This window comes from Oncorhynchus keta, chromosome 1, assembly GCF_023373465.1.
Source record: "Oncorhynchus keta strain PuntledgeMale-10-30-2019 chromosome 1, Oket_V2, whole genome shotgun sequence".
In the NCBI taxonomy this organism is placed as follows: domain Eukaryota; kingdom Metazoa; phylum Chordata; class Actinopteri; order Salmoniformes; family Salmonidae; genus Oncorhynchus; species Oncorhynchus keta.
Window position 1 is genome coordinate 50,828,920 of NC_068421.1, and position 52,451 is coordinate 50,881,370.

A 52,451-nucleotide genomic window follows, 5' to 3' on the forward strand; every position below is an offset into this window, starting at 1 on the left:
AATCAGCAGGAGAGGATTGCTTAATGACTTCTGGGCCTGGAGACAATGACAAGTCCTGGAGTCTGGGCTGCTTTGATGACTGGTACATTTCCTGGCACAATCATGAGGAAACTTCTGTATGTGTAAACGCCTCACGCTCCGACAGAGTAGGAGTGTACCTGGACTGGCCGACCGGTACTCTGTCAATCTACACCATCTCCGCTGATGACAAACTTACAAAACCGCACAATTCCCTCTGTCCCGGATGTAGAATTAGGCGGTGTGACTGCTCAGTTTCCCTGTGTCAGATGGACCCTGTGTCAAAAGCAACATGATGTTTCACTCACAGACTCATGTTCAGTACGGCACACCGTGGCAAAAAGGTACGTTAAAGTTACGTTAAATAACTTTGTAGTCATGAGTAAACACATTGGGCCTATTGCAACCAGCGTTGGCCAGTGTACTAACAAATCTCTCGTTAAACCATCAATATATGCTAAATATCACCTGAACACCTGATCTCAATTTCAACTGTCATTGGCCGCCAAACTACTGCTCCCTAAAGCTGATGTCAGTGTTCATTTTTTTTGTTCTGCTTGCTGTCAACATCTTTGAAGATATTTTCGCCCCTCCGATGGGTATTATCATCTGTATAAATTAAAACAGATTTTTTTTACAGACCATGGATAGATTTAACTATTGGAAAATGATTCTTTACAATTTAAATAAAATATTTCCTTGTTTACCAAAGGAAATGTACTGTGGCAATTGACCCTACACATTTTATGAATGGTGTTGGTTTAGCCTACTCAACTAAAAATGTTGTTTCTAAATTATGTAATCCATTAATTACAATTTGTCCGAAAAAGTATGGTCATTTCTTATCATTATCGGGAAAGATATCCCTGCACTGTCAATATTTGAAATATGTAACTAAATTAAGCCAATCGTGAATTAGTTATAGAATATAACTATTTATATATTTTTTAAATCAAATATAGTCCAACAAAGTTATTGCAAATGGCACATATTACTTTGCCATTTAAGATGTAACATTATGAAGGAAATATAGGCCTGCTACTCCTATCACCTTGTAATTAACCCAGTTCCTGATCAAACGTGATTCCTTCCTCCTTCCGGCCCATTCACAAAACTTAGTTAAATATAAACTATATTTGTCAAAACTATTAAATGAGGTGGACATAATTTGAAAGCTATGTAATCTAGGTTGAGGAAAATTCTTGAAAACAAAATGTAAACATTTGTTTACACATAGTGTAAGCACTCGGAAGCCGACATAGTTAGCATTCTCGTAGACTTTGAATGGCGGGTTAGGTAGTTAGCATATTAGACTGTATCTAATGGTTGTTATCCATACAGTGCTTGAACTGGCAATGTTGTTAGACACGGCCCTTCAATTTCAAAAGAGAGAAACGGGGCCTACAGTTGAAGTCGGAAGTTTACTGATAGGTGAGGATTGTCTGTTAATTGAATGATTAGAATATTCCGCCCTGAAACATATACTTGTATGGAATTGATTAGAATGTATAAAATCATAATCAATAAATGTGTAGTCCGAGTCAGAATTAGGGTAAAACAATGTGCCTTTATGGTATTTCAAACTCAGACTGCCTGAGCTTGGTCCCGACCTGACTAGAGATTTGGGAGAGAACGGGGAGTCCATCTCAAGGACAAGGTCACCATCTCTGTTGGCTGGGAAGTGAGACAGACAGTGTGTGCGTAGCAGGACATGTGTGTGCGTATGTTTGTGTGTATGTGTGTGTGTATGTGTGGGCGTGAGAAGTCAGTATAAAAGGAATTGATTTGTATTCTTGACTTCAGAACGTTCCGTGAATAAACCTTTGACTATTTAGCTGGGCCTCCGTCTGTTTCATTCGACCAGGATTTTACAAATTCTGGTTTGCAGACTGAGAGTAATATAATTAAATTTGGTGATGTACCTGGAGAACACAATTCTCTTATCATTTACATACACTTAGGTTGGAGTCATTAAAACTCCTTTTTCAACCACGCCACAAATGTCTTGTTAACAAACTATAGTTTTGGTAAGTCAGTTAGGACATCTACTTTGTGCATGACACAAGTAATTTTTCCAACAATTGTTTAGATTATTTCACTTATAATTCACTGTATCACAATTCCAGTGGCTCAGAAGTTTACATACGCTAAGTTGACTGTGCCTTCAAACAGCTTGGAAAATTTCAGAAAATGATGTCATGGCTTTAGAAGCTTCTGATAGGCTAATTGACATAATTTGAGTCAATTGGAGGTATACCTGTGGATGTATTTCAAGAACCACCTACAAACTCAGTGCCTCTTGCTTGATATCATGGGAAAATCAAAAGAATCAGCCAAGACCTCGGAAATAAAATTGTAGACCTCCACAAGTCTGGTTCATTCTTGGGAGCAATTTCCAAATGCCTGAAAGTACCACGTTCACCTGTACAAACAGTAATACGCAAGTATGAACACCATGGGACCATGCAGCCGTCATACCGCTCAGGAAGGAGACGCCTTCTGTCTCCTAGAGATGAACGTACTTTGGTGCGAAAAGTGAAAATCAATCCCAGAACAACAGCAAAGGACCTTGTGAAGATGCTGGAGGAAACAGGTACAAAAGTATCTATATCCACAGTAAAACGAGTCCTATATCGACATAACCAGAATGGCCGCTCAGCAAGGAAGAAGCCACTGCTCCAAAATCGCCATAAAAAAGACATACTCTGGTTTTCAACTGCACATGGGGACAAAGATGGTACATTTTGGAGAAATGTCCTCTGGTCTGACGAAACAAAAATAGAACTGTTTGGCCATGATGACCATCGTTACGTTTGGATGAAAAGGGGAGGCTTGCTAGCCGAAGAACACCATCCCAACCGTGAAGCCATCCCCCTTCTGATGACCAGGTGGCGAATCGCATCTCTGCATGTCTGGCAGACATATCAGTGTGGATGACTGATCACCACCTCAAGCTGAACCTCAGCAAGACGGAGCTCCTCTTCCTCCCGGGGAAGGACTGCCCGTTCCATGATCTCGCCATCACGGTTGACAACTCCATTGTGTCCTCCTCCCAGAGCGCTAAGAACCTTGGCGTGATCCTGGACAACACCCTGACGTTCTCAACTAACATCAAGGCGGTGTCCCGTTCCTGTAGGTTCATGCTCTACAACATCCGCAGAGTACGACCCTGCCTCACACAGGAAGCGGCGCAGGTCCTAATCCAGGCACTTGTCATCTCCCGTCTTGATTACTGCAACTCGCTGTTGGCTGGGCTCCCTGCCTGTGCCATTAAACCCCTACAACTCATCCAGAACGCCGCAGCCCGTCTGGTGTTCAACCTTCCCAAGTTCTCTCACGTCACCCCGCTCCTCCGCTCTCTCCACTGGCTTCCAGTTGAAGCTCGCATCCGCTACAAGACCATGGTGCTTGCCTACGGAGCTGTGAGGGGAACGGCACCTCAGTACCTCCAGGCTCTGATCAGGCCCTACACCCAAACAAGGGCACTGCGTTCATCCACCTCTGGCCTGCTCGCCTCCCTACCACTGAGGAAGTACAGTTCCCGCTCAGCCCAGTCAAAACTGTTCGCTGCTCTGGCCCCCCAATGGTGGAACAAACTCCCACACCACTTCCGGAGACACCTGAAACCCCACCTCTTCAAGGAATACAGCAAAAAAAAAAAAAGATTTAGGCAAGTGGCTGTTCCAATCATAAGGTGTACCACCTGGATAAGAGCGTCTGCTAAATGACATGTAATGTAAAAACCGGGGTGGCAGCATCTCTTTTCAGGTGGGATGGTACACTTCACAAAATAGATGGCATCATGAGTTAGGAAATATGTGGGAAGTCAAGACATCAGTCAGAAGTTAAAAGTAATCCAAATGGACAATGACCCCAAGCATAATTCCAAAGTTGTGGCAAAAGGGCTTAAGGACAACAAAGTCAAGGTATTAGAGTGGCCATCACAAAGCCATGACCTCAATCCTCTAGAAGATGTGTGGGCAGAACTATAAAAGTGTGTGCGAGCAAGGAGGCCTACAAACCTGACTCAGTTACACCAACTCTGTCAGGGGGAATGGGCCAAAATTCACCTAACTTATTGTGGGAAGCTTGTGGAAGGCTACCCGAAATGTTTGACCCAAGTTAAACAAATTAAAGGCAAAATACTAATTGTGTGTATGTACTTCTGACCCACTGGGAGTGTGATGAAAGAAATAAAAGCTGAAATAAATCATTCTCTCTATTATTATTCTGACATTTCACATTCTTAAAATAAAGTGGTGATCCTAACTGACCTAATTGTGAAAAACTGAGTTTAAATGTATTTGGCTAAGGTGCATGTAAACTTCCGACTTCAACTGTAAATGTTTTATGTTGATAACATTAGGATATCTGCAATCTGTTGTGGCGCAAAGCTAACTAGCTAACCCACCATTCAAAGTCTATGAGAATGCTAATGCCAACAATGTCGGCGTCTGATTGCTAATTTTTTTAAGAACAAATTCTTATTTACAACGATGGCCTACCCCAGCCAAACCGGGGTATGCCTGTTTTTTAGTGGCAGGGACTGAGAGACTAGTCAGGATCGAGGGAAAGTTGAACAGAGTAAATTACAGAGAGATTCTTGATGAAAACCTGCTCCGGAGCACTCAGGATCTCAGACTGGGGCGAAGGTCCTAAGCGAACGAAGACAACGCAGGAGCCAAAGCCCGGACTTGAACCCAATCTAACATCTCTGGAGAGACCTGAAAATAGCTGTGCAGTGACTCTCCCCATCCAACCTCACAGAACTTGAGAGGATCTGCAAAGAAGAATGGGAGAATTTGCAACAAAAGAAACGGTTTAATCAATTTTAGAATAAGGCTGTAATTAACATAATATGGAAAAAGTCAAGGGGTCTGAATACTTTGCCGAAATCAGGAGAGTGTGAAGATGAGGAGGACCAGATGTCAACTTTGATACCTACTACTATAATTGATTTTAATAAACAACATGTTTTTGCCCATGATGTATTTATCAGTCAGAGACGTTACATTAAGCCAGATTCAAGTAACTTACATTGTGGTTCTGAAACTTAAAGCAGCAGTCGATTTGAGCTTCTACTTTTAAAAATCCACCTTTCCAGAAACAAGTCTCTCACCGTTGCCGCTTGTTCAAATCAAATCAAATACAATTTTATTTGTCACATACACATGGTTAGCAGATGTTCATGCGAGTGTAGCGAAATGCTTGTGCTTCTAGTTCCGACAATGCAGTGATAACCAACAAGTAATCTAACTAACAATTCCAAAACTACTGTCTTATACACAGTGTAAGGGGATAAAGAATATGTACATAAGGATATATGAATGAGTGATGGTACAGAGCAGCATACAGTAGATGGTATCGAGTACAGTATATACATATGAGATGAGTATGTAGACAAAGTAAACAAAGTGGCATAGTTAAAGTGGCTAGTGATACATGTATTACATAAGGATGCAGTCGATGATGTAGAGTACAGTATATACGTATGCATATGAGATGAATAATGTAGGGTAAGTAACATTATATAAGGTAGCATTGTTTAAAGTGGCTAGTGATATATTTACATCATTTCCCATCAATTCCCATTATTAAAGTGGCTGGAGTTGGGTCAGTGTCAATGACAGTGTGTTGGCAGCAGCCACTCAATGTTAGTGGTGGCTGTTTAACAGTCTGATGGCCTTGAGATAGAAGCTGTTTTTCAGTCTCTCTGTCCCAGCTTTGATGCACCTGTACTGACCTCGCCTTCTGGATGATAGTGGGGTGAACAGGCAGTGGTTCGGGTGGTTGATGTCCTTGATGATCTTTATGGCCTTCCTGTAACATCGGGTGGTGTAGGTGTCCTGGAGGGCAGGTAGTTTGCCCCGGTGATGCGTTGTGCAGACCTCACTACCCTCTGGAGAGCCTTACGGTTGAGGGCGGAGCAGTTGCCGTACCAGGCGGTGATACAGCCCGCCAGGATGCTCTCGATTGTGTATCTGTAGAAGTTTGAGTGCTTTTGGTGACAAGCCGAATTTCTTCAGCCTCCTGAGGTTGAAGAGGCGCTGCTGCGCCTTCTTCACGACGCTCTCAGTGTGAGTGGACCAATTCAGTTTGTCTGTGATGTGTATGCCGAGGAACTTAAAACTTGCTACCCTCTCCACTACTGTTCCATCGATGTGGATAGGGGGGTGTTCCCTCTGCTGTTTCCTGAAGTCCACAATCATCTCCTTAGTTTTGTTGACGTTGAGTGTGAGGTTATTTTCCTGACACCACACTCCGAGGGCCCTCACCTCCTCCCTGTAGGCCGTCTCGTCGTTGTTGGTAATCAAGCCTACCACTGTTGTGTCGTCTGCAAACTTGATGATTGAGTTGGAGGCGTGCGTGGCCACGCAGTCGTGGGTGAACAGGGAGTACAGGAGAGGGCTCAGAACGCACCCTTGTGGGGCCCCGTGTTGAGGATCAGCGGGGAGGAGATGTTGTTGCCTACCCTCACCACCTGGGGGCGGCCCGTCAGGAAGTCCAGTACCCAGTTGCACAGGGCGGGGTCGAGACCCAGGGTCTCGAGCTTGATGACGAGCTTGGAGGGTACTATGGTGTTGAATGCCGAGCTGTAGTCGATGAACAGCATTCTCACATAGGTATTCCTCTTGTCCAGGTGGGTTAGGGCAGTGTGCAGTGTGGTTGAGATTGCATCGTCTGTGGACCTATTTGGGCGGTAAGCAAATTGGAGTGGGTCTAGGGTGTCAGGTAGGGTGGAGGTGATATGGTCCTTGACTAGTCTCTCAAAGCACTTCATGATGACGGAAGTGAGTGCTACGGGGCGGTAGTCGTTAAGCTCAGTTACCTTAGCTTTCTTGGGAACAGGAACAATGGTCGCCCTCTTGAAGCATGTGGGAACAGCAGACTGGTATAGGGATTGATTGAATATGTCCGTAAACACACCGGCCAGCTGGTCTGCGCATGCTCTGAGGGCGCGGCTGGGGATGCCGTCTGGGCCTGCAGCCTTGCGAGGGTTAACACGTTTAAATGTCTTACTCACCTCGGCTGCAGTGAAGGAGAGACTGCATGTTTTCGTTGCAGGCCGTGTCAGTGGCACTGTATTGTCCTCAAAGCGGGCAAAAAGTTATTTAGTCTGCCTGGGAGCAAGACATCCTGGTCCGTGACTGGGCTGGGTTTCTTCTTGTAGTCCGTGATTGACTGTAGACCCTGCCACATGCCTCTTGTGTCTGAGCCATTGAATTGAGATTCCACTTTGTCTCTGTACTGACGCTTAGCTTGTTTAATAGCCTTGCGGAGGGAATAGCTGGATTGTTTATATTCGGACATGTTACCAGACACCTTGCCCTGATTAAAAGCAGTGGTTCGCGTTTTCAGTTTCACGCGAATGCTGCCATCAATCCACGGTTTCTGGTTAGGGAATGTTTTTATCGTTGCTATGGGAACGACATCTTCGACGCACGTTCTAATGAACTTGCACACCGAATCAGCGTATTCGTCAATATTTTTATCTGACGCAATACGAAACATGTCCCAGTCCACGTGATGGAAGCAGTCTTGGAGTGTGGAGTCAGCTTGGTCTGACCAGCGTTGGACAGACCTCAGCGTGGGAGCCTCTTGTTTTAGTTTCTGTCTGTAGGCAGGGATCAACAAAATGGAGTCGTGGTCAGCTTTTCCGAAAGGGGGGCGGGGCAGGGCCTTATATGCGTCGCGGAAGTTAGAGTAACAATGATCCAAGGTTTTACCACCCCTGGTTGCGCAATCGATATGCTGATAAAATTTAGGGAGTCTTGTTTTCAGATTAGCTTTGTTAAAATCCCCAGCTACAATGAATGCAGCCTCCGGATAAATGGTTTCCAGTTTGCAAAGAGTTAAATAAAGTTTGTTCAGAGCCATCGATGTGTCTGCTTGGGGGGGATATATACGGCTGTGATTATAATCGAAGAGAATTCTCTTGGAAGATAATGCGGTCTACATTTGATTGTGAGGAATTCTAAATCAGGTGAACAGAAGGATTTGAGTTCCTGTATGTTTCCTTCATCACACCATGTCTCGTTAGTCATGAGGCATACGCCCCCGCCACTCTTCTTACCAGAAAGATGTTTGTTTCTGTCGGCGCGATGCTTGGAGAAACCCGTTGGCTGCACCGCATCGGATAGCGTCTCTCCAGTGAGCCATGTTTCCGTGAAGCAGAGAACGTTAGACCACCTTCTGCCCCCAGTTGTGCCCTGGACACCATATGTGAATTGATCGCCCCACATCCATCTTCAGAGTTCGTACTGTTGGGTGACCTAAACTGGGACACGCTTAACACCCCGGCCTTCCTACAATCTACATGAATCTAAATTAGATGCCCCCAATCTCACACACCCTCTTAGATATCATCCTGACCAATTTACCCTCTAAATATACCTCTGCTGTCTTCAACCAGGATCTCAATGATCACTGCCTCATTGCCTGTGTGCGTAATGGGTACGTGGTCAAACGACCACCCCTCATCACTGTCAAACGCTCCCTCAAACACTTCAGTGAGCAGGCCTTTTTCATCGACCTGGCCCGGGTATCCTGGAAGGATATTGACCTCATCCCGTCAGTAGAGGATGCCTTGTTTCTCTTCAAAAGTGATTTCCTCACCATTAAATAAGCATGTGCAATTCAAACATTTTTGAACTAAGTACCCCCATAGAGACTGCCAGAGGTCCGGACAACATGCCCTCCGATTTGACACACTGAACTCTATCTGAGAAGTAGTTGGTGAACCAGGCGAGGCAGTCGTTTGAGAAACCAAGGCTATTGAGTCTGCCTATAGGAATACGGTGATTGACAGAGTCGAAAGCCTTGGCCAGGTCGATGAAGACAGTTGCACAGTACTGTCTTTTATCGATGGCGGTTATGATATCGTTTATTACCTTGAGCGCGGCCGAGGTGCACCCGTGACCAGCTCGAAAAATGGATTGCACAGCAGAGAAGGTACGGTGGGATTCGAAATGGTCAGTGATCTGTTTATTGACTTGGCTTTCGAAGACTTTAGAAAGACAGGCAGGATGGATATACTGTAGGTCTATAACAGTATGGGTCTAGAGTGTCACCCCCTTTGAAGAGGGGGATGATCGCGGCAGCTTTCCAGTCTTTAGGGGTCTCGGACGATACAAAAGAGGGGTTGCAACAACGGCGGAGGATCATTTTTAGAAAGAGAGGGTCCAGATTGTCTAGCCCAGCTGATTTGAATGGGTCCAGGTTTTGCAGCTCTTTCAGAACATTAGCTATCTGGATTTGGATGAAGGAGAAGCTGGGGAGGCTTGGTCAAGTAGCTACGGGGGGTGCGGAGCTGTTGGCCGGGTTTGGGGTAGCCAGGAGGAAAGCATGGCCAGCCGTAGAGAAATGCTTATTATGCTTACTTGCACATCATCATCAGCACAGCTATCAATTATTTCACCTCTATGGCCTATTTATTTATTAGTTTCACTCTTCTACATTTGCACACACTGCACATAGCTTTCAAATGAAACAATGATGTGTAATTGATTGTACGTTTGTTTATGTGTAACTCTGTACTGTTGTTTTTGTCGCACTGCTTTGCTTTATCTTGGCCTGGGCACAGTTGTAAATGAGAACTTGTTCTCAACTGGCCTACCTGGTTAAATAATGGTGACATTCACTCTGAAACGGACAGCTCATGATAATGAAAGTAGGCAAGTTCTGGTAGGCATAATTCATTTCGAACGTCTTCATTTTAATATGACTTTACTAACAACAAGAAAGCTTTGTGTTGGAGCCTATTTCTTCCTTTTTAAGAAATACAAGGTAGGCCTACCTGTTTGACAGACTAAATAAGGCCATAAACTTCTTTATACATAGATGTGTTGGCCAATTCCTCCACCCACCATGCACTCTTTAAATAGCCTACCTCCATGTCAGTGAAGGGCTGTTAAGTTAAAACCAGGACTCGAATTGAAGGGGTATGAGAGGGTATGCCAAAGGCCTACCTTTTATAAAAGTAAATGGCAAAAAGCACAAACCTACCCATTGTTAACTTAAGATTTAAGAAAATAAAACAGATCCAATTATATAAAGTGATACGTATATAATAGTGGTTTGGTCCACAATGCTTCAGAAACATGCTGTAAAATACCAGGGAAAGACATGGGGATATCATTGTTTCATTTCTTTGACATTAAGAGGCTGAGCTACAACCTTCTATAGCCGAGAAGACAAAACATTGACTTTGCTTGGGAAGTAATCTTAGTTCCTTCACTATCAATTGATTAAATGGCTGGGGGGCAGTATTGAGTAGCTTGGATGAATAAGGTGCCCAGATTAAACGGCCTGCTCCTCAGTCTCAGTTGCTAATATATGCATATTATTATTAGTATTGGATAGAAAACACTCTGAAGTTTCTAAAACTGTTTGAATGATGTCTGTGAGTATAACATAACTCATATGGCAGGCCTGAGAAAAACCTGAGAAGAAATCCAAACAGGAAGTGAGAAATCTGAGGTTGGTAGATTTTCAACACAGTTCCAATTGAAATCCCATTGAGATATGAATGATTTTGCACGCCCAATTTCTCAGTTTTTGATTTGTTAAAAAAGTTTGAAATATCCAATAAATGTCGTTCCACTTCATGATTGTGTCCCACTTGTTGTTGATTCTTCACAAAAATATACAGTTTTATATCTTTATGTTTGAAGCCTGAAACGTGGCAAAAGGTCGCAAAGTTCAAGGGGGCCGAATACTTTCGCAAGGCACTGTAAGTGGATGTACGTGGCATTTTGGCAACTTTTGAATAAAACAACTTTATGTCGGCGTTATGCCTGTTGTTCACACACGTATCTGCCCTCTCATTGGCTGGAATGGACTCACCTGATCTCGCCTATCTTTGATTTAACTCCCACAGCAGGCTACCAGTGTGCTAGGTGCCTACCGGAGGCAACATGGGGCGTGGCTAGAGAACCCTCTGCTGTCAGAGATAAGAAGGAACAGAGCTGTGAGCCCATAGATCACATATTGGGGGCTATACTAGAACTCTGAATCTTATGGCAGTGGTGTTATGTATGCTTTAGTACTGTATTCTTTATTCTTATTTTCTAATAATCAATTAGGCTATTACACAGTATGTGTCCATATAAAGTAAGGTTCAATTACAGTAGCTACGGTTTCTGTTTTGTCATGTTAACTTCCAGTTGAAATGTGTATGCGCTCTTTGGTTGGTTATGCCATGATTAGTAGATTCAGTGAGTTCCAGAACGCACTATGAGATACAGAATACAGTAGCGCTGTGTCAAAGGTCACTGGTCTGATCTAAACAATGCACCATTTTGTATGGTATGGCCCCCGCTCCAGAAAGTCACATGCAGCAGGACATTATTCCTCTCTAAGTGTAGCAGATTGGTTCAGAGAACGAATAATGATGAATTGACATATTTTCTTCGTGAACTAGCAGGTTTAGGAAGTAGTAGTAGTTTGTTTAATTTAGTTCCGAAAGTAACCTTTAGGTGGCGATGTCTTTACCTGCAGAAAGTTTACTGAAAGCTTAAACGCTTCATTTGAAAGAAATTAAGCGTGTATGTGTATTTTTCTAGATTTAAAGCCCCTAAACCTCAAACTAAAAAGAGTCCATCCTTTTGCAGTTGTGTATAATTGTGCGTTGGTTTAATTGTTCATGGCCTGTATCCTCCTTTTCCTGTAGTCCACAATCATCTCCATTGTCTTGATCACTTTGAGGGAGAGGTTGTTGTCTTTGCACCACACGGTCAGGTATGACACTACAAGCTTGGAACACCTGTATTTGGGGAGTTTCTCCCATTCTTCTCTGCAGATCCTCTCAAGCTCTGTCAGGTTGAATGGGGAGTGTCTCTGCTCATCTATTTTCAGGTCTCTGATCGGGTTCTGGCTGGGCCACTCAAGAACATTCAGAGACTTGTCCCAAAGCTACTCTTGCAATGTCTTGGCTGTGTGCTTAGGGTCGTTGTGCTGTTGGAAGGTGAACCTTCGCACCCAGTCTGAGGTCCTGGGCGCTCGGGAGCAGGTTTTCATCAAGGATCTCTCTGTACTTTGCACCGTTCATCTTTTCCTCGATCCTGACTAGTCTCCCAGTCCCTGCCGCTGAAAAACATCCCCACAGCATGATGCTGCCACCACCATGCTTCACAGTAGGGATGGTGCCTGGTTTCCTCCAGGTGACGCATGGCATTCAGGCCAAAGAGTTCAATCTTGGTTTCATCAGACAAGAGAATCTTGTTTCTCATGGTCTGAGAGTCCTTTAGGTGCCTTTTGGCAAACTCCAAGCGGGCTGTCATGTTCCTTTTACATCGGAGTGGCTTCTGTCTGGCCACTCTACCATAAAGGTCTGATTGGTGGATTGCTGCAGAGATGGTTGTCCATCTGGAAGGATCTCCCATCTCCCTTAGCTCTTTCAGAGTGACCATCAGGATTCTTGGTCAACTCCCTGACGAAGGTCCTTCACCCTCAATTGCTCAGTTTGGCCGGGCGGCCAGCTCTAGGAAGAGTCTCAGCAACCGTTCCCGAGTACTACAACACTGCACTCATGACTCCTTTCTATGCGCACCAAAATTAGGATCTGTTTCCCCAAATTGCAAATTGCATTGTGAAAGTATTTTATAACTCAGCTAGTTGGCAATAGAACAAGCTTTCAAATGATGCCAACCTGACCCAGATTGCGATTTATAATGGACCATTCTTGGATTGCCTAAACAACAACAGTAATTGTGTGATGGCGGGGATGCAGGGCTGAGTTCCAAACAAAACAGCTACAAGTGTGCTTGCTCTAGTTCTTCAATGCTTTTCATGTTTCTTCTGTAAGAAACGTTTCAATGTATCCCTATCCATTTAGGCCAATTCCTACGAGTGTAAAGGGTTTTAAGAAAGCTTTCCATAAAAACCGCAAGAAAATTTTAGCAACGTTCTAAGAATTTTGTTAAAAACATTCATTCCGTTCCCAGAATGTAAAGGAATTGTTCTACAAAAAAAACACAAGAACACTTTAGTTATGTTCAGAGAATGTTATTTAAAAACATATATTTCAAAACACATTCCATTCTCAGCATCAACAAAACTCTATCTATTCTCTCTCTTGTTAAGTGTGTTCAGTTAGATAGGTGGCTTACATTTCAATGCTAAGTGTAGGCCTATACCATCAATCTGCGTTAAACACATGGAATGTACCAAGGATAAAGTCAGAATCTCCCCCACACACAAACTCTGGGTGCCAAGGTCATGGCAGAGTTTTTCATCTGATACCCTCCCAACCCCATCATAAACCATTGGCATAAACATAATCATCAATCTTTTTTTGTGTAGCCTACTCAGAGTGCATACCAAATATCACTAGTGGGATAACTTCTCATTCAAATAGTCAGGCTTAAAACTTCAATGTTTACCCGAGGAACAAGTGATTTTGGTATACAACTGGACCAAATACAATGGGCTGAAGAAGACGGGAATCCCCCCCCACATCAGTTCAACACGTTGTTGTGGAAAGATAATAGCTCTTTATCACACAGTGCCACACAATGAAGACTTGTCTCTTGAGTATTTCAGAATATCACGACCGTATATTGTGTATTTATTTAATATAACAGTCCGTCATTTGACTTGATTTGTGTGTGGAGCATAATCATTTGCAAGTAGATGAAACCAGCCTTTATCTACTGATTACACTATAGAAAAATGACACAGTAAGTAGCATAATTCCAGTCAGTAAATCATAAAAAAAGAGCTTCTAAAAAAAACAGCAGGTGTGTGATAAGACTATGCTGAATGTTACATTTGTTCAGTATACAGTTGAAGTCGGAAGTTTTACATACACCTCAGCCAAATACATTTAAACTCCTGACATTTTAGGTCAGTTAGGATCACCAGTTTATTCTAAGAATGTGAAATGTCAGAATAATAGTAGAAAGATATACTTCAGCTTTTATTTCTTTCATCACATTCCCAGTGGGTCAGAAGACTACATACACTCAATCAGTATTTGGTAGCATTGCCTTTAAATTGGTTAACTTGGGTCAAATGTTTTGAGTAGCCCTCTACAAGCTTCCCACAATAAATTGGGTGAATTATGGCTCATTCCTCCTGACTGGTGTAACTGAGTCAGGTTTGGAGGAATCCTAGCTCGCACACGCTTTTTCAGTTCTGCCCACAAGTTTTCTATAGGATGATGTCAGGGCTATGTGATGGCCACTCTAATACCTTGACGTTGTTGTCCTTAAGCCATTTTGCCACAACTTTGGAAGTATGCTTGGGGTCATTGTCCATTTGGAAGACCCATTTGCAACCAAGATTTATCCTCCTGACTGATGTCTTGAGATGTTGCTTCAATATATCCACATAATTTTCCTGCCTCATGATGCCATCTGTTTTGTGAAGTGCACCAGTCCCTCCTGCAGCTAAGCACCCCCACAACATGATGCTGCCACCCCCGTGCTTCACGGTTGAGATGGTGTCTTCAGCTTGCAAGCCTCCCCCTTTTTACTCCAAACATAACGATGGTCATTATGGCCAAACAGTATTTTTGTTTCATCAGACCAGAGGACATTTCTCCAAAAAGTACGATCTTTGTCCCCATGTGCAGTTGCAAACCATAATCTGGCTTTTTTATGGCGGTTTTGGAGCAGTGGCTTGTTTCTTGCTGAGCGGCCTTTCAGGTTATGTCGATACAGGATTCGTTTTACTGTGGATATAGATACTTTTGTACCTGTTTCCTCCAGCATCTTCACAAGGTCCTTTGCTGTTGTTCTGCGATTGATTTGCACTTTTCACACCAAAGTACGTTCATCGCTAGGAGACAGAACACGTCTCCTTTCTGAGCAGTATCACGGCTGCGCGGTCCCATGGTGTTTATACTTGCGTACTATTGTTTGTACAGGTGAACGTGATACCTTCAGGCGTTTGGAAATGAACCAGACATGTGGAGGTCTACAATTTGTTTCTGAGGTCTTGGCTGATTTATTTTGATTTCCCCATGATGTCGAGCAAAGAGACACTGAGTTTGAAGGTAGGCCTTAAAATACATCCATCAATTAGCCTATCAGAAGCATCTAAAGCCATGACATGATTTTCAGAAATGTTCCAAGCTGTTTAAAGGCACAGTCAACTTAGTGTATGTAAACTTCTGATCCACTGGAATTGTGATAGATGTCCTAACCGACTTGCCAAAACAATGTGTGGAGTGGTTGAAAAACGAGTTTTAATGACTCCAACCCACATGAATGGTGACTTCCGACTTCAGTTGTAGACGTTCAACTTTTTTATCAGTATCAAAGAAAATATGAATGTCATTTTGTGCATACCATCCATGCAATTTCCAGATGATTATTGTTGGTTTATGAGATGTTCTTTTTGGTTATTTGTGCAAGATATTGTTCAAACCTCAGAAAGCTCGCTGAAGAGGGACTTGCAAAATTGTTTAGTTATAATATTATGGGATCCCAATCAGAATAACTTATTCGATCAAAGTAGAGTTCCCCAAGGATCAGGCCCCAGCTAGTCTGTCCTTGGTCATGAGTTCTTGAAGAGACATGATAGAGACATGATGGGTTCCTGTGCTAAGATGTTTGGGAACAGCTGCATCAGGATGTTTGCTCTGGCAAGCTCAGCATAACTGTACAGTACACCTCCTATGTGGTTCTCAGGCCTCTGAGCCAGTCTAGATGACCGAGTTGTTTTTGTTCCTGCGGCCAAGGTTGCGGCTGCCTCTGTTGTTCCTCCTCCAGCAGACGCAGCAGACAATGAGACTGGTGATGATGGCGGTGCAGACCACCGCGATGATAATGATCTGCGTGTTCCTGGACACACCCTCTCCGTTCCCCTGCCCACTGCTGGTGTCCTCCCCCTGCTCCTGGGTGGGCGTGGCCTCTGCAGCAGGGAAGGGGGTGCTCCACTTGGGAGCGGGGGTGTGGGGGTTCCTCCTCTTCTCTGTCGGGGTGATATCAGGGAGGGCGGTCGGAGTGGACAACATCAACTCCTCGTTAGTCAGTTCGGCTATGCTGTCACCGCTTAAGACAGAGGGCGTGAGGCACACCACAGTACTGAGGTTAGCCTTGGTGGGGTTCCGTGTCAGCCAGTCCCGCAGTGGCACGATGTTCTGGTCACACTTCCAGGGATTTTCAGCGAGCAGCACCTCATTGGCCACCGTGAGGGTGCTGAGGAGCTCTGAGGGCAGGTTGAGGAGGGAGTTGTTGTGGAGGTCCAGCTGGCCAAGGTGGGAGTGGCCCTGGAGAAGCTTGGCAGGAAGGGAGTGGATGTAATTGTGCTCCAGGGAGATGTTTACCAGCTTATGCAGCCCCTGGAAGGTGTTTTCCTGCAGGCTGGTGAGGAGGTTGGTGTGTAGGGACACTTCCCCCAGCTCTGCCAGCCCACTGAAGGCCCCGGGAGACACAGAGCTGATCTGGTTCCGGCTCAGTACCAGCAGACGCAGCTGGGTCAGGTTGCTGAAGGTGTGTTCCTCCAGGTGGGTCAGACGGTTGTCATACAGCCACAGCTCCCTCACGGCCATGGGGCCGAACACTCCTGGGGACAGACTCTGGAGCTCGTTCTCATACAGGGAGATCTGTGCCAGGTTAGGGAGGTTGAGGAGAATCCCCTCTGGGAGGGAAGTTAGCCGGTTGCTGGAGAGATAAAGCTTCTTTAGCCTCTGCAGCTGGGAGAACAGGTTAGCGGGGAGATGAGTGATGGCATTATCCTGCAGAGAGAGCTCCTCCAGGCTTACCAGGTCATCAAACGCTCCAGCAGGGATCGCCCTAAGAGCGTTCCGGTTCAGACGCAGGGATTTGAGCTTGCTCAGGCCCCTGAAGGTGTCCCTGTAGAGTTGGTTGATGCCGTTCCTGGCCAGGGTGAGATGCTCCAGCTGAGTGACAGAGCGAAAGGCCTTCTCTGGTACAGATGTGATGAGGTTCTTGCTGAAGTCCAGGGTCCTCAGAGCAGCGAGGGAGTTGAGCCAGGCGGGGCGAAGCACCAAGAACTTGTTGCCACTCAGAGTCAGAGATTCCAGCTTCACCAGATTTAGAAACAGGGCCTCAGGCAGGTCATTCAGCTCAGTGCCTGTGAATCCCAGGGCACCCAAGTTATGGGTGAGGTCAAAGGTGCCAGGGAATACTTCTCTGATCCCAGTGTCTTTGACCACAAAGATGCCAAGGGCCTCGGCAAAACCAGCCAAGTCATCAGGTTTGAGAGCGGTGATGTTGGTGTTGGAGATGTAGAAGGTGGTAGTGGAACCAGGCACTGAGGAGGGAAACTCTGTGATTGACCTGCCATGGCAAAGGATTTTGTTGTCTTTGCACTGGCATCCATCTGGGCACGCTCCAAGAACTCCACTGATGGCAAGAAGGAGGAGAAAGATGAGGTTGATTGGCAGGTCCATTGATGCTCCTAGAAAAGATCAAAAGAGTAGTTACCCACTGTGCCCAGTGGGGTTGCTTTATTTGATGCTTTAGCACACCCAAACAACATGTCAGGTTTATAAAGCAAAATGTGTGACACTGAATAAAAGAATCCACATTAAAATAAGACCTAATAAATCAAATTCAAGTGAGGTTAAAAATATATTAGACAATTACGGCTGCATCATCGATTCTTTAAATTGTGTCTTGTTAAATTGGGATCACGCGCATGGGAGGGTGTGAGCTAAATAGACCATTAAATGGGCTACATTTAGCATATCCCGTTAAGTACTGGAATCAGTCCATCTGTTGACTTAATACTACTTAATCGTTAAGTTAATGGCTTAATGGGACTGTTAACTTAATAGTAGTAAAAAATTAACAACTTTCTGTTCAAATGAGGGTAAACTCGAAAATACTGCCAGATTGTGATGTTTTTGTTTTCATGTGATTTTTTTCTTTGATTGGATCCACAATGGCTAGGCTATTATTTCTAGGAAATTCCCAGAGTCTAAAGTTAGAAAGGTCCATTTTTCACCCGACATTCTTACCAAATTGTTCCTACACTCAGTACCATCTGAACAGACATACTAGTTCACCAGTCTAACACCAGTTTAAAGGTCTGGCATAGAAGGCTAGGGCCTACATTTTTTACAACTATTTTTTTTGTCAGTTTAGCGAACACTCCTATCCAGAGCTACTCACAGTAAATTCTTCAAGTAAGCTGAAGGAAAGTGAAATAACCAAGTATTGTGAGGAAAAACCTGTGCACTTATGACATGTTACTTACTCTCTTACAAAAAAAGGTGCTATCGAGAACCAAAAAGGGCTTCTTCGGCTGTCTCCATTTTTATTTTAATTTTATTTTATTTGTTATTTACCAGGTAAGTTGACTGAGAACACATTCTCATTTCCAGCAATGACCTGGGGAATAGTTACAGGGGAGAGGAGGGGGGGATGTATGAGCCAATCGTAAACTGGGGATTATTAGGTGACCGTGATGGTTTAAGGGCCAGATTGGGAGATAACCCATTCAAGAAAACCTTTTGGTTCCAGGTAGAAACATTTTGGGTTCCACATAGAAGCCTTTCCACAGAGGGTTCTACATGAAACCTATAATAGTTTTCACTGGAACCAAAAACAGTTATCCTATGGGGACAGCTGCAGAAACCTGTTGGAACCCTTTTTTCTACAGTGCCTTCAGACAGTATTCACACCCGTTGACTTTTTCCACATTTTTTTGTGTCACAGCATGAATTTAAAATGGATTAAGTTGAGATTTTTTGTGTCACTGGCCTATACACAATACCCCATAATGTCAAAGTGGAATTATGGTTTTAGAAATGTTTACAAATTCATTAAGAATAAAAAACTGAAATGTCTTGAGTCAGTAAGTATTCAACTCCTTTGTTATGGCAAGACTAAATAAGTTCACGAGTAAAAATGTGTTTAACAAATCACATAATAAGTTGCATGGACTCACTTTGTGTGCAATATTTTTGAATGACCACATCATCTCTGTAACCTTCATATACAATTACAGTATACAGTGCCTTCAGAAAGTATTCAGACCCTATAACTTTTTTCAAAATTTTGTTACATTTCAGCCTTATTCTAAATGATTATTGTTTTTTTATTCTCAGCGATGACAAAGCGAAAACAGGTTTTTAGAATTTTGGGCAAATTTCTAAAAAATACCAAACAGAAATACCTTATTTACATAAGACCCTTTGCTATGAGACTCCAAAATGGAGCTCAGGTGCATCCTATTTCCATTGATTATCCTTCACATGTTTCTACAACTTGATTGGAGTCCACCTGTGGTAAATTCAATTGATTGGAGAGAACAACTGTGGGACCTGTCTACATAATAATCAACAACCAACTTGACAGAGCTTGAATTGTGTTTGAAGAATAATGTGCAAATATTGTACATTCTAGGTGTGCACAGCTCTTAGAGACTTACCCAAAAGACTGCTGTAATCACTGTGAGTCATATATTGACTCAGTGGCGTGAATATTTATGTAAATTCGATACACTATATATCCAAAGTATGTGGACACCCCTTCAAATTTGTGGATTAGGCTATTTCAGCCACACCCCTTTCTGACAGGTGTATAAAATCAAGCACACAGCCATGCGATCTCCATAGACAAATATTGGGTGTTGAATGGCCTTACTGAAGAGCTCAGTGACTTTCAATGAGGCATCGTCATAGGATGCCAGCTTTGCAACAAGTAAGTTAGTTAAATTTCCGCCCTCCTATAGCTGCTCCGGTCAACGGTAAGTGCTGTTATTGTGAAATGGAAATGTCTAGGAGCAACAACAGCTCAGCCACGAATTTGCTCAAAGAACAGCAACCTCTTGAGTGCTGAAGCGCGTAGCACGTAAAAAGTGTCTGTCCTCAGTTGCGACACTGAAATTCCAAACTGCCTCTGGAAGCAGCGTCAGCACAATAACTGTTCGTTGGGAGCTTCATGAAATAGGTTTCCATGGCCGAACAGCCGCACACAAGCCTAAGATCACCATGCACAAAGCCAAATGTTAGCTGGAGTGGTGTAAAGCTCGCTGCCATTGGACTCTGAAGCAGTGGAAACGTGTTCTCTGGGGTGATGAATTACACTTCACCATCTGGCAGTCCGACGGATGAATCTGGGTTTGGCAGATGCCAGGAGAACGCTACCTGCCCAAATGCATAGTGGCTACTGTGAAGTTTGGTGGATGAGGAATAATGGTCTGTGGCTGTTTTTCATAGTTCGGACTAGGCCACTTAGTTCCAGTGAAGGGAAATCTTAACGCTACAGCATACATTCTAGACGATTCTAATGACATTCTAGACGATTCTGTGCTTCCAACTTTGTGGCAACAGTTATGGGAACAACCTTTCCTGTTTCAGCATGACAATGCCCCTGTGCACAAAGCGAGGTCCATACAGAAATGTTTTGTCGAGATCGATGTGGAAGAACTTGACTGGTCTGCACAGATCCCTGGCCTCAACCCCATCGGACACCTTTGGGATGAATTGTAACGCCGACTGCGAGCCAGACCTAATCGCACAACATCAGTCCGACCTCACTAATGAGGTCGGCTGAATGGAAGCAAGTCCCCGCAGCAATGTTTCAACGTCTAGTGGAAAGCCTTCCCAGAAGAGTGGAGACTGTTATAGCAGCCAAAGGGGGGGACCAACTCCATATTAATGCTCATGATTCTGGAATGAGATGTTCGACGAGCAGCTGTCCACATACTTTTGGTCATGTAGCGTATTTTCCTTTTCAATAAATTAGCTAAAACGTATAAAAACAAAATGTTCACTTTGTCATTATGGGGTATTGTTGTGTAGATGGGTGAGAATCATTTTATTTGAATCCATTTTGATTTAGGACTGTAACAACAAAATGTGGAATAGGTCAAGAGGCGTGAATCCTTTCTGAAGTGTAGTACCAGTACAAGAAGTGCAAAATTCAGCATAAAATACTGTATAATACTTTTAAGTGTGGCTTAATTCACCACCACAAGTGTTCTAGGCAAAGGGTAGCCAGAGCATTCGCATACAGGGTGACTGCAGCATTCTGGGGCTGTGGACTGTTTGGACTGTTTGCAAATGGCAGAGGAAGCAGCATATACAAAGCTCTGCGAATATTATTGTCGGTTTGGTTCTCTCTCCATATAGACCCTGGTCCATTATTAAAGTCGAATGGCAGCGGAATGTTATTTTAAAGTGCAGATGGAGTGTTTGAAAGACCAGCGTGTTTGTCCTTCCATTGAACACAGCCACAGAGGAATTGGGTTTTATTATTACATCAAAGAAGTAGGAACATAAAACCGTTCCTGGAGTTTCCCAGATGTTACCCATTTCAATAGATTTTGTGTTCAGTCAGTATGTAGCCTATTTGCTTTGAGTTTCTCTCTATAAAGTAGAAATAACATAGCCTAGTTCCAGTTTCTTATCAAAATATTGGTACCATACCATTTGGATTAGGTTTGAATAATTGTTGCGTTATGTTGCATGTTGCTCATCATAACCATAGCAACCTGTGGGTGGGTGTGCAACACACTGCTTCCCCTGGTAGTCCAAATAGGTCAGTATTGACTATAGCAGCAGTATATAGTGCTTTTGGAAAGTATTCAGACCCCTTGACTTTTTCCACATTTTGTTATGTTACAGGCTTATTCTAAAATAATCCCCCCCCCCCTCATCAATCTACACACAGTACTCCATAATGACAAAGCAAAAACAGGTTTAGAAATTTCTGCAAATATACAGTACCAGTCAAAAGTTTGGACACCTACTCATTCAAGGGTTTTTTCTTTATTTTTACTATTTTCCATATTGTAGAATAATAGTGAAGACATCAAAACTATGAAATAACATATATGGAATCATGTAGTAACCAAAAAAGGGTGAAACCAATCATAAAATATTTGAGATTCTTCAAAGTAGCCACCCTTTGCCTTGATGACAACTTTGCACACTCTTGGCATTCTCTCAACCAGCTTCACCTGGAATGCTTTTCCAACAGTCTTGCAGGAGTTCCCAAATATGCACTTGTTGGCTGCTTTTCATTCACTCTGCGGTCCAACTCATCCCAAACAATTCCAATTGGGTTGAGGTTGGGTGATTGCGGAGGCCAGGTCATCTGATGCAGCACTCCATCACTCTCCTTCTTGGTCAAATAACCCTTACATAGCCTGGAGGTGTGTTGGGTCATTGTCCTGTTGAAAAACAAATTATAGTTCCACTAAGTTCAAATCAGATGGGATGGCGTATGGCTGCAGAATGCTGTGGTAGCCATGCTGGTTAAGTGTGCCTTGAATTGTAAATGAATCACCGACAGTGTCACCAGCAAAGCACCCCCACACCATAACACCTCCTCCTCCATGCTTCATGGTGGGAACTACACATGCGGAGATCATCCTTTCACCTTCTCTGTCTCTACAAAGATACGGTGGTTGGAACCCTCTAATTTGGACTCATCAGACCAAAAGACAGATTTCCACTGGTCTAATGTCTATTGCTCGTGTTTCTTGGCTCAAGCAAGTCTCTTCTTCTTATTGGTGTCCTTCAGTAGTGGTTTCTTTGCAGCAATTCAACCATGAAGGCCTGATTCATGCAGTCTCCTCTGAACAGTTGATGAACTCTGTGAAGCGTCCCCGCAGGAGGCCTTTTGCCTTTTGGTAGGCCGTCATTGTAAATAAGAATTTGTTCTTAACTAACTTGCCTAGTTAAATAAGGGTTAAATAACACATTTGGGCTGCAATCTGAGGTAAATGTAACTCTACTGAACATATCCCCTGCAGCAGAGGTAACTCTGGGTCTTCCTTTCCTTTTCATCATAGCGCTTGATGCTTTTTTTGACTGCACATGAACAAACTTTCAAAGTTGCAGATTATGGACTGTTGTTTCTCTTTGCTTATTTAAGATGTTCTTGCTATAATATGGAATTGGTATTTTACAAAATAGGGCTATCTTCTGTATACCACCCCAGCCTTGTCACAACACAACTGATTGGCTAAAACGCGTTGAGAAGGAAAGAAATTCCACAAATTACCTTTTAACAAGGCACCCCTTTTTATTGAAATGCATTCCAGTTGACTACCTCATGAAGCTGGTTGAGGGAATGCCAAGAGTGTGCAAAGCTGTCAAGGCAAAGGGTGGCTGCTTTGAAGAATCTCAAAAATAAAATATATTTTGATGTCTTCACTATTAGTCTAAAATGTAGAAAATAGTAAAAGTATAGAAAAACCCTTGAATGAGTAGGTGTGTCCAAACTTTTACCACTCCACAAATTTCTTGTTAAACTTGATTTTGGCAAGTCGGTTAGGACATCTACATTGTGAATGACGCAATACATTTTTTCAACAATTGTTTACAGCCAGATTATTGAACTTATAATTAACTGTATCACAATTTCAGTGGGTCAGAAGTTTACATACACTAAGTTGACTGTGCATTTAAACAGCTTGGAAAATTTTAGAAAATTGTCATGGTTTTAGAAGCTTCTGATAGGCTAATTGACATCATGGAGTCAATTTGAGGTGTACCTGTGGATGTATTTCAAGGCCTACCTTCAAACTCAGTGCCTCTTTGCTTGATATCATGGGGAAATCAAAAAAAATCAGCCAAGACCTCCACAAGTCTGGTTCATACTTGGGAGCAATTTCCAAACGCCTGAAGGTACCAAGTCCATCTGTACAAACAATAGTACGCAAGTATAAACACCATAGGACCACACAGCCGTCATATCGCTAAGGAAGGAGACGTGTTCTGTCTCCGAGCGATGAACGTACTTTGGTGTAAAAAGTGCAAATCAATCCTAGAACAACAGTAAAGGACCTTGTGAAGATGCTGGAGGAAACAGGTACAATTACATCTATATCCACAGTAAAATGAGTCCTATATTGACATAACCTGAAAGGCCGCTCAGCATGGAAGAAGCCACTGCTCCAAAACCACCATTAAAAAAAGCCTGACTACGGTTTGCAACTGCAAACGGGGACCAAGATCGTACTTTTTGGAGAAATGTCCTCTGGTCTGATGAAACAAGAATATAACTGTTTGTCCATGACGACCATTGTTATGTTTGGAGGAAAAAGGGGGAGGCTTGCAAGTCGAAGAACACCATCCCAGCCGTGAAGCACGGGGGTGGCAGCATCATGTTGTAGGTTTTTTTTTTTGCTGCAGGAGGGACTGGTGAACTTCACAAAATAGATGGCATCATGAGGCAGGAAAATTATGTGGATATATTGAAGCAACATCTCAAGACATCAGTTAAAGTTTGGTCGCAAATGGGTCTTCCAAATGGACAATGACCCCAAGCATACTTCCAAAGTTGTGGCAAAATGGCTTAAGTACAACAAAGTCAAGGTATTGGAGTGGCCATCACAAAGCCCTGACCTATAGAAAATGTGTGGACAGAACTGAAAAAGCATGTGCAAGCAAGGAGGCCTACAAATCTGACTCATTTACACCTGCTCTGTCAGGATGAATGGGCCAAAATTCACCCAGCTTGTGGAAGGCTACCCGAAACGTTTGACCCAAGTTAAACAATTTAAAGGTAACGCTACAAATACTAATTGAGTGTATGTAAACGTCTGACCCACTGGGAATTTGATGTAAGAAATAAAAGCTGAAATAAATAATTATCTCTACTATTATTCTGACATTTCACATTCATAAAATAAAGTGGTGATCCTAACTGACCTAAGACAGGGAATTTTAACTCGGATTAAATGTCAGGAATTGTACAAAATGAGTTTAAATGTACTTGGCTCAGGTGTATGTAAATTTCCCGATTTCAACAGTATATATATATATATATTTACACAAGTTTTCAGACCCTTTGCTATGAGATCTGAAATTGAGCTCAAGTGCATCCTGTTTCCATCGATCATCCTGTTTCTACAACTTGATTGGAGTCCACCTGTGGTAAACTAAATTGATTAGACATGAGTTGGAAAGGCACACACCTGTCTATATAAGGTCCCACAGTTGACGGTGCATGTCAGAGCAGAAACCAAGCCATGAGGTCGAAGGAATTGTCTGTAGAGCTCCAAGACAGGATTATGTCGAGGCACAGATCTGGGGAAGGGTACCAAAATGTTTCTGTAGCATTGAAGGTCCCCAAGAACACAGTGGCCTCCTCCATTCTTAACCGGAAGAAGTTTGGAACCACCAAGACTCTTCCTAGAGCTGGCTGCCTGGCCAAACTGAGCAATCGGGTAGAAGAGCCTTGGTCAGGGAGGTGACCAAGAACCCGATGGTCACTCTGAAAGAGCTCCTTAGTTCCTCTATGGAGATGGGATAACCTTCCAGAAGGACAACTATCTCTGCAGCACGCCACCAATTAGGCCTTTATGGTAGATTGGCTAGACAGAAGCAACTCATTAGTAAAAGGCACATTACATCCTGCTTGAAGTTTGCCAAAAGGCACCTAAAGACACTCCGACCATGAGAAACAAGATTCTCTTGTCTGATGAAACCAAGATTGAACTCTTTGGCCTGAATGCCAAGCGTCACACCTGGAGGAAACCTGGCACCATCCTTACGGTGAAGCATGCTGGTGGCAGCATCATGTTGTGGGTATGTTTTTCAGTGGGAGACTAGTCAGGAACTAGGGAAAGATGATCGGAGAAAAGTACGGAGATCCTTGATGAAAAACTGCTCCAGATAGCTCAGGGCCTCAGACTGGGGCGAAGGTTCACCTTCCAACAGGATAACAACCGTAAGCACACAGCCAACACAATGCAGGAGTGGGACAAGTCTCTGAACTTGAACCTGATCGAATATTCTCTGGAGAGACCTGAAAATAGCTGTGCAGTGACGCTCCCCATCCAACCTGACAGAGCTTGAGAGGATCTGCAGAGAAGAATGGGAGAAACTCCCCAAATACAGGTGTGCCGAGCTTGTAGCGTCATACCTAAGACTCGAGGCTGTAATCATTGCCAAAGGTGCTTCAACAATGTACTGAGTAAAGGGTCTCAATTCTTATGAATATGTCATATTTACGTTTTTGTTGTTTTTTGCAAATTTGTAAAAAAGTATTTAAAAAATAAACTTTTTGTCATTATGGGGGATTGTGTATAGATTGATGAGGGGGGAAAACAATTTAATCCATGTTAGGCTAACATAACAACATGTGGAAAAGGTCAAGGGGTCTGAATACTTTCCTAATGCACTGTAATTAAAGAATAGTTACATACTCAGATGTTTCCTCGTAGGAAATTGTAGTTGAATGTTATCCTATCGCTGTTCCCCTCTAAGTGTTGGGAGTGAAGACATAGCCGATTTGACTGAGCAGCACCATTGGCAAACATGCCTCTTCTGACTCCTCAACAAAATACAAATTCATAAGGTCCCTATTTGAATGGCCGCTTACATTTAAACGGTCTCCTCTCTGATATAATCAGTCCCAGTCTCACCAAACCACAGTCTGGACTGGGCTGGAACATTTTACATTGTAAAACATTTCCAGTTCACCATTAATTGCTGTGATTTTTTTTTTCTCTCCCCATTTCCTGGACTTAAGCATCAGCACTTTGCCAGTCACAAAATATATATCCAGCAAATTAGAGGGTGAGTTTATGGGGAGAGTTGCATAGACTAACAATATCACAAAGGTAATATAAAATTACATGAGACTATTTTTTTTGCAACGAATCCTGAAAAACTTGGTTACGGGTTGGAAGAGGAGCGTTTGAGCTCTCTTCAAAGCACATTTCTGTTTGTTCCCCCTGTAATTTGCGCACAGAAAGACTAAATAATATGGTTAAATCATAGTTTCAGAAAACCATGCTCCTACAGTCGTCTACTTTATAATCGTTATAGTTTTTGTCTTGCTTCAACAATTAAAACTTCACAATAAAGTAGACGACCTCACTTAATAATCATTTGTTTTCATAATAATTACGGTTTTGACCACCTCTTTCTCATATGAGCAAAAAAGCAATTTCAACAGAATACATGAGATTAGGAATCTCCAGGTGAACCAGTGCACTGCTAACTATTGTAAAACGAGATGCTGTCGGCTATATGGTAGAGTGGAGCTTACCTTGAACAGCGCTTGGCAGTTGAGTGAAAGGAGAAATGAGTTGGTGGGGAGTGTCTGCGATCTTGTATCCTCTCTTGTCACTTTACTCCCTCTTCAGAAATGTCAGATGTGAATTAATTAGAGATTCCAGTTTCTTCCATAACCACACATCCTCACATTGTTCAGCTCTTTGTCATCACGTTCATCATCCTCAATCAATATTTTCCCCCTTTGCCCTTGAAACTTTCAGGTCATGTACTGAAGCTGGCTTGCACCGCCTGTGCTCTGTCTGTTTCTCTTCCTCACATACACACACATCTTTTTGGGAAGTATGGTGGGGCGTTTGTGTGAGGGGGAAGCCCCACCCTCTCTGTAAAAGGACTGGATTTGTGTGAGGGTGTGCTTGGGAACTACTTGCATGAATGTGCGTGCCTTTGAGCGTGTTTGAATATATATATACTGTAGGTGTGCATGGGACTTTGTGGTTGTGCGTGAGTAAGTTGGCGTGTGTTTTATGCGTTGACATGCTGACAGTGGGCTTTCAGTTGGGGTGGAGGGGCTGCCCAATGCGCTGATGACCAAACGCCTGATCGTGGGGGTGGAAGGGGAGGGGCTGCGGTTCTCATGCATGGCTCAGAGGCATACAGCACTAGGGATCAACCCTTTCAGATAATAACTAACGTATGATGGAGAGCCAGGAGTATTCACTTCTTCTATCCCAAGATTCCAAAGAAACGTCGGTCTTCTGCAGAAAAACAATTTTAGCTCAGTAGAGGTAAAGCGGCAGTCATCTGCTCTCAATTAGACCTAAAGAAAGGTTGTACGTTAACTTACTGTTCTGATTAACATTCCTCTCTGTCGCTGTAAAAGGGAAATCCATCTGTTTTACGACTCCTACGCAGACCAAGGGCACGGATACCCCCACTACACCCTAAACAAGATAGCATGGGTGGAGTTAATGTATATCTCAGCCCAGCAGCAGCGAGAACATGTACTTAATGTGACCAGCGTGGTCAAAATACAGATGTAGCTGATTACCATTAAGGAACATGCAAAATAAAGGGTGGGTCCTTGTCCTTTGTACAGGGTGTTTTTGCAGGGAAGTTGTATTAGTCAAGAAGAGCAATAGGCCAACGTATGTAGGTAATGGGTCGTGCAATGTTTACACAGACAGACGTTTGTGTAGGCCCTGATACAGTATCATTAGTGCTAGCTTAATTTTGGTCTGATTTTTGGCTACTGCTAAAATGCTGTGCACAGACCATTTTGGGGGGGATTCCCTTTTGTGAATTAAAATGTTTGGATTGGCCAGTTTACAATGACTTCCATTCACTGAAGGTATTCTGACGAATCAAACTGGGAACCCTAATCTATGATGGCTGTTTTTAAGGCACAGTTCTCGTGACTTATGACTATGGGTAAAGACCATGGGTAAAAAAAAAAAAAAAACAGTTTTGCTATTTCCTGTCCTGTGTTTGATGTGAACTATTTGAGTGTGTGTCAGTGATGTGAATAGTGTGATCTCTGCCCACTGTTATGCGAGTTCAATGTACTGGAAAGGCTTAATCACCGGTCGCCATGGCGACGAACTTGTCTGCTATTCAGCATTTCATTCTCTTTTGTTCATTGTTTGTTTTATATTCAATCACTCGGAATTTGTCATTCATTTTCCAAAGTATTTTGTGTCTGTACTTTTCCAGGTTTTAATAACCCTTTTAGGGACTTAAATTCTACTTGTACTTACACACTGTTAAAAATTAAGTGTTTTGTAACACTAAAACGAGCGGCAACTAAGCTGCCACCAATGTTAAGGAGACGAAACCTTAACTTTGCTGGAGTTTTGAAACACATGGGTGTAAGGGTCTATGGGACAGATTTAAGGTGTTCTGAAACATGACATGGTGTGTTGTAACATCACTTAATCAAGATTTGTGCTACACATTGCAAGAGACTGGGCGCACTAACCTGGAAAAGGTTGTAAACACTTATGGTGTTTTGAGTCCTGTTTAGTGCAGAATTACATCCCTTCTTCTGTCATTTCCAAATACTGTAAATGGAAATACTTCCTCTTGTTGTACGTCCCCTGCTCTTATATGATGAACTCGTCATTGGACATTTCAAAAAAGGTCAACTGTACGGTATTATGCTCAAAGAAATGATACGAGAGTATCGTTTTGTGATAATACAAATGAATACGTTTGTACAGGGTAATTCACGAGTACAACGTTTACTTTTTCAAGAGATGATTTTGAAGTTTCAAATGCTTTATCTTTTCTTTGCAAATCATCAAATGACAACAAAACATTAACAGGTCTTTTACATTTTTAAAATATTGATTAAGACAGTTCAAAGATCTGTACGGTATTAATCATATTCTTCTAAATCAAGGGAAATATGGCATTATATTTCATATTCATGGACAAAAATACAGGCAAGACTACTAATACAAAACTTCAGCCCAGGGCTCAATGCGATACACCAATCATCCATTATGCTCATGTTTTTGAATTCAGTCTTTAAATTCAGAAGATGGTACATGGAAGGTTGTTCAGATGTATTGAAGTTGAGTTTAACGATATGATTGACAGTTGACAGGTCAGATGGCATTAGTCTGTGATCCTTGTCTTGATTCCTTTGGTTAGGTATGGCCAGCCTGTTGGTAACGTAGTACGTATGTTTCTCTACAGGCAAATAATAATAACAAGCAATAATGATGGTGCACGAATGCATAATGAAGTTATTAACTGCTATAATATTCATGAATTGCTATACGAATATACAAGTATTAAACATTAATAGCAGAATGCAAAATGCATATACATTGATGAAGCTATGTAAATATAGCAACAACAGAACCATATGAATGTCAAAAGTGGGATGCAGTAACATGTGGCGAGGCAGGCCAACGCTAGACGAGGCTAAATTGGCAGTGGCTATTTGGTGTAACATATATAGCATGTGGTGCAGGCTTCAAACAATATATAAAGCTAGTAGGCAAGCCAAACAAAAGAAATACCTGGCAAGCCAAAAAAACAGGCCTTCATTTGCATAAAAACATCTGCACGACGTGGCAGTTAACTACCATGTAGCATTAAGAAAATGAACCGACGAATCAAAACGTCTGTTTGACTTGAACTATAAGCGTACAGCAACCGTTAGCAGCCGAAATGCTACTCAAAACAAACGCTGTTGTTTAGCCAGCAGATCCGACCCGCTTGCTGACAGCTGTATAAGAGTCGGACAGACTTCCTGTGTAGATTAAGACAATGCGGAGCCGGCGTGATATTGCTCGGAAAACGTACCTCAATCCAGGCATGAGAAGTGCCTTGTGCTCCTAATTGTCCCATTATCCCAACTGTTACGCGTAGAAGACTTAACGAATGCTAGTTTTTCCAGAAAACAGTCCTTTTTTTCATCCTAATATTAGGCAGCAGAAGCAACAGTAGCCATTTAGGAATGGCCCTGTCAACAAATCAGGTCCTTTGTTGTTCAATGCGACATGCCATTCTACAATGGCTGCTGTGGCTACTGCTAGCTAGCATGAGGATAAAAACAACCGTTTTCAATCTTTTCGGTGTAACAGTTGGGATGAGAGGACAATTTGGAATACAACACATTTCTCATCCCTGAATTGAGATGCGTTTTCCGAGCCATATCTCGCACTAGCTCCGGGGTTTCTTAATCTACACATGAAGCCTGTCTGACCCTAGTGCAGCTATAAGTAGTGATGGGAAACCGAGGCTTTCTTAAGGCTTCGGCGCTTTCACCAAATTGTGCCGATAAACTGTTAATTACGCAGAGCTTTATTATGTTCCCAATGCACATTAGTGACCCCTGCTGGTCAGCAATAAATAGCAGTGTGTGATTATCAGAGATATTTCCCCCCCCCCCATTGTTTTCATTATAGCATCGTGGCACAGCTGTATGTCATTGGCTTTAGTAGCCTAATCTGTTGGAATACTAGGTTCACATCTTACATCATGCTTAACTATTTTGCAAAAACGGAATCTATGGCATTATTTAGGATGCGTAAGACAGAAGCTTATACTATACTATATAAAACAAATTTGAGCAACAGTGCAGAAAGAATAGTTTTAGGGAGGTGTAGGGAGGTGGGAGGTGCCCGCATGCTTGCCTGTTTTTATACTTGACCATAGAGTTTGCTTAGAGGGCACACCAGATACGAATGCCCTCTCTCCACCTCCATGCCCCAGACTGGTGCAATTCTAAACAGTAAAGAAGCACAATGTCTGAAGTTCAAATTTTGCCTTTAATCTAAACATTCTGATATGGGGGCCCAAGTTCTTCACACGGTACGTGGCTGTGTGGTTGAGTGGGTAAAATTAACTATTTAATCAGTCTCCTGTTACTAATCTTTCTAAACAAAGCACAGAAAAAATAAAGATAAGTTGATTTAACATGGACTTTAACATTTTTTGAGTTAAGTCCATATTTTATTGAGTCCATGTTAAGTCTATCGCAAGTCTGAATAAGGCCCGATGTGCTCAGTACAAGAAGGGTGGTTCAGCACAACAGTTTAGTCCTGAAGACTGACTGAGTGGACTAAGATAATGTTTTGACAACATAAAGAGTTGTCATTTTGATTAGTAGCATCATTCTAATCTCACAATGGGTCTGGAAACAGTAGCCTATAATTAGTGCCCTTGTCTACCCTAGGAAAAGTATTCAATTCCCATAATTATCTTAATTTTTAAAACTCAAATAAAATCATCCCCAATCAATATTTATGCTGTAAATCATTTTCATTTCAAAACCATTTGATTGTATGAGAGACAGTCTGCCAAAACATGCTTTTTGTGCTCAGATGCTGCTTTTTACATGCACTGAAACACCAGAAATGGTTTTCACAAGACTATCTTAACACCAACCTTCAAACTGAAGAACCACTTTCTGAATCTCCATTCTGTTTTCCAAATACATTCAGCGTACTAGAACACTGGCATTGGGTTTACATTCAAACACCCTCCAAACACCAGATCTCAGCTTAGGTGAACTGCTTTTCATGGTTCCACTACACAATGACGATGCTTTGAGTCTTTCTATCTTAACAGCGTAGTTCTCAAATAGCCTACATGAGAATGATCTGCCAACACAAGAGTAATGGGATAAAACAAATGATTTTATAGGCAACTTTGTACATGGTGATAAATGAATACCAATGCATTAAACAGTTTTTCATGTGGATGCTTGTTTTTGTTTTGGAAGGAACATTGCAATGAACATTTCCCAATGAAAAATGTCTTCCTACACTATGATATTGACAAATGGTGTACTTGAGCTTCCCATTTTTTAGGACTGAGATAGGAGCCTCATCGTATCTGTCCGTCGTGTCCCGTGAGTCAAAAGAAAAGCACCACCTACAATACATGAAGCTCATGTCCCCTTGGTCTGCTTTTTTTCAATGTGTTTAATACATTTAAATGACTACAATTGGTCTTGTGATTTGTGGGGGTCATCCAAAAGTCCCCTAATATTCATCATTCACACCTGTCGGCCTACCAAGATGTCTCTGAGCAGTTAAATAGTAAGATATCAGTACCTCACGTGTGTATGTCTGTGTGTGTGTGTGTAAAATATACAGGCATATTAGGATCACTCATAGCTGCTAGTAGGAAAGACAGGAATAAGATAATATGACATCAGGACATTTCTATTCATGCGGTTCGGCTTACTTTCCCCAGCTGCAGCAACAGTATGAGCTCTAACTAATAAGCCATGACAACGTTATTTTCCACTGGTTAGATGTTGCCAATCGTTGTATCGCTGAAAGAATGCGTACTGTCACCATATGGCCATTAATTGACTGGAAAACTCTTAGGAGTAAGACAAGGTTGCTTAGCTTGTACTCCAGAAGTGAATTTTACCCACAGCTTAGTGAACATATGGTTCACCCAATAGAATTGAGAAATTGTTCGCTCGGTCCGCGTAGTCATCAATACCGTCATCCGTTATTTTCACAATAATAATAAAAAAAGAGCTAGCCTAACTCCATAACGGTCTAGCTCTTTGGACCAATGTTGTGAGAGGATCATTCTTTGTTCCTGTTGTTTAAAGCTCCTACCACTGGTAGGAGACGAGATATGCCTAATGAATAAATTGTCAGTTACACTCTTCTAATGCTAACGAACTTCAAATAATGCAGACAGCGTTGGCTTGTGCTTTACATTGACAGGTTTCCCAAGGTCTTGTTCCGCTATTCTTTTAAAAACTGTTTCACCACAATGATACTCTCGACACATACTGTACTGCATCTTCGCATTTGGTGAAGCTACAGTTTATCTTGGTCTTTCTGCTTCCTCTCTGATATGATGGCGTGTTTCCTGTTTGTGAGTATTGCTCCTAGGTCTTCCGTGGCCTGGTGGAGACGGTACATCCCGTACATGGCAGCCAGAATCAGGGCCACGCCTGTGGCCACTAGAAGGATGTGGAGAGCCATGAGGAAACCAACGTAAGCCCCATTGGGTGGCAGCGTCCACAGGTAAACCCAGCCCTTTAGGCGGTTGTTGTGCACAAACTCGAGCCCGTTCTCAAACACCAGCCTGTCGTGGAAGGGCGGGGATAGGACATGGACGGGGAGCGATTCGGTGCCCATAGGCTTGAATATATAGTCATCGTCAAGAATGTCGAGAACGTCGGCGGTCGGTGTGGCAGCTGTTGTGCGCCTAGTCCCAGGTGTGGTGAACCGGACACTCTCAGTAGGATTTTCTGTTTGTTGGGTTGATGGAGCCTCGGGTGCAGTAGTTGTGGCTGTGAAGTCTACCACCTCTTGCTCCTCAAGAGCTGTAGTGGAAACGGCATGGCTGAGTTCAATCGAAGAGCGGGTGGAGCGGCTGCTCGAGGGTGTGGTAACGTCACACTTAAACTCTTCGTCGAGTAGGGAACCAAGTGGGCGGAGAAGTAGAGGGTACGGATTACGACATATCACATCCGCACGATCACTAACCACGCCTTCATTAAGCTTTATCCAACTTGCAATGTCTCTGATGCCACACCTGCAGTCCCATGGGTTGCCACTCAGAGTGACAACCCTTAAACCCCCTGCAGTAGAGAAGACCTCCCCCGGAAGGGTCCGCAGCTGGTTGTTCTTCAGCTCGACGCTGGCCAAACTGGGGTTGCCCTTAAATATGTCCTCAGAAAGGGAGCGAAGCTTGTTATCATTCAGGAGCAGAGTGTTCATATTGGCCAGCTTGGAGAAGATATCTGGATGTAGATCCTGGATGTCATTGGACTTGAGAGAAAGCTTCTGGAGGTTGGGCAGGCAGCAAAAAAGGTCAGGGGGCAGCTCCCTCAGCTTGTTGTTGAGGTGCAGGGAGAGCCTCTCCATCCCGCTCATGTTGGCAAACAGGCTCCAGGGCACGGTGCTAAGGTTGGTGTCATACAGGTAGAATTCCTTCATCCTGGGCATTTGGCCCATCAACTTATCAGGCAGTGACAGCAGAGGGTTTTTGTAGATAGTGAGCTTGGTGAGTTTGGGAAGGTGGTAGAAGCTTTCATTTGGGACACCCTGGAGCAGGTTGGAGGATATGGTGAGTGTCATGAGGTTGCCTAGGGCCCAGAACACCTCGGGGGGGATGTATGCGATCTGGTTGTTGTGCAGTTTGAGCTCCAGGAGGTTGGCCAGCTCGTCGAAGGCACCCACCTCCAGCCGCTCTAGCTTGTTGTTGTAGAGCATGAGGAACTGCAACCGCGTCAATGAGTGGAACAAGGTGGGGGGCAGCTGCTGCAGGGAGTTTCTCCCCAGGTTGAGATAGCGCAGGCTACTCAGTCCGTGGAAAACATTGGGGGCGAGGTGAGCGATGGCGTTGTTACTGACGTCCAGTTCGTTCAGGTTGGCCAGATCCTCGAACAACACGGGAGCGATGGACTCCAGACGATTGTCATCCAGATGCAGCTGCTCCAGGCTGACCAAGGGGCTGAACACCCGGGAAGGGAGGCTGGAGAGGGCGTTGGATGACAGCTTGATGGAGAGGAGCTGCGGGGCCACATGGAAGGCCTCAGGGTGGATGGTGTCCAGGGGGCTGTGGCTGATGCCTAAACGCAGCAAAAGGGGCAACATGGCCAGACTCTGTTCGTTCAGAACCTTCATGTTGGTGCCATTCAGCTGAAGTAGGTACATGTTGGTGGGCATGCCTTTGGGCACGTCCCTGATGTTGCCCACACATTTGACGGCCCCCTCTAGGTTGCACATGCAGCTGCTAGGGCACACCATGCTGTCGGTGTGCAAAGGCTGGACCAGGAGAAAGAGTAATATGCTCCACATGGTGCCTATTGAAGGGAGAAATGTGTTAAGATAAAAAAAATCTGCTGATCATCAATATTAGGCTAGTACTGTATATGACAAGTTGCTAGATTAAAGGTGAAGCTCAGTATTTTCCAACTTCTTGTTAGATGGTTCCTCACCTTGAAAGTAGTCAATGGGGAAGAATAGTCAAGAAAAGTTTTTTTTTGTTTAAAGGCCATATTACCTTTAAGTAACATCAAACCAAATATTGAGCAGTTTGAGTTGATTTAGCCATTTAAAAATAACAAATAAAAAAAACTTTGCTTGGTTGCCCTGTTAGTGGTACGTTGGTCAGCTGTTTAAAAAAAAATACGGGAAATATGTTCTGTGAAAAAAAATCTAAAAATTACTTCAGTTTGACCGGTTGTGAGGAAATAGAAAGCTGTGAAAAACGACCCAACATTTTTCTGATAAGATTTCAGTTTGGCTTCGATGCATATTTTATGTGGTTGAAATACTATCGGTTTTTATGATGCTGATAAAGATACCATCAGTAGAGGTGCTATCTGACTGCGCATTCACATTCTCTCAAGATGCTGAAAGAAAGAAATCGTTTTTTTGTCCACTCCTATTCCCCAGTCAAAATTTAGCCTACATTTGGTGTATAATTTTCCTGCAAGAAGTGCTTCATTCTTCAGGAGTTAACATTATGGCTATGTGAGAGGTGTTGTGGGAAATATTGAGTCAAATATTTGCACAGATACTGGAACCTGTAGATTCAGTTAGACTTTATTACAAAGTAACAGAGCCGAGCAATTCCATGGAACAGCTGAGTTCTCTTATCACAGAGCCCTGCCTTTATAGTATTCCGTCTTTGCATAACGTATAGAATCCCCTCCCTCTATATGAAAATAACTTCCCTTGGCCTTTCTCCACCATGATCTTTTCGTCTCAGTTCTTGCTTGTTAGCGCCCGCATCTCACGCTGTCTAGGTTATAATGGTGGAGGGGCCCTGGTCATATATGGCCCATTCCTTATATAGCCATTCTGTCTCAGCACTTCAAAGTGGACAGTCTAAGATACTGCTAATAATGGAAATGTAATCAGGGTCATGAGTTTTGCTCCCACAGAGGTTATAGATTTCAGTTTCAATTCAACCCGTCTGAACAGTAGGCTACAGTTCCCTTGGCGTGACATCTTGTGACTGTCGAATTCCTATAGCTCCTCACAATCATCCTCTTTAACCATTTCACCAATTCTTTCCCAAACATTACTTGTCAGGCCTTCCCTTCTCTTGATCTTCAACTCTCAATTTCTCAGCTTTTCTCTTATTGAATTAAACTCGACATTGTCCTTTTTTTGTTGCCTGCTCCCAAAAGCATTTGGCGATTGGCGTGTAAGCTACTTGGCGCCTGTCCAGTTAGCCCCTGAAGTTTAGGCTTACGCACTAATGCCAGATAGCCTAAAACAATTCAACAAAGTACTCAATGTAGCCTATAAATATAAACTACACAAGAATGATACGTTTATGGAATTCAGGTATTTAAAAAAAATATAAAAAAAATAACCAAACAAATAATCAATATACAGTACTAGAGTTTCTGTACTTTATAATAAACAGAAAGGGAATGTAGTAGTAGACTGATGCAAGGAATTCTGCCTACCTTTCAAACGAGACGCACCACAGCAGACTTGCTCTTGTTGTGTTGCTCTTGGTCCTTATATGCCTGGTAATTGAGAGACTTGATAGGATGCGTCTCCATTTCCGTATAATTTATCTTAGCAGGATGAGCAGACCATACGCAAGCCCGCGTTCCGGTCAACAGGCCGCTGAACACGGGGAGATAAGACCCACATTACAATATATCCGTTATAGACTGGATGGTTGCCAATGCTGCTGTTCCCCGTAACATTCTTATGTAGTAGGTTTAAAAGGTTTTCTCTGTTCTATTTTGGTGTGCTTGCGTGCATTTGTGTATGGTTGCGAGCTTAGCTGTTTGTCTGCGTTTTTTGTTTTGATTAGGCCACGAGTGAAGAATAATTCACCCTATCCTGTTGTAGTCAGATCTACAATTCTACCGCTTCAGGTAAGTCAGTGGTGCTTCATAGCCACACGTTTCTCTCCAATGTTCCATTGTGGTTTTCTGACAGGGTAGCTGATTGCACAGGCTTACTGGTTTCTCAGACATCCCTCCACTCCCATCTATCTCTCTGTAGGATTCAGAGAGCCCTATCATTGGTGCAACTCCCGATGTTCAGACCGAGCCAATGACTCGGCTCCCAGATGCACCACCACAGTGACAATGAGGGGAAGAGAGGCAGAGACCATGGCAGAAAAACAAAGTCATAGACAGAGCAATAATTCTCAGCCGAGCCAAAATTGTAGAACTGTAAATTGCATAGTTTTACCACGACTAAAATAAAACTGGTAAAATATAATTAAAACAATACTTTTTTTTGGTGCAAGATTGAATAGCCTAAATGCTATGTATTAATTTATATAACAATGTGTAAATAATACTGTATTTAAGGTGGTAATCAGCAGTTGAGACAATAACAAAGTGTCCTCCACGCCCGGGATGGAGTTGGAGCAATGTAACTACTCTCCAATTCATACAGACGTAGGATCTTAATTTGGTCACTCTTTTGCTCATGAGGATTTTTTTCTGCACTGGCTCCAACGGGCTCAAATGAAGATCCTACATCTGTAGACAGAGGTATGGATGCAAGGACTGACCATCCATGATATCAAAATGATAGTTTTAACCATGTTTTGAGGCTATACAGGTACCTCCCCAAAAAAACGTACTTATAAGGCGTGTGCACGTCAATGGACTTTCTCGCTCTCATACTGGACACGATTGTTGCCAGATCTTGTCTTTGCGACTGAGTTGTAAAGGTGTTTCATTCAGGCAAAAGATATAGCCTGAAGATAGCCAAACATTTCCAAAACAGCCCTGGTCCTTACATTTCAAAATGTTGTCATTTAGCAGACGCTCTTATCCAGAGTGACTTACAATTCAGGGGTTGATCTAACCATTTATTTCTCTATTCCTGGAGTGACATAATCACTGGTAGCCGAGACACAAGCTAGCATGATAATATATAGTTTATTAAATGAAGGAAACGGTAACACATTCATCAAAGCAATACTGATATTTCATCAAAGCAATACTGATACTTGACAATGGAAAGTACATGAATTGCGTCACTGCACCCATTTACCACTAGAGGAAGACAAAGTCAACATGTTGAGAAGAGGACAGTAACTCTGGGTGTGGAAACATGGACCAAGTCCTTTGTCAGCATTTACATTTACATTTAAGTCATTTAGCAGACGCTCTTATCCAGAGCGACCAGACGATGTTAGGCTGTGACAACAATACCTTTCACTCTTAGAGAAATGCTGATAACTCCTTGTCATCTCAAAAGTTGGCGTCCTGTAGAGAAGCATCTGAAACGTTACATCCAGTACTGAACTGGCGATCAAGTCATTTTGGACGTTTGAGGTAATTATGCACTACAAGGTAATTAGGCAAAATAACACAAATAAAATGTCACTTATGCCCACCCTGATTTAGACTCAACCGTCATTGAACCTATTATAAACACCTGTAGACGCCCGATATTGCGACATCAGCGCAGAGGTTACAGCACAGTGATGAATGAGTACATTATAGTATTGGCATATTAGTTACGCTACAACATTCAAACACTTGGTAATGGGTGAGTTGTGTTGTTGTCTGTGAGCGTGTTGAGTCTTTGGGGCGTTAGGGCAATGCAGCGGGACTCAGAGGCTCCTCTCTAAGTAGGACAGTACTGCACGTACAGTACTGCACTCCTGGAAGTACTGTCATACACAGTACTTCCAGAAACAGGCTGTGGACACAGAGAAAACACTGTTCAGTCTCTTGCTCGATTTCAAGGAGGAATAATCATTTTGTTTGTAAAATGAAGACCACTGTAGGAAATGAAATGTGTTAGGACTGTGGAAAAATCAGTGCCGTCGCCGACAGTCGGCGATACGGAACGTACGCTCAACCCTTTTCCGCAGTATGGACTTGTCCTCCGCTAGTGTGTTTGAGGAGAGCTCCCTTTCCAGCTCCAAGTCCTCCTTCAAAGCCTCTATCTGTAAAGGTAGAGAACACAGTGGTTACAGACGGCCAAAGGAACCCTGTGTCGCTCTTTATGGGAGGTGCCTGCTCTCAGGTAAGGTCATCACTATCCAAGGCCATGAGAGATTATGCTGCTAGAGCTCTCATTTGAACTCCGTCAGACAATAGGCAGATCTGCTCAATGTAAAGGCTAAATCCCAGGGGGAATTTTCCACAGAATGTACACAGTGTCTCGCTCAAGGAGAACTATGTTTACCCGTTCATCTCATAAACCCTGCTTAAAAGCATTGCCGTCTTCTCAGCTGGATGAAATGTATGACTGCACAGGACGCAGCAAGTGCTTAAACTGTTGCACTCCGTGTGTACAAAACACTTGAATGACCTACCTCCTTCAGCTCCGCTAGCTTGTTGGCAAACTCTAAACCTGCAGAGGAGAAAGAAATGTGTTGGCACAAACGGTAAACCTGAGAAACAGTCCATGTAATATTATATATACACATCCTTGTATTTTTTACATTGACAAACACTATATTAGTGTGTGTGTGTATGTGTGTGTGTGTGATATACTGTAAAAACCTTACCTAAAGAGTCATTTCTTTCAATAGGTTCTAAGCTTCTATGTAGCAACAACGCTAGAATCTTGTTTTGGGCGTCTGTGTCTCCTCTTTGGGTATATACATGGTTTCCTGAATATGTGGGGGGAAAACGGCATCTGATTTACTGAAAACAACTTCAAAAGCACCTAGTGTACATACAAATATAATTACACAATATCCCCTTTAAACTGAGCCACATTCACAGTGCAGTATTATCAGTATTGTTAGACGAACACAATTGAATTGCCAAGCAAACACTAAATGACTTTGCCGTAGAACACCAACAAAATAATTATCCGTATGCTTTTGCATGCTCACATTATAACAACTGACAATGCATGCAAAACAGCTGGGAATTAACCCATTAGTTGCAACCAGTATCCTCAGACCGCCTACATCTTCAGGTCGTCTATGCCTCAAATAGGGCAGCAGCTAGCACACATTCATTCACCAAACCAGCAGACTCACCAGGGTTGAAGATGCTTCTTCCCTCCACACTGACTACCCCTTGTAGAAGCAGAAACGCTAGCAGTCCCAGCCAGTAGTTCACAGAGACAAAACTGTCCATATCAGCGAAGCAGCTGTCCCAAAGAAGTGCTTACCGTAGGTGTCAACTCGTTCTCAACCTGCCCCAGAAAATCCACTGCCTTTGGTCCATCCCAGCTATACTTTTATCCTGTCAGATGTGGGAGGAGGGCCCCCCCCCCAGTGCACTCAATCAATAGGTAGTCACCATGGCTTTCGTCAATGGACCACCGTCCTTTGCAAGAGGGGCCATGTAGTGGCTGACAGAAATATGACGATCTGGATCCGTGGCTAGCGGCCCTTCATCAACACGACAGATACAACGCCAGCAGAGTGAGAAAGTTGTCTATCACCTGTTATTTACGGGATGTTCTTGGCACTTTCAGTCCTTTTCTTTTACATGAATTACTTCCCTAAGAATAATAGAGGGAGAATCTTGGACGGGGAGAAGTGAATTGATTCTGTCCCTATAAAGTGCACCATGCCCAGAGATGAGCTCTTCAATCTTGGCTCCAGGTCTGAGCATCGGCACCAATGTGGGGCTGATTGAACATCCATCACCGAGGTCAAACCACGTGACCCCGGCTGTTGTAGCCAGAAATCACGGCTCACAACTCTGTCAGTATAATGGCTGCTGTGTTTATGTACGGCAGTTTTAGTTAAATGAAGTGCCTGGCACCCATTTTGATTGGCCTGTTTCTGTCATAAAGCTTCTTGAGTGCTGTTTTCATTGACACCTTTTTTCTTCCTCTGAGGAAGTCTAGTTGTGCCTCTCATCCCAAATAAACATCACATATCCTTATAATACGGAGTTCGGGGCTGAAGGATTTAGAGAACCTGGTTGAGTGAGTCACAGTGAATTAACCTTGTAACATCAGGGATATATTGCATCTTGTGAAACAGTCCGGTCCTCTTGTGGAAAATATAGTCAATAACTTGATGGATCTCCAGGCATGACTCACATTGCAGAGCAAAACGTTCCTAGACACTGTCTGTACCTCTGGCTGTATGATGTACTTTTGGAATCATTCAATAAAATGAAGTTCTATAATAGTGTTAACTGTCAAAGCAGATGGTGTTATGTCCTGACAGATTGCTCTGATGAAAGCCATATCTGATATCCTTGAAGTAGAGCATCTGTAGGGAATCATTTGTTTCCTTCTATTGTGATAAGAAGTAATTTGGCAATCCATTTTTTGAACTCAAATACAATTTTATATTGTTTGTCACATGCGCCACATGTGTGAACTTTACCATAGACTTTACCTCCCTTTCCCAAGAATGCAGAGTAAAAAGGAAGAAAAGATTAGCAAAGAAAAAAATGAAATAATTGATTAATAAAATGACAATAACGAGGCTATATACAAGAGTACCGGTACTGAGTCAATTTTTTTCAATTTTTTTTATTTCACCTTTATTTAACCAGTTAGGCTAGTTGAGAACACCTTTATTTAACCAGTTAGGCTAGTTGAGAACACCTTTATTTAACCAGTTAGGCTAGTTGAGAACACCTTTATTTAACCAGTTAGGCTAGTTGAGAACAAGTTCTCATTTACAACTGCGACCTGGCCAAGATAAAGCATAGCAGTGTGAACAGACAGCACAGAGTTACACATGGAGTAAACAATTAACAAGTCAATAACACAGTAGAAAAAAAGGGGGAGTCTATATACAATGTGTGCAAAAGGCATGAGGTAGGCGAATAATTACAATTTTGCAGATTAGCACTGGAGTGATAAATGATCAGATGGTCATGTACAGGTAGAGATATTGGTGTGCAAAAGAGCAGAAAAGTAAATAAATAAAAACAGTATAAAAACAGTATGGGAATGAGGTAGGTGAAAATGGGTGGGCTATTTACCAATAGACTATGTACAGCTGCAGCGATCGGTTAGCTGCTCAGATAGCTGATTTTTGAAGTTGGTGAGGGAGATAAAAGTCTCCAACTTCAGCGATTTTTGCAGTTCGTTCCAGTCACAGGCAGCAGAGTACTGGAACGAAAGGCGGCCAAATGAGGTGTTGGCTTTAGGGATGATCAGTGAGATACACCTGCTGGAGCGCGTGCTACGGATGGGTGTTGCCATCGTGACTGAGATAAGGCGGAGCTTTACCTAGCATGGACTTGTAGATGACCTGGAGCCAGTGGGTCTGGCGACGAATATGTAGCGAGGGCCAGCCGACTAGAGCATACAAGTCGCAGTGGTGGGTGGTATAAGGTGCTTTAGTGACAAAACGGATGGCACTGTGATAGACTGCATCCAGTTTGCTGAGTAGAGTGTTGGAAGCCATTTTGTAGATGACATCGCCGAAGTCGAGGATCGGTAGGATAGTCAGTTTTACTAGGGTAAGTTTGGCGGCGTGAGTGAAGGAGGCTTTGTTGCGGAATAGAAAGCCGACTCTTGATTTGATTTTCGATTGGAGATGTTTGATATGAGTCTGGAAGGAGAGTTTGCAGTCTAGCCAGACACCTAGGTACTTATAGATGTCCACATATTCAAGGTCGGAACCATCCAGGGTGGTGATGCTAGTCGGGCATGCGGGTGCAGGCAGCGATCGGTTAAAAAGCATGCATTTGGTTTTACTAGCGTTTAAGAGCAGTTGGAGGCCACGGAAGGAGTGTTGTATGGCATTGAAGCTCGTTTGGAGGTTAGATAGCACAGTGTCCAATGACGGGCCGAAAGTATATAGAATGGTGTCGTCTGCGTAGAGGTGGATCAGGGAATCGCCCGCAGCAAGAGCAACATCATTGATATATACAGAGAAAAGAGTCGGCCCGAGAATTGAACCCTGTGGCACCCCCATAGAGACTGCCAGAGAACCGGACAGCATGCCCTCCGATTTGACACACTGAACTCTGTCTGCAAAGTAATTGGTGAACCAGGCAAGGCAGTCATCCGAAAAACCGAGGCAACTGAGTCTGCCGATAAGAATCTGGTGATTGACAGAGTCAAAGGCCTTGGCAAGGTCGATGAAGACGGCTGCACAGTACTGTCTTTTATCGATGGCGGTTATGATATCGTTTAGTACCTTGAGTGTGGCTGAGGTGCACCCGTGACCGGCTCGGAAACCAGATTGCACAGCGGAGAAGGTACGGTGGGATTCGAGATGGTCAGTGACCTGTTTGTTGACTTGGCTGTCGAAGACCTTAGATAGGCAGGGCAGGATGGATATAGGTCTGTAACAGTTTGTGTCCAGGGTGTCTCCCCCTTTGAAGAGGGGGATGACTGCGGCAGCTTTCCAATCCTTGGGGATCTCAGACGATATGAAAGAGAGGTTGAACAGGCTGGTAATGGGGGTTGCGACAATGGCGGCGGATAGTTTCAGAAATAGAGGGTCCAGATTGTCAAGCCCAGCTGATTTGTACGGGTCCAGGTTTTGCAGCTCTTTCAGAACATCTGCTATCTGGATTTGGGTAAAGGAGAACCTGGAGAGGCTTGGGCGAGATGCTGGGGGGGCGGAGCTGTTGGCCGAGGTTGGAGTAGCCAGGCGGAAGGCATGGCCAGCCGTTGAGAAATGCTTATTGAAGTTTTCGATAATCATGGATTTATCGGTGGTGACCGTGTTACCTAGCCTCAGTGCAGTGGGCAGCTGGGAGGAGGTGCTCTTGTTCTCCATGGACTTCACAGTGTCCCAGAACCTTTTGGAGTTGGATATACAGGATGCAAACTTCTGCCTGAAGTAGCTGGCCTTAGCTTTCCTGACTGACTGCGTGTATTGGTTCCTGACTTCCCTGAACAGTTGCATATCGCGGGGACTATTCGATGCTATTGCAGTCCGCCACAGGATGTTTTTGTGCTGGTCGAGGGCAGTCAGGTCTGGAGTGAACCACGAACGGAGCATGCTTATTTAAAATGGTGAGGAAGTTACTTTTAAAGAATGACCAAGCATCCTCAACTGACGGGATGAGGTCAATGTCCTTCCAGGATACCCGGGCCAGGTCGATTAGAAAGGCCTGCTCACAGAAGTGTTTTAGGGAGCGTTTGACAGTGATGAGGGGTGGTCGTTTGACTGCGGCTCCGTGGCGGATACAGGCAATGAGGCAGTGATCGCTGAGATCCTGGTTGAAGACAGCAGAGGTGTATTTGGAGGGCCAGTTGGTCAGGATGACGTCTATGAGGGTACCCTTGTTTACGGAGTTAGGGTTGTACCTAGTGGGTTCCTTGATGATTTGTGTGAGATTGAGGGCATCTAGCTTAGATTGTAGGACTGCCGGTGTGTTAAGCATATCCCAGTTTAGGTCACCTAACAGAACAAACTCTGAAGCTAGATGGGGGGCGATCAGTTCACAAATGGTGTCCAGGGCACAGCTGGGAGCTGAGGGGGGTCGGTAGCAGGCGGCAACAGTGAGAGACTTATTTCTGGAGAGAGTAATTTTCAAAATTAGTAGTTCGAACTGTTTGGGTATGGACCTGGAAAGTATAACATTACTTTGCAGGCTATCTCTGCAGTAGACTGCAACTCCTCCCCCTTTGGCAGTTCTATCTTGACGGAAGATGTTATAGTTGGGTATGGAAATCTCCGAATTTTTGGTGGCCTTCCTGAGCCAGGATTCAGACACGGCAAGGACATCGGGGTTAGCAGAGTGTGCTAAAGCAGTGAGTAAAACAAACTTAGGGAGGAGGCTTCTGATGTTGACATGCATGAAACCAAGGCTTTTTCGATCACAGAAGTCAACAAATGAGGGTGCCTGGGGACATGCAGGGCCTGGGTTTACCTCCACATCACCCGCGGAGCAGAGAAGGAGTAGTATGAGGGTGTGGCTGAAGGCTATCAAAACTGGTCGCCTAGAGCGTTGGGGACAGAGAATAAGAGGAGCAGGTTTCTGGGCATGGTAGAATATATTCAGTGCATAATGCGCAGACAGGGGTATGGTGGGGTGCGGGTACAGCGGAGGTAAGCCCAGGCACTGGGTGATGATGAGAGAGGTTGTATCTCTGGACATGCTGGTTGTAATGGGTGAGGTCACCGCATTTGTGGGAGGTGGGACAAAGGAGGTAACAGGGGTATGAAGAGTGGAACTAGGGGCTCCATTGTGAACTAAAACAATGATCACTAACCTGAACAACAGTATACAAGGCATATTGACATTTGAGAGAGACATACAGCGAGGCATACAGTAATCACAGGTGTTGAATTGGGAAAGCTAGCTAAAACAGTAGGTGAGACAGCAACAGCTAGTCAGCTAGCACAACAAACAGCAGGTAAAACGGCGTTGACTAGGCAACGGGGCCGACAGATAAAACAAACAAGCAGAATGGAGTACCGTGATTAATGGACAGTCCAGCGTGCATCAGCTATGTAGCCAAGAGATCAGTGTCCAGGGGGCAGCAGTGGATGGGCAGGGAAGCTGGACTGGCGAGTGTTATCCAGGTTAAAAAAAACTAACAATGACTAAATAGCTTGTAGCTAGTTAGCTTGTTAGCGTCTGGAGGTTCTTGAGTGTGTTCTAAAAAATTAAAAATATGTGCAAGTGTACGAGGTAGTTGAGGTAATATGTACATGTAGGTAGGGGTAAAAGTGACTAGACAATCAGGATACATAACAAACAGAGTAGCAGCAGCGTATGGGTGGCATCAATTAGCTTAAATTCTCAGAGTCAATTATATTTCTGAAAAAAATGTTGCAGGAATTGTCACGCTCTGGTCTAAGTATTTTGTGTTTTTCTTCATGTATTGGTCAGGCCAGGGTGTGGCATGGAATTTTTGTATTGTGGTGTGTTTTGTCTTGGGGTTTTGGTGTGTATGTATTTGGGATTGTAGCTAGTGGGGTTATCTAGCAAAGTCTATGGCTGTCTGGAGTGGTTCTCAATCAGAGGCAGGTGCTTATCGTTGTCTCTGATTGGGAACCATATTTAGGCAGCCATATTCTTTGGTTGTATTGTGGGTGATTGTCCTGAGTGTCTTGATGTCCTTAGTCTGTGTTAGTTCGCACCAGTTAAGGCTGTTTCGGTTTTCACTACGTTTATTGTTTTGTAGAGTTTGTGTTTTGGATTCGTGTTACGTTGTGTAAATAAACATGGATCACAATATACGCGCTGCAGTTTGGTCCGACTCTCCTTCACCACATGAAAACCGTCACAGGAATGCTAATCTTATCTGTTTCTAACAGCAGAAACGATTTCAGAACAATCTGAGATGGTGGGTGTAGAAATCCTTTTTCTTGGGCTTTTTTAGGAGGAACAACCAACATCAATGTGTTAAGACTGTCAAGGCTCAGGGGAAGACCCAGATGCAGACAGTTTCGAAGTAACACAAGTGTATTACTCAAACAGGGGGGCAGGCAAATGACAGGTCAAGGGCAGGCAGAGGTCAGTAGTCCAGAGCAGAGTCCGAAAGCTACAGGACGGCAGGCAGGCTCGAGGTCAGGGCAGGCATAGGTCAGTAATCCAGGGTGTTATGGCAAGGTACAGAACAGTTAGGCTCAGGGTCAGGGCAGGCAGAATGGTTAAAACCGGGAAAGCTAGAAAACAGGAACTAGAGACAGACAGGAGCACGGGAAGAAACACTGGTAGGCTTGATGAAACAAAACTAACTGGCAACAGACAAACAGAGAACACAGGTACAGGTGTATAAGAACACAGGTATAAATCAATACAAAAAAGTGGTCAGATGAAGCAGATGCTAAGCTACTGGACTGTTTTCCTAGCACTGACTGGAATATGTTCCGGGATTCCTCCGATGGTATTGAGCAGTACACCACATCAGTCATTGGCTTCATCAATAAGTGCATCGATGACGTTGTCCCCACAGTGACCGTACGTACATACCCCAACCAGAAGCCATGGATTACAGGCAACATCCACACTGAGCTAAAGGCTAGAGTTGCCGCTTTCAAGGAGCGGGACTCTAACCCGGAAGCTTATAAGAAATCTCTAAATGCCCTCCGAAGAACTATCAAACAGGCAAAGCTTAAATACAGGACTAAGATCGAATCGTACTACACCGGCTCTGACGCTCATCGGATGTGGCAGGGCTTGCAAACCATTACAGACTACAAGGGGAAGCACAGCCGAGAGCTGCCAAGTGACACAAGCCTACCAGACGAGCTAAACTACTTCTATGCTCGCTTCGAGGTAAATTCACAAGGCCACAGGGCCAGACGGATTACCAGGATGTGTACTGCGAGCATGCACTGACCAACTGGCAAATGTCTTCACTGACGCTTTCAACCTCTCCCTGTCCGAGTCTGTAAGCAGACCAACAAGTTTTAAGCAGACCCCATAGTCCCTGTGTCCAAGAACACTAAGGTAACCTGCCTAAATGACTACAGACCCGTAGCACTCACGTCTGTAGCGATGAAGTGCTTTGAAAGGCTGGTCATGGCTCACAACAACACCATTACCCCAGAAACCCTAGACCCACTCCGCCCCAACAGATCCACAGATGATGCAATCTCTATTGCACTCCACACTGCCCTTTCCCACCTGGACAAAAGGAACACCTATGTGAGAATGCTATTCATTGACTACAGCTCAACGTTCAACACCATAGTGCCCTCAAAGCTCATCAATAAGCTAAGGACCCTAGGACTAAACACCTCCCTTTGCAACTGGATCCCGGACTTCCTGATGGGCTGCCCTCAGGTGGTAAGGGTAGGTAACAACACATCTGCCACGCTGATCCTCAACACAGGGCCCCCTCAGGGGTGCATGCTCAGCCCCCTCCTGTACTCCCTGTTCACTCATGACTGCATGGCCAGGCACGACTCCAACACCATCATTAAGTTTGCCGACGACACAACGGTGGTAGACCTGATCACCGACAACGACAAGACAGCCTATAGGGAGGAGGTCAGAGACCTGGCTGTGTGGTGCCAGGACAACAACCTCTCCCTTAACATGATCAAGATAAAGGAGATGATTAGGGACCACAGGAAAAAGAGGATCGAGCACACCCCCATTCTCATCGACGGAGCTGCAGTGGAGCAGGTTGAGAGCTTCAAGTTCCTTGGTGTCCACATCACCAACAAACTAACATGGTCCAAGCACACCAAGACAGTTGTGAAGAGGGCACGACAAAACCTATTCCCCCTCAGGAGACTGAAAATATTTGGCATGGGTTCTCAGATCCTCTAAAGGATCTACAGCTGCACCATTGGTTGCATCACTGCCTGGTATGGCAACTGCTTGGCCTCCGACTGCAAGGCACTACAGAAGGTAGTGCGAACGGCCCAGTACATCACTGGGGCCAAGCTCCCTGCCATCCAGGACCTCTATACCAGGCAGTGTCAGGTGAAAAAGTGTCAAAGACTCCAGCCACCCTAGTCATAGACTGTTCTCTATGCTACCGCATGGCAAGTGGTACCGGAGCACCAGGTCTAGGTCCAAGAGGCTACTAAACAGCTTCTACCCCCAAGCCATAAGACTGCTGAACACCCTCTTCCTCTTTTACTCTGCTGCTACTCTGTTGTTATCATCTATGCATAGTCACTTTAATAACTCTACCTACATGTATATATTACCTCAACTAACTGGTGCCCACGCACATTGATCCTGTATCGGTACCCCCCCTGTATATAGTCTCGCTATTGTTATTTTACTGCTGTTCTTTAATTACTTGTTACTTTTATTTCTTATTCATATTTTTTTAAACTGCATTGTTGGTTAGGGGCTAGTAAGTAAGCATTTCACTGTAAGGTCTACACCTGTTGTATTCAGAGCATGTGACTAATACAATTTGATAAGTACACTGGGGATAATGGGGAAGATGGGCGACACCTCGAGGGGGGTGGAGACAAGCACAAAGACAGGTGAAACAGATCATGGAATGACAAAGACGAAGGGACTGGACATTTTTTATAATGAGGGATACCTTGAAAATCGTACCTCTCTGAAAGTAAAATATGTTTTACCAGTCCCTCCCTGAACGCTTGAAAAAAAAAAACTTGACCTTCTCCTATACCCAAAATAATAATTAAAACAAAGTGGATAGCAGAGAACATGCCTAACATTTTACTCTCACTCTGAGGACAGACCAGATTCTTAGATATGCAGTTTTACAAACTGTTCTTCACTTTGTAAGCATTACATGGCAAAGTAGCCAGAAGGTTGTGGATTCGCAGATCACCGCAGACAAGGGTAGGTGTGGAAAGATCTCCATAATAATAAAAGCACTGCATGAATCTATCATTTTATTTTTGGTCTGAAAATATATATATAGATTTTATAAACTCGTTTCATTTATGTAATGTGTGTAATTTTACATTACTGGAGACGAGCAGAATATTTTGTAATACCACAGTGGAGGATGACAATGAATGAGTGCGTGCTGGAGCGAAGTGTTGCAGCTCCCGAGATGTTTTGATCTATATTCTTTTGTTAAAAAAAGAGGATTGTCTAAGTTTGGAACAGGCCTAAAGTTGTCTATCAACTGTAAAAATTGAGTGCAACAGAACCAGTTACAACTGAAGTATCTGATCATCAATGAATTCAAGAAAAAAACATTTTTTTTTTTTTTAACACAGCAGCGTCATATCATCAGTTAGGCCTAAATGCATGTAACTGTTTTTCATTTGGGAAACTATAATCTTTTAATTTATTCTATTCCATGATATTGTTGGTTTCAAAGTATATTTGTGTTGGCTGTGATTAAGGCATAGAAATCTAAGAAATGTAGTCGAAATTACCAAACTAGGCATGCAGGATCCTGAAATCAAAGACTGGCCAAACCCTTGTTAATACAAGTGAATTCATAGGCTATAGACTCCGAAACATCCATTTCATTATATATTTCTCAGCAATATTTTTTTATGTCATTATGTCATTATGTCATATACCTCCTAAATGTGAAATTTATAGGCATGTTGTTGAATTGCTGTTGTTGATTTGTTGTTGAAATGCTTATTATAATAATTATTTGGCCTAAATAATTCATTTTTGTTCTTTTTTTTTATTTTTTTTTTAATTTTACCCCTTTTTCTCCCCAATTTTGTGGTATCCAATTGTTTAGTAGCTACTATCTTGTCTCATCGCTACAACTCCCGTATGGGCTCGGGAGAGACGAAGGTTGAAAGTCATGCGATCTCCGATGCACAACCCAACCAAGCCGCACTGCTTCTTAACACAGCGCGCATCCAACCCGGAAGCCAGCCGCACCAATGTGTCGGAGGAAACACCGTGCATCGGGCAACCTTGGTTAGCGTGCACTGCGCCCGGCCCGCCACAGGAGTCGCTGGTGCGTGATGAGACAAGGATTTCCCTACCGGCCAAAACCTCCCTAACCCGGACGACGCTGGGAGTCAGGAGTCAGCTAACCTGGAGTCCAATCAATGAGATGAGATTGGAGATGTTGGTTAGTGCTGCCTTGCCCTATACATTTTGGGTTTGCTATTCACAAGTAGTATTGCCTGATGTGAACCATGCCTCGAACAAAAGAGATCTCAGAAGACCTAAGATTAAGAATTGTTGACTTGCATAAAGCTGGAAAGGGTTACAAAAGTATCTCTAAAAGCCTTGATGTTCATCAGTCCATGGTAAGACAAATTGTCTATAAATGGAGAAAGTTCAGCACTGTTGCTACTCTCCCTAGGAGTGGCCATCCTGCAAAGATGACTGCAAGAGCACAGTGCAGAATGTTCAGTGAGGTTATGAAGAATCCTAGAGTGTCAGCTAATAACATACAGAAATCTCTGGAACATGCTATCTCTGTTGACTTCTCTACGATACGTAAAGCAGTAAACAAGAAAGGTGTTCATGGGAGGACACCACGGAAGAAGCCGCTGCTGTCCAAAAAAAACTTTGCTGCACGTCTGAAGTTTGCAAAAGTGCACCTGGATGTTCCACAGCACTACTGGCAAAATATTCAGTGAACAGATAAACTACAGTTGAGTTGTTTGGAAGGAACACAACAATATGTGTGGAGAAAAAAAAGGTACAGCACACCAACATCAAAACCTGATCTAAACGGTAAAGTTTGGTGGAGGGAGCAGCATGGTTTGGACCTGCTTTGCTGCCTCGGGGCCTGGACAGCTTGCTATCATCGACGAAAAAATGAAATCGAGTTTATTAAGACATTTTGCAGCAGAATGTTAGGCTATCTGTCCGCCAATTGAAGCTCTACAGAAGTTGGGTGATACAACAGGACAACGACCCAAAACACAGAAGTAAAATCAACAACAGAATGGCTCCAACAGAAGAAAATACACCTTCTGGAGTGGCCCAGTAAGAGTCCTGACCTCAACCCGATTGAGATGCTGTGGCATGATCTCAAGAGATAAATTTACACCAGACATCCTAAAAATATGGCTGAACTGAAATAGTTTTATAAAGAGGAATGGTCCAAAATTCCTCCTGACCGTTGTGCAGGTCTGATCTGCAACTACAGAAAACATATGGTTGAGGTTATTGCTGCCAAAGGAGGGTCAGCCAGTTATTAAATCCAAGGGTTCACATACCTTTTCCACCCTGCACTGTGAATGTTTATACGGTGTGTTCAATAAAAACATGAAAACGTATAAATTGTTTTGTATTAGTAGTTTAAGCAGACTGTGTTTGTCTATTGTGACCTAGATGAAGGTCAGATGAAATTTTATGACCAATTTATGCAGAAATCCAGGTATTTCCAAATGGTTCACATACTTTTTCTTGCCACTGTATGCGTCTGTTGGTCACAGATACCTTTAAAAAAATGTTGGGGCATGGATCAGAAAACCAATCAGTATCTGGTGTGACCTCCATTTGCCTCATGTAGCGTGACACATCTCCTTCGCATAGAGTTGATCAGGCTGTTGACTGCGGCCTGTGGATTGTTGTCCCACTCATCTTCAATGGCTGTGCGAAGTTGCTGGATATTGGCAGAAACTGGAACATGCTGTCATACACGTCAATCCAGAGCATCCCAAACATGCTTGATGGGTGACATGTCAGGTAAGTATGCAGGCCATGGAATCATTTTCAGCTTCCAGGAATTGTGTACAGGTCCTTGTGACATGGAGCCGTGCAATATCATGCTGGAACATGAGGTGATGGCGGCAGATGAAGGTGATGGCGGCTAGGGTTGCAAAGGATCGGAAACTTTCTGGGAATTTCCGGAAATGTTCCAGAAATTTT

General features: G+C 43.5%; 3 protein-coding genes across 3 annotated transcripts; all 3 read right to left on the minus strand.

Annotated features, from left to right (window-relative positions):
• Positions 1-13,002: 13,002 nt before the first annotated feature.
• LOC127932181 (leucine-rich repeat-containing protein 15-like) lies at positions 13,003-27,253 on the minus strand. The gene is made up of 2 exons (XM_052526808.1): positions 26,949-27,253; positions 13,003-17,388 (listed from the first exon to the last, which is right to left on the minus strand). Exon 2 carries the CDS (start codon positions 17,378-17,380, stop codon positions 15,668-15,670), a length of 1,713 nt encoding a protein of 570 aa, XP_052382768.1. The 5' UTR covers positions 17,381-17,388; positions 26,949-27,253; the 3' UTR covers positions 13,003-15,667.
• A 1,917-nt stretch (positions 27,254-29,170) lies between these two features.
• On the minus strand, positions 29,171-36,944 carry LOC118388101 (platelet glycoprotein V). The gene is made up of 2 exons (XM_052526804.1): positions 36,834-36,944; positions 29,171-35,213 (listed from the first exon to the last, which is right to left on the minus strand). Exon 2 carries the CDS (start codon positions 35,206-35,208, stop codon positions 33,217-33,219), a length of 1,992 nt encoding a protein of 663 aa, XP_052382764.1. The 5' UTR covers positions 35,209-35,213; positions 36,834-36,944; the 3' UTR covers positions 29,171-33,216.
• A 1,447-nt stretch (positions 36,945-38,391) lies between these two features.
• LOC118388756 (urotensin-2B-like) lies at positions 38,392-41,287 on the minus strand. The gene is made up of 5 exons (XM_052520822.1): positions 40,318-41,287; positions 39,866-39,996; positions 39,671-39,708; positions 39,205-39,298; positions 38,392-39,048 (listed from the first exon to the last, which is right to left on the minus strand). Exons 1-5 carry the CDS (start codon positions 40,446-40,448, stop codon positions 39,023-39,025), a joined length of 420 nt encoding a protein of 139 aa, XP_052376782.1. The 5' UTR covers positions 40,449-41,287; the 3' UTR covers positions 38,392-39,022.
• Between the last annotated feature and the right edge of the window lie 11,164 nt (positions 41,288-52,451).

Excerpts from the sequence above, each read along its gene's own strand:
- LOC127932181 (XM_052526808.1), bottom strand. The coding sequence starts at position 17,380 with ATGGACCTGCCAATCAACCTCATCTTTCTCCTCCTTCTTGCCATCAGT.
- LOC118388101 (XM_052526804.1), bottom strand. The coding sequence starts at position 35,208 with ATGTGGAGCATATTACTCTTTCTCCTGGTCCAGCCTTTGCACACCGAC.
- LOC118388756 (XM_052520822.1), bottom strand. The coding sequence starts at position 40,448 with ATGGACAGTTTTGTCTCTGTGAACTACTGGCTGGGACTGCTAGCGTTT. Across the intron at positions 39,997-40,317 it reads GGTTTGGTGAATGAATGTGT|ATGCCGTTTTCCCCCCACAT; the intron begins GCTAGCTGCTGC and ends TCAGTAAATCAG. Across the intron at positions 39,049-39,204 it reads ACTGCGGAAAAGGGTTGAGC|CCTGTTTCTGGAAGTACTGT; the intron begins GTACGTTCCGTA and ends CTGTGTCCACAG.